Below are 51,264 nucleotides of genomic sequence, written 5' to 3'. Positions count from 1 at the left end.
TCAAAGAAAAAAACCTGAGTTAACTCGGGCTTGCTTTACTAACCAGCCACCCACGACAAGAGACTTGGATTAAAAAAATTATTTAAAAAAATAACCTAGGAAAAAAGGATCCAAGTTAAATAAATAAATAACATTGAAAAAAAACTAAGTCACCTTGAGTTAACATGACTAACCCACGACCTAGTATAACCTCAAAAATAAAAAAAATAAAAAAAAATCAATTAAAAGAATAAAGATCAAATTCAAATAACAAAATAAATGAAATAAAATATTAAGAAATTAAATAAAAAAATATAATTAAGAAAATGATAAAAAAATATAAATAAATTAAAAGAATGAATACCAAAATTCAAAATAATAATAATAATAATAATTAAAAGAATGTGCAGAGGTCCGCTGCATTTAAGTGGTGCGTACGACCTTATTTGTTGGCCAAAAATAACCAACCGTCATATCTTTAGAACCTCCAAGTGGAGGTATAATGAAGTGACGCGTGCATAGTGGTTCGCAACGGCTATACTTTTTATTTCTCTTTATATTTTCTCTCTCCTAGCATCAAGATTTGCACTCACCCAACCAAATTTAAAAGGAGTCCTACTGTTTGTTTTATATTTCAAATATAGTCCTTATTCTCTTAATTACTCTTTGTTTGTTTTAAATCCTTCTTCTTTTGCATTTTTCTTTTCAATCTCATCTCTTCGTAAAATTGAAAGTTGTCCTTCCATTTTTAATTTATTTAAATTATAGTACTTGTTATTTTAATTGCTCTTTTTTTATTTTAAATTTTTTTTAATGAATTTCTCTTTTCAATTTAATCCTTTGATATTTAATTTAATTGAATTTTTATATCGATTTTGGTCCTTATTTTTTTATTGTTTTTTTTACATCATTTTTTTAATTGACCTGGATCACGGGTTTATCATCATTTTATTTTATTTTTATGTAATTTAATTTTCAATGTTGGCCAAAAAAATTGGACCATTTTTAATTTTTTTTGTGTTTTTTTTTTTAAATCAACCCACAACAACATGCTTGGGCTCCCGGTCCATTGCACCTCTGTTTTTTTGGGTCCATTGATATTGTTTTGTCCTTTTCTTTACTTCCATTTTCATTCTTTGATTTTAGTTTTTAATTGAATTTTTTTGTTAACTTTTTCAATAAAATCTAAACAGATCTTTTGCATTTTTATGGTGTTTTCTAATTAGAATATTATTTAATTTAATATACGACCTATTTTTTCTTTTAAAAAACTCTTTTAATTTGATTTTTTTTCAACCCTTTAAAATTAAAAAAATATATATTTTCATCATTTGTTTGGTTTTTAAAGGTTTTCTTTATTTGACTTGAGATATAAAATCCTGTTTTTGCTATCAAACTTTTAAAAAGATAGATTAAAGGATTTTTTGTTTTATATTTCAAGCCCACACGCCATTATTATTTCTATTTTTATTTTGGAAATAGAAAATTGTGTTTAGATGAAAAATAATTTTTAAATTAAAAATTATGAAATTTAATGGGGTCTAGGATCGAAATCACTAGTTTGACAGGTTAATCCCAATTTACTTCTCTCTTTTTTGAAGTGAGTTTTTTTTTTATTTTCAATATATCCCATCAACTTTTTTTTGCGTTTATTTTTTTTTAGAAATAATGTTGGTAAGCTGTCACAATCTCATGTTTTATTATTTATCCTCTTTTCAAAAAGATGTATTTTTACTTGTTTTTGTGATCATATTTTTTTTTAATTTTATTCATTTATTATCATTGTCTATTTTTTTATCGTCTTTGTTGCTACCCAATTTTTGACCCATATTTTGATAAATTTTCAAATAAAATAATAAATAAAAAATAATAATAAGGGTTTACATGTGGCGATAACATAAAGCATCAAGGCTAATATCAAGGAAGCAATATGTCAAGAAGATAATTAATGAATCATATATAATTACTGCAATATAAAATACTATATATATATATATATATATATATATATATATATGATTTGATTCGTGCTTGGTTATGGAAAATAATCATACCATAGATATATGATTTGATTCGTGCTGGTTATGGAAAATAATCACTGCAATATAAAATACCATATATATAGGATTTGTTGGTGCTGGTTATAGAAAACAATCTCTGCAATAATTATTGTAATATTTCCTTGAATAGCACGTGTAGAGATTTTCTATATAAATAAACCTCCAGCCATAATAATGAGGGGGGGAGAAAAATATTGAGAATGGGGTAATTTTTCAGAAAAGAGAGAAAACACAAAGAAAAACCTAAACCTATCCTCTCTAGCAAAGAAGCCGTAGCCCTCCCCCTTTCTAATCTTTTTTAAAAAATGAAGCAGCCACCCCCCTGATTTTAAAAAGAAAACAGAGATCTCTCTCTCTGGCCGGACACTGTCCCCTCTCCCTCTCATCAACATAGACCTTTTGCCCTGCTGGTCTCCGCTCACTCTGCTCTCTTGAGGACACGGCGTCCCTGAGCCGCATCCGTAAGGCTGCAAGAATGTTTCTCACCCTGGATGAGAAGAACCAACGCTGAATTTTTGAAGGTGAAGCCTTTCTCCGCAGGATGAACAGGTTTGACTCCCAGAAACACATTGATTTTTCTCTCATAAGTCCACTTGGAGGTGGCGGTCCTGGAAGAGTGAAGAGAAAGAATCAGAAGGCTACTGCCTAGTGGATGCTTGAGGCGAGAAGGCAGAAGCTCTGTCCATCGGCTTGCACATCATCTTCTACATTTAAAACAGGCCATATCAGCAGGTATGAGCCTCAGTTTTTTTTCTTCTTTGCCGTATGTATATTTGGGGTTTGTTGTTCGTTCTTTTCAAGAACTTGTTTCTGTTTTCTTTAAAACGAGGTAGCTGCCATTTATTTCTTTAGTCTTAGTCTTTAACATACGGGGAATAGAGCATGCTGCCCAGGTTCTTCTCCTTTCGCATGAAATTAGTATGGCTGCACTGCATCAGTTTTTTTTAGCTCAAACTTTGGTGTCAGAACCTTGGCCCCCTTTGCGCATACAGAAGTATTCATTTTCCAGTTATAGCATTTTAAGTTAGTTGGCTTTTGAATGGGTTTTTATGAGTTGTTTTAAGTTTTTTTGTAAATCTTATAATATATATGATGGCTTGCTATTTTTTATCGTAATGTTTGCGTTAAATTGCGATGCTTGTGATTTGGACCGAATACAAAAAATGTTTTTTTGTGTGTTGCATACGGCCAATACTCTAACATGTTTTGAACGTTCTTTTTATATAAAAAATATTGGAAGTTTCGAAAATGTGTTTTCGCATGGATTTCTTAAACACAACAAAAAATTATTTTCTTGCATTTCTGGATTTTACAACATGTTTGTAAAACTCCAAAGGGTATTGGCCAATATTCCAAAAAATATAAAAATCTTATTTTTGGGGGGAATTAATCTATTATTCACTGTTAATGTTTGGATAAAGAAACCCCAAAGGGATGAATATCCAAAATATTATTGGGAATAACTTGTTATTATTCACCGTTAATGTTTGGATAAAGAAACCCCAAATGGATGAATATCCAAAATATTATTGGGAATAATTTGTTATTATTCGCTGTTAATGTTTGGATAAAGAAACCCAAAGTGGTTAATATCCAAAATATTTTTCTAGGAATAATAAGTCATTACACATCCTTGAAAGAAGCCTTGATTGTAATCGAGGACATTTTAATTTTTTTTTACTCCGCGATTTACGAGCCGTAAGAGTATGAAATACTAAGGGAAAAATGAGCTTTTAAAGCACATGGAATCTCCTTGGATTTCTATCTTAATAAATTTAGTTTGAATCAAACCTAGGAAAATTGATGGGATTAGAAAACACCAACACCATAGCAATTATAAGACAAACCAAATTAACACCAAGCAGCTTACCTTAGGTAGGGCGTACTAGGGGTGCTAATACCTTCCCTTTACGCAACCAGTCCCTTGCCTTAGAATCTCTGAAAGACCAGTTAGGTTTCCTAGTGACCATAATACTAGGTGGCGACTCCCTTTATCCACAATAAACAAACAAAGATCCTGAAATCAATCGATGGTCGCCGCGATGCCGCGCTCCGCTCGCGAGGGTGCGACAGGATGGCGACTCCACTGGGGACCCTTGGACTAAGCTTGGTAATTGTTTTTTTATTATGCTGTGTGTTGTTGTTTTTTTACTATGAATGATAATTTGTTTAAAAGCTTTAGCATGCATCTTTACATTCTGTCATACATGATGTAGTCATTCCTCACTTTATCATTATTTTCTTTTTGGAGAGCACACACATTAAATTTTAAGTTAAGTGGGGGACTAGCAGCTTGCCTTATGACTTGAGTCAAGGTTTAAGTTTGTGTAAACCCCGACTCTGTGCTGAGTGTTTAGACTGATAGTGATTGGTACATGTACCATCCCACTATCTGCTGAACCCCCATATTGCCTTTACGAGGGTGATCACTAGGACAGCAAGAGACCCTTTTTAGAGACCAAGTAGTAAACCTACCCTATGTCTCACATAAAGGAACTAGAACCTATCATTAGGATGTATGCTCCATAATATCGTTTTGCATCTAAACAAGCCTAAGCTCAAAGCATCTTGAATCTTAAGACTTTTATTCAAAAGCTAGCCAAGGGAGAGATGTTCCAGAGTTGGGAGACCCAATAAGCTCCATAGGTGTTCAAATTTAATCAACAACGCTTGTTTGATCATGATATTGTGTTGTTTGCTTTTTTCACTTTTTTAAATCGAGGTTCCAAATGTCAATGGAATTTTATCCTTGTTTTTTTTTTTTTTTAGCCAAACTTTTCCTTTTAATGAGATCATGCATTTTCAAAAGTTCATCTTTATGTTTTTACTGTGCATTTACACATCACTTTCCGCTTTTAAAAACCCTAAAAGCAGATCTTCCATAACAAAACTTGCACTTCACACTGAGAATGAATGGCCGAACTTTAAAGAATACATATTAGTTGAAGAAGAAGAAGAATAAGAGAAATAACATTTGGGGATTCACAAAATTAATAAAGCAGCATGGACAAGCTTGGAAACCTGCTAGAGAGGAAACTTGAAACCATAGATGTGGGCAATGAAAATTAAGAGAAAAACTAAGGATAGGGATTATGATCACCCCTAAAGAAAGAGAAGAGTTGATTGCACTACTCCAAGATTATGTAGATTTTTTTTCCTGGTCCTACAAGGATATGCCTGGTTTGTATAGGGTACCATTAGTAGAAGGATGCAAATCGGTTAAGCAAAGGTTGAGAAGGACCAATCTGAATGTCTTGATCAAGGTAAAGACATAAATTGAAAAGTAGTGGAATGCTGATTTTCTAGAAATAGTTAAGTATCCGCAATGTGTGTCCAACATAGTGGTAGTACCCGAAGAGGAAGATAAAATCAGAGTTTGTGTGGACTTTAGGAACTTAAACCGAACTAGCCCTAAAGACAATTTTCCTCTATCACACCTAGATTTGCTAGTTGACAATGCAGCATGTAACTCCATATATTCCTTCATGGATGGATTTTCTGGCTACAATAAGATAAAAATGGCGCAAGAGGATAAGGAGAAGAAACCTTTGTAACACTATGGGGAACCTTTTGCTACAAGGTCATGTCATTTAGGTTAAAGAATGTCGGGGCCACCTACCAAAGGGCCATGGTGGCTCTATTTCACGACATGATGCAAAAAGAGATTAAAGTATACGTGGATGACATGATTGCTAAATCTAGAAAGGGAGCGAATCATGTCCAAATATTGAAGGAATTATTTGAAAGACTAAGGAAGTACAAGTTGAGGCTTAACCATGCAAGGTGTTCATTTGGGGTGAAATCTAGGAAGTTGTTAGGATTTATGATGAGTGACAAAGGGATAGAAGTGGACCCTGGTTAAGTAAAGGCTATTCAATCTATGCCAACTCCCAAGGTTGAGAAGGATGTAAGAAAGTTCTTGGGAAGGTTGAATTACATTGCTCGGCTTATATCCCAATTAACCATGACTTGTGACCCAATCTTCGATTGTTAAGGAAGAATAATCTTGGAATTTGGAATAAGAGTATGAAGAAGCTTTCGCGAAAATCAAGCAGTACCTACTGAATCCACCCTTATCTATCAAGCCAAATGGCAAGTTCTAATGGCTGAGTACGACATAGTATATATGACAAGGAAAGCCATGAATGTCATCGCCGATCACCTAGCTGACCATGCTATGGAATATTATGAGTTGTTAAAATTTGATTTTCCTGATGAAGATGTGTTTTCAGTCGAGGAAGGGAAATCAGATTGGTGGATTATGTACTTTGATGGTGCTATGGTAATGAAGTGGGGGCAATGCTAATCTCTCCTGATAAGAAACATTATCCGGTTTCATTTAAGTTATAGTTTAGGTGCACTAACAACATAGGAGTATGAAGCTTGCATTCTCGTTTTAGAGGTGGCATTGGAGCTAAATATTAGAAAGATAGATATGTATGAAGACTTTATTTTTTATTATTTGCCAAGTGAAATGAAAATGGCAAACCAAGGACGAGAAGTTGAGACTTTACCAAGAATACCTGTCTAAATTGGCTAGAGAATTTGAGGAATAAAGTTCACCCATATAGGAAGGGAAGGAAACCATTTTTCTGACGCTTTGATCACGTTAGCTTCTATGGCTAGAATAGACTTTGGGCACAAGGTACACATTGACATCAGAAATAACCCAGCTCATTATTGCTCAGTTGAGAGAGAAATAGATGGAAACCCTTGGTACTATGATATCAAGAATTTCATTCAAAAAACCAGACATACCCCATGGGGGCATCCAAAATCAACAAGAAGACTTTGAGGAGGTAGGCAAGGGATTTCTATCTTGATGGGGAAACTTTGTATAAGAAATCATCTGACGAGACTTTGTTGAGATGTTTGGATGACGTGGAGGCAAAAAAATGGTGAAGAAATTTATGAAAAGAGATTTGATCTGTCGATATAGTCCCCTAAAAAAGATTATATCTAATTATGGCTAGAACTTCAATAGCAAGATGATAATAGAACTCTGCGCTAAATGGAAAATCAAGCATTCTAATTCCTCGCCATATAGGCCAAAGATGAATGGTGCGGTAGAAGCTACTAACGAAAATGTCAAGAAGATTATTTAGAAGATGGTAGTCACGTACAAGTATTGGCATGAGATGTTGCCATTGGCCCTTCATGCATACCGCACCGCAGTCCGAGCACCAACAGAAGCCACCCCGTACACTTTGGTATATGGAATGGAGGCGGTGATGCCTTTAGAAGTGGAAAACTCCTCATTAAGAGTATTGGTAGACTCTGAATTTAGAAGAGGAGGAATGGGTAAAAGTCAGATATGAATAGTTGAATCTGATCAGTGAAAAGAGGATAGGCAATCTGTCATCATCAACTATACCAAAGAAGGATGACCAAATCATATGATAAGAAGGCCCGGCCTCGAGGATTCCACGAAGGAGATCTCGTACTGAAGAAAATGTTGTTTTTACCAGGAGAAGATTAGAGTAAATGGACGCCAAACAATAAGGGCCCTTACGTGGTAAAGAAAGCATTCTCGGGAGGAGCTTTATTGTTATCTAGAATGGATGGAGAAGATCTAGTTAGACATGTGAATTCTGACTCTATAAAGAAATACTATGCTTCCCAGTCAATAAAATAAAGTTCGGTCATGAATTCTCTTTGTAAAGAACTTTTTTTCATAAAACGTATGATCTTATAGCATTTGAAATCTTTTACTTAAAAGAACTGTTTTTTTTTAAAGCATGACTAAGGAGATGACTCCATCAATTGGGGAGAACCAAATCAAATCTAAACTTGACATATTTTTGCACACCACACTGGGGGCAAGAAGTGTACGAAGTGCACATAGGGGTCCATAGTGAACCAAAGCCCAAAGGGGTATCATCATAAAAACTTCTAAAAAAGCATCTTTTATGAGAATTGCTAATTGCATTGAAAGTTTCAGTTTTCATGAACAAAACCAAATTTTTTGAGTTTTCCTTTTAAAATAATAATAAAAGACAATACTCAATGGAGCAAGAAAGGGCCCCATAAGAAACCAAAGATCTCTTCACCAAGAGGATAGGAAGTATAGCGCGTCGAGCATATTCTGTTTCAAGAGGACGAGTCGGACAAATAAATGGAAACAAGAGCTCAATAAGTCTACAACAGAAAGGGGGACCCATGTTTCCAAAATAGGTAACAAAAAAAACATGCATGCTATTTGTCATAACACTAACCTGGCAGGAGAAGGTGTGACGAAGGCCAAAATAGTTCCAAGTTTTTGGGAAAACCGCTGAGGTCCAAAATCTCAGGTCAACAAAACTACAGAAAATGATAGGAATTGTGAACCAGCACTGCTTCATTCCTCGAGGTAAGATGATTTCTTTTTAAGTTCAAAACGGGCAGGTCACCCGATATTGAGATCATTTTTTGAAAAAAAGCGTTGAATTTTTCTAAAAAATAGGACAGGTCATCCGATATTGAGACCATTCATTAGAAAAGCGTGGAGTTTTCTAAAAATATTTTTAAGATGGGCAGGTCACCCGATATTGAGACCATTTCTTAGAAAAGCGTGGAGTTTTCTAAGAATTTTAAGAGGGGCCGGTTACCTGATATTGAAACCATTTCTTAGAAAAGCGTGGAGTTTTTCTAAGAATTTTAAGATGGGCCAGTCACCTGATATTGAGACCATTTCTTAGAAAAGCGTAGAGTTTTCTAAGAATTTTAAGAGGGGTCGGTCACCTGATATTGAGATCGTTTCTTAGAAAAGCGTGGAGTTTTCTAAGAATTTCAAGAGGGGCTGGTCACCCGATATTGAGATTGTTTCCTAGAAAAAAAAGCGTGGGGTTTTTCTAAAAAAAAATAATAAAACCTGGAGTTGTTCTAAAATTTTTACAATAGGCAGGTCTCCAGATATTGAGACCCCTTTCTAAAATCCTTTTCTCTTACATCTGGGTAGGTCACCCATCATAATGAGACCATCATTTTTTCTGGGTAGGTCACCCATTAGAATGAGACCATTCTCCATCTTTTTTTACTTGGGTAGGTCACCCATTATAATGAGGCCATTCTTCCTCCTATGTAGGTCACCCATAAGAATGAGACCACTCTTCCCCCTTTCCACTTGGGTAGGTCACCCATCATAATGAGACCATTTTTTCTGGGTAGGTCACCCATTAGAATGAGACCATTCTCCATCTTTTTTTTACCTGGGTAGGTCACCCATTATAATGAGGCCATTCTTCCCCCTGGGTAGGTCACCCATAAGAATGAGACCACTCTTCCCCTTTTCCACTTGGGTAGTTTACCCATTATAATGAGACCATTTTTTGGGTAGGTCACCCATTAGAATGAGACCATTCTCCATCTTTTTTTTTACCTGGGTAGGTCACCCATTATAATGAGGCCATTCTTCCCCCTGGGTAGGTCACCCATAAGAATGAGACCACTCTTCCCCCTTTCCACTTGGGTAGGTCACCCATTAGAATGAGACCATTCTCCATCTTTTTTTTTTTTTTTTACTTGGGTAGGTCACCCATTATAATGAGGCCATTCTTCCCCTGGGTAAGTCACCCATAAGAATGAGACTACTCTTCCCTTCTCTCCACTTGGGTAGGTCACCCATCATAATGAGACCATCTTGCATTTGGGTAGGTCACTCGTCAGAATGAGACCATCTTGCATTTGGGTAGGTCACCCGTCATAATAAGACCACACACACATTTTTGTATTGGTTTCGGATTAAAGGAGATCACCAGATGAGATCTTAGGTTAACCCAACCCCACACAGAGTTTAGCTTTGGTTAAAGGGAATCGCTAGATGGGATTTCAGGTTGACCGAGCTACACACCAACTTTGCTTCAAATTAAAAGAGATCGCTAGATGGGATCTCAGGTTAACCCAACCACACACATAGTTTAGCTTTGGTTAAAGGGAATCGCCAGATGGGATTTCAGGTTGACCGAGTTACACACCGACTTTGCTTCGAGTTAAAGGAGGTCGCCAGATGGGATCTTAGGTTAACCCAATCAAAAGGGCAGGTAGCCCATGAAAATAGACCAATTTTCTTTTTTTAAAAAAAAGGGCAGGTCATCCATGATAACGAGACCATTTCCTTTTAAAAAAGTGAAATGCTTGGATGAGTGGATCACTCAGCAAGCAAGGAATACTTTTTTTCTTTCTTTCTTTACAAGCTTACTATGCAAAACATTGAGGAGTTTTGCTTCGTAAGCATTGTAAAGAGGGGGCATCTGTTGCTACCCAATTTTTGACCCATATTTTGATAAATTTTCAAATAAAATAATAAATAAAAAATAATAATAAGGGTTTACATGTGGCGATAACATAAAGCATCAAGGCTAATATCAAGGAAGCAATATGTCAAGGAGATAATTAATGAATCATATATAATTACTGCAATATAAAATACCATATATATATATATGATTTGATTCGTGCTTGGTTATGGAAAATAATCATACCATAGATATATGATTTGATTCGTGCTGGTTATGGAAAATAATCACTGCAATATAAAATACCATATATATAGGATTTGTTGGTGCTGGTTATAGAAAACAATCTCTGCAATAATTATTGTAATATTTCCTTGAATAGCACGTGTATAGATTTTCTATATAAATAAACCTCCAGCCATAATAATGAGGGGGGGAGAAAAATATTGAGAATGGGGTAATTTTTCAGAAAAGAGAGAAAACACAAAGAAAAACCTAAACCTATCCTCTCTAGCAAAGAAGCCGTAGCCCTCCCCCTTTCTAATCTTTTTTAAAAAATGAAGCAGCCACCCCCCTGATTTTAAAAAGAAAACAGAGATCTCTCTCTCTGGCCGGACACTGTCCCCTCTCCCTCTCATCAACATAGACCTTTTGCCCTGCTGGTCTCCGCTCACTCTGCTCTCTTGAGGACACGGCGTCCCTGAGCCGCATCCGTAAGGCTGCAAGAATGTTTCTCACCCTGGATGAGAAGAACCAACGCTGAATTTTTGAAGGTGAAGCCTTTCTCCGCAGGATGAACAGGTTTGACTCCCAGAAACACATTGATTTTTCTCTCATAAGTCCACTTGGAGGTGGCGGTCCTGGAAGAGTGAAGAGAAAGAATCAGAAGGCTACTGCCTAGTGGATGCTTGAGGCGAGAAGGCAGAAGCTCTGTCCATCGGCTTGCACATCATCTTCTACATTTAAAACAGGCCATATCAGCAGGTATGAGCCTCAGTTTTTTTTCTTCTTTGCCGTATGTATATTTGGGGTTTGTTGTTCGTTCTTTTCAAGAACTTGTTTCTGTTTTCTTTAAAACGAGGTAGCTGCCATTTATTTCTTTAGTCTTAGTCTTTAACATACGGGGAATAGAGCATGCTGCCCAGGTTCTTCTCCTTTCGCATGAAATTAGTATGGCTGCACTGCATCAGTTTTTTTTAGCTCAAACTTTGGTGTCAGAACCTTGGCCCCCTTTGCGCATACAGAAGTATTCATTTTCCAGTTATAGCATTTTAAGTTAGTTGGCTTTTGAATGGGTTTTTATGAGTTGTTTTAAGTTTTTTTGTAAATCTTATAATATATATGATGGCTTGCTATTTTTTATCGTAATGTTTGCGTTAAATTGCGATGCTTGTGATTTGGACCGAATACAAAAAATGTTTTTTTGTGTGTTGCATACGGCCAATACTCTAACATGTTTTGAACGTTCTTTTTATATAAAAAATATTGGAAGTTTCGAAAATGTGTTTTCGCATGGATTTCTTAAACACAACAAAAAATTATTTTCTTGCATTTCTGGATTTTACAACATGTTTGTAAAACTCCAAAGGGTATTGGCCAATATTCCAAAAAATATAAAAATCTTATTTTTGGGGGGAATTAATCTATTATTCACCGTTAATGTTTGGATAAAGAAACCCCAAAGGGATGAATATCCAAAATATTATTGGGAATAACTTGTTATTATTCACCGTTAATGTTTGGATAAAGAAACCCCAAAGGGATGAATATCCAAAATATTATTGGGAATAACTTGTTATTATTCACCGTTAATGTTTGGATAAAGAAACCCCAAATGGATGAATATCCAAAATATTATTGGGAATAATTTGTTATTATTCGCTGTTAATGTTTGGATAAAGAAACCCAAAGTGGTTAATATCCAAAATATTTTTCTAGGAATAATAAGTCATTACACATCCTTGAAAGAAGCCTTGATTGTAATCGAGGACATTTTAATTTTTTTTTACTCCGCGATTTACGAGTCGTAAGAGTATGAAATACTAAGGGAAAAATGAGCTTTTAAAGCACATGGAATCTCCTTGGATTTCTATCTTAATAAATTTAGTTTGAATCAAACCTAGGAAAATTGATGGGATTAGAAAACACCAACACCATAGCAATTATAAGACAAACCAAATTAACACCAAGCAGCTTACCTTAGGTAGGGCGTACTAGGGGTGCTAATACCTTCCCTTTACGCAACCAGTCCCTTGCCTTAGAATCTCTGAAAGACCAGTTAGGTTTCCTAGTGACCATAATACTAGGTGGCGACTCCCTTTATCCACAATAAACAAACAAAGATCCTGAAATCAATCGATGGTCGCCGCGATGCCGCGCTCCGCTCGCGAGGGTGCGACAGTCTTATTAAAATAAAAAAGTTCTATGACCCGGATTGCAGATTTTTTTAAAAAAACAAATACATTTACAATACCTGAACATCGTAAAAAAAAAAAAGACCATGCGACATAGCGTGGGTCCATAACTAATTGCTTTTCTAATTATATTTGTTGAAACCCCTTGGAAAAACACTATAGCTCTACATTCATTTACATTGCTCATTGGAGCAGTGTAATAATGTTTTTACCTTTCCAACAAAAAAAACTTAACACTAGCTATCAAGGGTATTAAAATCATTTCACATGACTCATTTTTCATTATCAAATTGACTAGAGACAAATAAGTTTTTTCCCTTCTTGATAGAACAGTGAAACGACCAAAATAACATTGAAAGCAAAAATAATAGACTTGGTGTCAAGGGATATTTTTTTATTTTCACAATGATTTTTTTGTCATTATAATTTAGACTGAGGAGCAATTTAGTATTTAACCAAATATAAAAAATAATAAACAATTAAAATGCACAGTAAAACTATTAAAATACTCTTAAAAGAAAAAAAAGTAAAGCTAAAGTCAAGGGACTTTTTGGTCTTTTCATCATGGTTTTTGCATAATTATTAAGTCAACTCAGGGGCTATTTGGTATTTGGCTAAATTAAAAAAAAAAAAAAGACAAGCGTGTGCAACACAATGCCTCTCAATGTCAAAAAATGCACTTTCATCATATGGTTAGAAGCGTCGTTATATCCTCTTTCTATTGGTGTAGTGCATGCTTTTTTTTTTCTCTCTCTCCTTCCTCGAGAATTATAGCTTGACCCTTTTGATTGCTGGAATTGCAATTTCAATCCTTATTTTTTTTATTTCTAATTTTTTATCTTTGCTTTTTTGTAGAAGTTTTAATTATTTTTAATTTCATCCTTCAATCCCAATTTACCAAATATTATATTCTTCAATTTGTTCCTCGTTCTTTGTATTTATATTTTTTTTCTTTGATCCTTTTGTAAAAGTTTTATTGGTTTTCAATTTCATACTTCAATTCAAATTGATGGTATTATGTTTTCTAATTTGATCCTTATTGTTTTGATTTCTAATTTTTTTTCTTAACCCTTTATCAAAAGTTATTATTCTTTTCAACTTCACCCTTCAATCAAAATATTTTTTTTTATTTTTTATATCGACTTTGATCCTCGTCCTTTTGATTTTTTTTCCTTTTACTAAATTGATTTTTCTTTTCAATTTTATCCTTCAATCAAATATAAAATTTATTTTGATTTTCAATTTCGATCACCATTATGTTAATTGCTATTTTTTTAATCCTTTTATATAATTAAAATTCTTTTTTTCATTTTCATCCTTCAATATTTGATTGATTAGGATTTGGACTTTATGGTTTTTTCATATTAGGTACTTTAGGTCTAATGAGTAGGGTCACGGGTTTGAAAAGCTAACAGGATTTGTTTTAAAAAAGTTTTATAATCCTTTTTTTAATTAGGTTATTCCAATCATACTATCTAGGTTACGAGTTTGTGAAGATATTTCAGGTTGGCTCAGGCCTGATTACCGTGATTATAAATTTATTATAATAACTTGAATTGAATAACACTAATTTTGTTATATCCTTTTTACTCCGTTTTGGCACCTAAAAGTTATTCTTTTGAATAAAAAATATAGTCTAACAGCGTGGTAAGGAGGCCAATCCTAACTATAACACGCAGTATCTAGATGAAGTGGACCTCCTTGAAAAAAATATATCTTATTTGATGCAAGTTACATGAAATTTCAATGTTGTTCACAGTGGATTTTCCAAGAGGTTATAATTAAGTTATCTAATTAACATCTTTGTTTTTTCGTGTATTTTTTTCTAATTGAATTAGCTAAAATAATAATAATAATAATAATATAACCTTAAACTGCCAAAACTAGTATTATCAAAACTTGAACCTTTTAAGTGGTGGTCTAGTGGTAAGAGTTTGGGACCAAGAGATTTGCTTCCTTTGTAGTCTTAGGTTCGAGCCCTGTGGTTGCTCATATGATGGCCACTGCAGGTTTACATGGTCGTTAACTTCAGGACCCGTGGGATTAGTCGAGGTGCACGCAAGCTGGCCCGGACACTCACGTTAAACTAAAAAAAAAACTTGATTAAATAAAAAAAATGAACCAAGTGTAACTCGATTTGGTCTTTATTTTCAAAAGACTGTCCTTGCAATAAAACATAAACCAACCGAAATGATCAATTAAATTGATGAACCTATTGATTTGGTGACCATTTGGAATATTGAACCAACTAGATTATTTTTTTCATTAATCAAATTATATAAGATTATAAAACAATAGAAAAAATATATCATTTCAGTGAGTCGGCAATTGAACTGGTAAACTACTAGGTGAATCATTGCCTTGAATTAGGCTACAGAGGATTAATCTTCTGATTTAAATTTTGATAGTAACATTAATTATTGATACCATCATACTTGAAAACTTCAACTTTATAATTTTTATACAAAAAAAAAACTTTACATGGAAATTGGGCTTTCAATCATATTTGAAAACTTCAACTTTATAATTTTTGTGAAAAAGACTTTAGGGAGTTTGATTTGAACTTTATATATGGGTTTGATTATTTCTAAAAAAATTAAGTCTCTTGAAACAAGAAAATGTGATTATCATAATTAAATCAGTAAATGTACAAGAAAAAAATGAGAAAAATATAAGAACGGACGATCGAAGAGTGAAAATTATAATTTCTCATGTTTATTTGATGATCTAAAATATTTATAGATTTTAGTTACATCATATTACTTCATGAAGTTGTATGAAAATTGATTGATGAAAATATTGGTGCTCATCATTGATTATAGTATCTGGCTCAATTATTATTAGAGTGGTTAGTGAAAGCCAATGAAACATTGGTTAAAAATAATCATTCATTGAGAAATGAGATATTTGGTTTGTATGGGAAGTGTTAACTAAAAACATGGTATTAACCCTATATAAAAATACATACTTGTAAAGAATTTGTTAATAAAATATATTTCGTGCATCGCTTTCTATCTTTTTAGAAATTGAAATTTTTTTTAACAATGTTTTAAAAAATGTGAGAGGATGAGAAAAAAACTTAATTGGATCAAGTCGAGTGTAGCAGTTTGGGCCGAGATTTAAATGGCAACAAGGATGTTTTTTTTTTTTTTTGTTAAAATTAAACACCATCATTATTCTTAAAATTACAAGCAAACTACGAATTACTTGAATCATTAATATGTATTTAATTAAACTACTGATATTTAAATTAGTCCTTTTCTTCTCAACTCAATTTCGAATAATGATAATTACAACTTTTAGAAGATATGTAAGAGCAAGTGCAAATTAAGTAAGGTAAAAGTTTTTGGTTTTAAGTTATAATTTATTTGTAAATAGGAGTTTTATGAAACTAAAATTGGATATTTATTAAATAATGATCACATGAACCTGTATTATTATTATTATTATTATTATTGCAATCTTTGTTTAGTGGAAGATAATTCTTTTTTTTTTCCAGAAAGTGAAAGATATTTTTCTTACTTCAAGCAATTTCGCTTGACATAATGAGCTTCTTGCACATACGAAGATATTTATACATTCAATTTATTTTTTAAAATATTTAGATTTTAAAACCCTAAGTCCCTAATTATCAAAGTAAACTAGAGTATCCATGCAATGCTTAATTAACAGCATCTTTAATGACAAAATGTATTTAGAACAGCTAAAAATGGCATTTTGAATAGTGTAGATATAAAAAAATTTATGTGCACTCCAATAAAAATATTATTTTAATAATTCATTTCTATTTTAATATATTTAATATTTCTTATCATTTACTTAAAATATATATTTACTTGATAACGATTATTCAAATTTCCTATATTCTCTCCAAAGTAAACATATACTTGTCCTAAAATTGTTTTGTTTGTTTGTCACCTCCTTCCTGTAATTATATTTTGCTTGTAATTAATTATATAAATACAAGTAAACAATCTTTCTCTTTAAGAAATTATTTATATTCTTTTGTTTTTTTTACTAGTTGAACAGTTAATTTAAAGTAGGTAAAACTATTAATTATATGATCATGATCAATTCTTGAGAGAGAATATCTTTTAACCTCGCTTGTAAGAAAGTTGAAAGTTAGTAAAAAAGATTCAGAAATTTGAATTCAACAACATAAAACAATATGTAAATGGTCAAATTTATCATTTGTTGCCGCCACAACGAATCAACCTTGAATCTTCAAGTCTAATATTTGTAGAAAAGCAAATAGAACGATATGTGGCTAAATTAATAATAATAAAACCTAAATAGTAATTTAATTGATCAGGTTTTGAATTTGTTTTTTAATAGATACGAATTTAAGTCCTTTCAAGAGTTGTTAATTTCAAGACCCGTAAAATTAGTCGAAGTACGCACAAGCTGGTCTAGATACCTATATTAATCAAAATAATAATAATAATAATAATAATAATAATAGGATGGACATTACACAAGGACAATATACCCTGAAACGACATGAAAAGAATAAGATCTCAACCTGGGACTGAAACAATAAGTAAAATAAGGCTTTACGTGGGCAATGCAATAAACACACGAGGGCGATCAAGATTTAGGAACATTATAATGTCGCTTGAGCAAAATCTTTCCAAAATAAAAGCAGAAGCCACTCGGACATTTCAAGAAATGGAGAGGATTAAATCCAAGAAGCCACACCCAAGAAATCAGAAATGAAGAGTGGATCAAATATATATATATATATATATATATATATATATATATATATATATATATATATGTAAGATTTGCCCACAGTGGGGCAACAAAATCCCGATGTGATCTTCATGTATCGGCATATTTCTTCTAACGCTTACATTTGGCTATCGAGGAGGGACATGGTTGGGGTGGTAGGCTCTGAGGCATAGAATAAGGAGCGATGCTTTTGTTTTAAACAAGAAATATGGATTGACTGATACGATCTCGTGTTAGCATTTGTTCAAAAAACAAGAAGAAGACGATTGATTAAGTGCCAAAGGTAGCTGTAGTATCAAGGTTTCCTTTCAAAACTAGTCGCTAGAATGCTGCTCTGCTTGTTTCTGTTCAGGTTTTCTTTATTGTACAATGGTACTCGCATTGCTTTGAAAGCATGTTTCCCTCACTAGACATTGACTTCAGGATCCACCAGAGAAACTTTATTTCAAGTTATCCTACTAAACCACTAATTATACTCTCTATTCTTCTTATTTAACTTGGAGGATTGCATGGAAAAGTAGCATACAGATTGTGAAATAGAGCAGGAAGAGCCAGTTTTATACATCGCTTTACAATCAGCATCCCAATATCAGGAGATGAAACAACACAAAAATGACAGCATGCCTAAGACATTCTAATGGAAAAAAAACTTCTTCTGTGACTGATGTGCACTGAGCAACATTTACAGTGAATAGGATTTCTACAACAAATCATATAAAACCCACAAATCTACTGCCTAATATTCACTCCATTCAAAAATTAAAGCACAGCCTTACCGACTCCTTTTTGCAGAACGTATCAAAACCTGACAATTCATGAAAGTTCGGTGATTGAGGCAGCAAAAGCTTGATTGCTCGAATTTAAAACCAAAAGTATAGCATTGCCTGAAAATAAACGTAATATTTGTGATATCCGAATTAACTGAACTAAACATAAGAATGAAGAAACCAAATTGCTCAAACACGTTGGTTAAGTCCTGCTGTGCCCGAATGCATGAGTGAGAGTGGAGAAGACATACCTCATGTAGAGGTTTTAAAGGTGGCTCATCAGGAACATGGGGTTTTTTCGTTGTCAAACTTCTAATCTCAGACTGTATTGAATTGAGCTGTTCACGTATCTCTTTCAACAAATTCACTCCCTCTTCTCCTTCAGCAATAATTTCTTGCCTTGTATTGTGTCTTGCTCTCTCGAGCCTCTCAACTCTCTGACTCAGCTGTTGATACTCACCTTGAGAATTGCTGAAACTAAATGTTGGGCGGCTCATAGGAGGCAAATTTCGGTGAACATTTGTCCCTTCTCTTGCCTTGGGTAATTTCTTCTCATGGATCGTAGAAAGCATGATCGTCTTTATCAGGCCTCTTTCATCTTTTTTAGGTGATTCGAGAATATCCTTGGATACTATATCTGGCTTTTGAAGCCTGTTTTCACCTTCCAAAGTCAATTTGTGATGCTCTTTCACTGAAGATTCAGGAACTTTGCAACTCCCGGAAGTTTGAGAGACTTCAAAAATATCCTGAACACCTTCCTGTGAATCTTGAAGCAGCTTAACTTCGTCCGAATGAGTAGCATTTGTTTTTCTTGTTGCGTCGCCAGATGTTCCAATTCCCATTTGTGAAAACAATGACGGAGACCAAGTTCCACCCTTCCAGATCGTTGATTTATTTCTACCAGAATCTTCGTTGTCCGAAATTTCTTTTACCCTTTCATCCAACCTTTTGATCTGCTCCCAGAAGGAATTCGCGTCTGCACCAGAACTCCCTGGTTTCTTCTCCGAATCATTAACTTCGCGAATTGCAATTTCCTCCACATCGATTTCCATTGGATCTGGCACTGGGACTAAAGATCTCTTTCTTTCATTAGAATTTTTATTGTAATTAGCATCCGTAGAAGAAACCTGAGGTGAAGAGTTAAATCTCCTTAAATTTCCCTTGGCACCACTATTCCCAGATAAAGGTTCGTTTCTTTGCATTAACAGATTCTCTGGAAATGAATTCTCATACACACCCAAATCATTACAGCCCATGCTCAGTAGTCTGTACCTATAAGCCTGAACCTGGTATTCAAGAGATGCAATCTCCAATTCTCTCTGATATATGAGATCTTCGACAACTGCCAGAGCCTCTTCTGCATGACACATCTTTTCCTCTTCCATTCTCTTATATTGGCTTGCTTCCAACTTCAGTGAGGCCTTTTCTCCTTGCAGCCGCAATATCATGGATAAAGCTTCGCTTGCTGCAGAGGCTGAGGCTTCTCGTTCTTCATCTAACTCAGTGTAAAGGTCTTGTAGAAGAAGTTGCTGTGTATAAAGGGCTTCTTTCAGAGCCGCAATATTAGTTTCAGGCGCCAGTGATGAACTATTTCCATCCATAAGCAATGAATTAAATATTGACTCTTTCCTCTGCACAAAATAGCAGTCACTCTTTTTTAGTCTCAATAACCCATTAACAGTTCTATTATTCATTTAAATTTCACCAGGTATCTTCAGGAACATAAACAATGAATTAAGAATCATACTGGAAAGCATATAATAGAGTTCAAGCAGGCAGTTACAGGCAAAGCAGGCAGTTACAGGCAGGTGCACAGCAGCACAGGGTCAAAAACTAGCCCTTGCTAAAACATTTGCGCGTAATAGTTCTATATATTTTGGTAATAGATATGAACACAAACAAAAGTTCCTTTAGTCCTTCACACAACACGGTGGCTCTCACCTCAAACACCCTCTTCCGCAGCAGTACCCTCCCTCCAGAAAACAGACCCCAGTGAAAAGGGGGGTTTGATCCTACAAACAGGCAATGTTTTCGTATTTTACACTAAGATATAGCAGAACAAACAATGTTTTGACAGAAACAACCGGAGAGATGTGACGATCATTTTCATTGGTTGATGAAAAATAAATCATAATCTCAAAAAAAAGTAAGGTAGAAAAAAAAACCCAGGGAAATCCTGAAAGATGTAAGAAGAGGGAAGGGAAAATGATATAAGATATTGGACAAAACAATAAAAAAAAGGCTGTTAGCAAAGGAGAACTGTCCTCTTCAACAAATCCAGATATGCATTCCACTGTTCGGTCAGAAAACCATGCAAGCCAACCATGAAGCAAATTTCTTATCTTAGAAAACCCGACAGAATAGCTGAAGAGTAGAGAAAGGCTTGCGAAATTCAGGCATAAAAACCTGTACAAGAGTCTAGGACAAGACCCCACTTATTTTTAAGCAACCGAAACACAAACAAAACCTATCGTTTCCAGATTTTCTTTCCAGACATAGCCAAGTAAAATTAATATAAGAAATACAATTGGTTTCCCATTGCTTTTCTACAAAGCAGAGATGAGATTTGACATAAATGTTCGATCTCTTTCAAGTTAAGCATCCAAATGCTGCTAATTACATTGAATGTCTGAATTCCTTAACGTATGTGTTAAGACAACTATGCATCTGATCTAAATCTAGTAACCTCATTAGCGATTTGACCAGGATAGTTAATCTTCCTGTCACTTGTCCATTTATGTTATTATTTGAGCTTCTTTTTTTATTAGATTAATTTTATGGCTTACCCGAAGTAAAAAATAATAAGAATATTTTTACTTGAATTTTGCCCTTTTTTTTAAAATGAATTCAAAAAAATAATTAATAAAATATCATTTTTGTGCATCATAGCCTAGTCGCTCTCTCCTTTCTCAACGGGTGTTGAAGGATATTTTTTAAAAATAAAAATAAAAGAAGAAGTTTCAAGTTTCAACGACTATTAAAAGGGTCGTCACCACACACGCTCCGGCTTCAAAGAGAAACAAGATTATCACCATAAATGATATTTCTATGGCGTGTGTTGCTTAAAAAAAAGAAAAAACCCTCTATTTTAAGTATCATGGGCTGTCCAAACCTAACATAAACTATCAAATTTGTTGATAATGACTACGAATTTTACTTGGTAGAAACAAGATCATTATCAGTGGACCCAACAGATCATTATCAAATCTGTTGGCAATGACTAGGGATTTTACTTAGTGTTGTGGGTTGTAGGATGCGTATTTTTTAATTAAAAATACATTAAGATAATATTATATATATATATATATATATAAACACATCAAAAACATTAAAAAAAAATTCGAGTTTTTTCAGGCAAAAAAAACAATTTAAAAAGAGAGTTGATGATACATGCCATCATCCATCTCCCTGCACGTCTGCGTGACAAAGTTTGAATTTTGATGCAGGATATAGGAGTGCACTAAATCAAAGAAGTTCTAATCCTATAAGAGGAGTGAAATGGAGACAAATCCTTAGCCACCCTTCTTCTTCTATCATGGAATCCAACCAAGTTATGGCCACCTGGTCATGAGGAGATATTAGTTCAGGCTGGAAGAGGAAAATTATTAAGAGCCACATGGATTAGGCAATAAAGGACAGAAGAACCTTCATAAAGAGTGGGCTTTATAGCGATAAACTCTTTGGTTAAAGGCCTTTCAAATAGACGAGCACGAAAGCAAATGCGAGAGGGAGGGAGGGAGAGGGGGCGTTTAGGGAAGATCTGGGTAGACAATTCAATAGTGGAGGGCGTTTCCGATTAAATGCTAGAAGGCTTTCTAGCCCCATGTAAACCTATCCATCATTTAAAACACTGATAATTGCAGAATTGTTCATTGCTTGGATCATTATCAACTAGTTGGAATTCAACACAGCAGTGAAAGATGCTGTAACTGTCTGAAACTAGATACCTTATAGCAAATGCATTTGAACATCGATACACGGAGAAGTGTAGCAGCTCACACTTTACGTTAACAGATTTCAGTCAACACTCCACAATATAGGCTGAGGCTGCAACTTCATTTGCTACCAACCGCATTTAGTCCACCGGAACTTCAACTTCCATCTTCAAATCAGAAACTCCAAGAACCTGCAAGTAATGTAAGCAACAGTGGGCACTGCATGCGAACTTAAAGAACTAGTTACATGAAGAAAGTAACTAGTTAATTGTCAAGAGAAGATAGATGATGTTGCAAGAATCTTATGGGAAGGGCTCCCCTGTCAAAGAAACAAAGAATGGAATGGTGGAAGTTCAAATGGCCAGTTTTAATGTGGAAGTTCAAATGGCCAGTTTTAAGGCAATAAAAAAGAGTATGATCCATAAAAGTTTACAAAGCAATGCAGATGTAACGTCTTTCAGCAGTTGAATTAGCACTAAAAGAAAAAACAAAGGAAAGAAACTGTGATCAGATTTGAATCGTGGGGGTGCATGGGAGATCAGATTCAAAGAAGGTTAGAAGCGCACATGCCCTGAATTATGGTGAGAATTAAACAAGGTATGAGGGCAGATGACGATGGGGACAAAGCACCCAAATTCATGGTACCACATATGAGGTTTGACAGAATCAATAATTATAGTGATTAAACAAATGGATGGCACTTACAAGCACAGGAAAGTAAAATTTAGAAAGCCTCGAATAACAAACACAAGAAAGGGTTTAGATTCCATAAATCATGATCTCCACACAAAAGTTAAATTGTGTTCTACGAAATTCTCAAGATCAGAAAAAACAACCCTGTATAAGGCACAGAACAGAGTCTTTAGACAGGGGAACTCCTTCCCTCTCTTTTCCAAGGCAGGAGTCGAATAAAGACTTGACCACATCCTCCAGGACAGTTCCTTTCCAATAAAGCCTTCTACCTCCACCTAACATTTGCATTTCTACTCGCATTAATGCCGAAATTGACTTTATGGTTTACCACATTTTTTCAAATCTTGAACCAAAAGAACAAAACTGGGATTTTAATGACTCTAGTCTATCATCCATGGCCCAAACTTAACTTCTGATGCTATGCTGAAAAGGACTAGAAAATAATTTCAAGATCAAGCCCCCATTACAGATGCCATAGCAGCCATACCAGAAGACCACCCTGCTACAGTCCGCAACCGCAACAGTTATAATAACTGCAATTCATCACCACTTGGACTCCCAGTGATATTACATCAACTTTGGAGTCACAAATTCTCTACCTAAGAAGCATGCTTGGAAAGCTAATTCCTAAGGCACAAATTTCAACCCAATCGCCCTCTAGACAAGGAAACATCAAGTTTATCCATCAAACAATAATATTTTTTTCTCTCAAGGAAAGCCATCCAAAGTTTGTAGCGCTAGTTTCAACCTTACAGGAAAAGGAGGAGGAGGAAGAAGAAAGTAAACCTATAGTAATGCCACTAAGTTATGGGTTGTGATCGCCAGAGATTGATTTAAGGTTCCTGTGCGATCCTGCTGCAATATCAAATTAGGAGTATCCCTTGTATCTATTCTAGAATCTAAAATAAAGTATATCTAAAAGGAATTTAATGGATTAAGTTAAGAGTTTTAGATGAAAAAGGTTTTTATATGTCAATCTAGATATCTATCAATATTTTAGGTCATATGTAAATATACAAAAGTAGTTTGAATGTGATTTTATTTAGATTAGAAGCTAAATATTTTTATCTTTTCAATGATATATTTAAAGCTCATTAATTTATCTGGATAAAAAAAAAACAACGTGTTTGTAGTTGGGCCTAAAATCTGTTAGCAAAGTGCAAAAACAGAAAAAAAATTATTTCCTTAAAAATTATAAATTCCATTTACCACAAAAAGTTATTAATGCTATTAGAAATTTATATGGTAGCTTTTGACTTACTTATTTTACAATGATTATATATCAAACAAGAAAAATTAATTAGTCAGAAATTAATTCGTCTTTTATAAGACATCAAACTTTTGTTTAGCAAGAATTCTTCAACAATTATTTCTCTTGGCTATTTTTTACTATTATATGCGAAAAATGGTGAAAAATAATCTTAGACTATTTTTTATTTATTTTCATTATTTTAAACCTAATTTTAATTAGTTTGAGCTTTATTTATGTCTAACCCATTAGTTTTAGGGTTTATATATATATATATATATATATATATATATATATATATATATATATATATATAGACACACACACACATACATATATGCTCTTATGTTGTATGCTTATTTCTTTTCGAGTGGTTGAGCGATTCTCATACTAAATTCTTAATTGAACTTACAAACTCTTTAAATGATTAATCAACTTCATTATGATTTATACTTCTTATTCGTGTGTCATTATAAGAATAAGGTGTGGGTGATTAAAATGCATATAACTTGGGTTTTTCAAGGCAAGGTTCTTGTTGGATCAAGTTGCAAACTTTCTTCAAACCTTAAATTAACAATTTTGCATCACAAAAGTGGAAATGTTTCTTCATAGTCAATTCCTTCATATTATGTATATCATTTAGCCACTAATCGAGCCTTATATTTCTCGATACTACTATCAGCCTTTCGTTTTATTTTAAGGACCCAATTATTACCAATGGCCTTATGTCATTTTAGCAAATCAACTAATTTCTAAATTTGGTTTGATTTCATAGATTCCAACTCTTCTTCTATATCTTTAATCTACTTTTTCTTTAATAGGACATGTAAGAGCTTCATTTATATTTCTTGGCTCTTCTTCATCTTTGGTCTCAAGACAATGACAAGGAATGTTATGATGATCAGTTCATCGTAGCTAAGATTGATTCATTAATAAATCAATAGAAACATTACTCCTACTCATACCAACAATCATAGATGGATTCACCATATATAGCATTTAAGGTTCAATTAAAACTAATTCATCTTCCTTTAAATTGCTCCCACTTGGAAGTGAGCCCATTTATATTTGTATAGCAAAAACATGCTGGTCCTGAGTCTCATAAAGAAATAGGTCTTGACCTCCTTCTGTCTATCTAGAAAAAATATTTTCTAAGAATGTGACATCTTATGATTCAAATTCAATTATATTTTCACCTTCTTGCTCATCTTTGAACACATATCTTACAAAGATACATTTCTTTCTCTTAGACCTGGTTTTTCATATTTATTAGAAGAATCATGAGAATAAGCAGCACAACCCCAAGGTTTCAAAAAACTCAAGCCAAATTGTTGTTTTGTCCATAATTCATATGACATAATTATAACTAACTTAAAGGATACATGGTTAATTACATATATGATAATTAATAGTGCATCACCCTAATAAGTAATAGGCAAATTTATTTGTGTCATCATTAACCTAATCATTTCAATTAGGGTTCTATTTTTTTTTTTTTTTTTGCAACACCATTTTGTTGTGGCATTCTAGGAATAGTCAATTGTCATTTTATCCCTTTTTCATTATATAATTTCTTAAATAGATCAGATAAATACTCATAACCTTGATCGTTCTCATAGTTTTTATTTTCATGTCTAATTGATTCTCCTCTAGATTAATGAATTTATAAAGCAATTTAAAGCTTCTGATTTATGAGAAATTAAAAGGACATAACTGTATCGAGTAAAATTATCTATAAATGTGATGAAATAGACACCCCCTTATCTTGACCTCGCATTAATTGGACCATAAATGTCAGAATAAATTAATTGTAATGGAAATTCAGCTCTAATACCTTTTCTAAATGGTTTTCTTATTGTTTTTCCAGCTAGGAAATATTCATAGGTAGATAAATATATTTTTCCAACATTTTCTAATAAGCCTTTTTTGGCCAGACTATTCATTCGTTGTTGGCTTATATGACCTAGCCTTCCATGCCATAAAAGTCATATCATTCTCACAATTAGTACAAGATGCAAATAAAGAAAAGCATACATTATATGTATTATAATCAACATCTAATATAATAAAACCATCCAATAAATATCCAATACCATAAGAACTTGTTTTTAATGATATGTTAACATCATTTTCATGAAAATACAAATTAAAACATAGCTTTAGTAAAACCAACACAGAAACTAAATTCTGATGAATATTTGGAACATATAATACATCGTGTAAAAATAGGGTTTGTTCACCATGCAAGACTAACATGCACGTGACAATCCCTTTCACCTCTACTCTAGAGTTGTTTCCTACATATATCCTTCATGTTCCACTCACTGAGATTCCACAAATAAACCATTATCCTTCATTATATGGTTAGTGGCTCCTGAGTTTACAGTTTACCAAGGATTGAATCCAATCAGTAAAACAGAACTAAAAATATTTATTATACTCATGATTACCAAAGGGTTTTTTTTTTTTACCTTTTAAGACTCACTACAATCATTAGCAAAATGCCCTTTATTGCTACAATTAAAGTACTTGACTTTTTCCATATTATTCCTTTTCTTCTTAAAAGGATGTTTTCCTTTTACACGTTGGTAAAACCTTTGCTTTTTGGTGGCTTCCCCATCTGCTTATATTGATATCCACTTTTTTGCTTATGTTTTTTTCCTTTTACATCTTGTGAATTAGAGTCAACCATGTATATATCAGTTTTAGGTTTGTTAGCTTCGAGGCGATGCTTTTTCAACTCAAGGTGGTGTGTTACATCCTCCATCGTTTTGATATTTCATTGTGAATTGGCAAAAAGTTTGTTTCAAGAGTCCCTTCTTTTTTTTTTTAGAGAGAATACATTTTTTTTCTTGTATTTTTAACTCTCTCAATCATCTTTCTTACGTTCTAGTTATGTATATTACTGTTAACATATATATTTATAAGAGTGGCAAGTAAAACCTTTGACATTTATTGACAAAATATAACTTTTCATCCTTTTTCCCTTATATTACCTTAATGGTATAAATAATATTAATATGGATTGGGTTGACTCATTATGGGTGACCCAAAACCATTTTTCTCCTTCATCTATAATAGGAAAAAAAAATTTGTAAAAGCTTTAAAAAAAACTTGATAAACCATTTGGTCTCATATAATAATATTTATATTATAAAACGATAAAATTTAAATGTACTTTCTTACAAAAACTATTATTATATTACAATGGTTATGAATTACTTTTTTATACATACGTAATTTGCTAAAATCTATATATAACACAAATATATTAAGTATATGATGTGAATATAAATTTGGTTCATGTCTTTATTAACCTTTAACATTATAGTTTTTATGAATTCTATATATATATATATATATATATATATATAGAGAGAGAGAGAGAGAGAGGCACGAGTGAAAAAACTTATGCTACATCTCAACTAAAAAGTCTTTTTTAATATTAGTAGAGTTTGTGGAAAGGTACAAACCATGTACCTAAAAGAGTCAATGATTTTTTTACTTGACGGGAAAAGTATCCTAGGGTTAACTTATGTTTTAATTGAAACTAGGTCTATCTTCAAACGATCTTAAAAATGCTCAACTCATATCGACATGGTGCATTTAGATAAAAGAGAACAAACCTTCATGATCACTAGTTTGGGAAAAGATATGAAACCTTTAACCTAAATGAGTCAATGATAATATAAGACAATAACCAAATTACCCTGTAAAAAAGTAACTAAGATTCAATTTGATAATTTGCTAACCTTTGATGTGATTTTGGATTTTAATTATTTTTAAGGTATATAAAAATTAATTATATATGCATGAATAGAAATTTTATGGATTATTTTAAAGAGTTCCTTTTTAATACACGTGGAAAAAATATTATGTGTATAGACAGGGGTGGAGTTGAGATTATTTGATAGGGGGCAAAACTAATATAACAAGATATAATTTTTTTAATTTACTGTACATAAATTGTAAAAAAAAACTGCATGATTTAGCTTTATTGAAAGAACTTACTACAAACATATGATGATTTTTGTATAAGGAAGAGGTTTAAAGAAATACCAAATTGAGTTAAAGCTATGAAGTTAATTTCATCTTCATAATGTATTCATCATTTTAATTTTGTTGGTCTTTGTACCTATCAAAAATAAACATACAAAATTTATAAGAAACATTAACTAAAGCGATGCATTATTTATGTTTTATAAAACTTTGAAATAAAGTAAAAAAAATAATAAAGAATGATTCTTACATATTTATTTTAATTGTGCTCTTCGTTCTTTCATAGAATAGAAATCATCGATTATCATATCAATTATGAATCTTTCAACAATTTCTTTTTCTATATAGACAATCAAATAATTTGCAAGAAAATTATCCTCCATCCGATTGCGAAGTCTTGTTTTAATAATCTTCTTTGCTGAAAAAGCTCGCTTAGTAGTTGTTGTCGAAACACGAAGAGTCAAAATAAGTCGAATCAACTTATCAATGAGTGGATAAATTGTTGAATTTTCTGTTTCAACCAATCCTTGACATAAATCAGCAATCGATGACATATTCTTTAACTTTGGGTGATTAGGTACATCAAGCTTGTATTGTTGCAACTAAAATCTTAAATGAGTTTTTTTTTTTGTTAGAAAAGTCTTCAGGATAGAACTTGTCAACAAGTAAGCATATATCTTCAACACTGAATAATTTATAGTTATTTTTAGGATCTAAAATTGTGCTTAACTTAAAAAGCTCGATCGCCTGCTCATTGAATCTATTATTTAGCTCTTACAATTGTTGATCAATGATAGTTGTAAATATATCAACTCAGTAATAATACTCAACTGTTATTGATTTTGTTTTCCGGCGAGATCGTCCCACACTAAAAAAACAAGCATCCATATCATGAACTTCAATATGTTGATGCTTACAAAATGATGTCACTTCTTCTAAAAAGGTTTCCCAACAATCATCTCTTAACTTCTAAATTAAAGTCTTTGTAGTAGTCACCAAATGCATAACATTTAAAATATCTTGAAATTTATGTTACAAAGCTTGGCAAAGCACATTAGTAAATTCTCATAACATTCTTTATTATATAAAAGATGAATGCAAAATCAAATGACAATAGCAACTTAAATGAAAAGGTCGTATCACCACGTTGAGAATAAGTAGATCCATCTAAAGTGATGTTTTTAAGAACCAAGAAAATTGCCCCATATATTTTTATCAAACTGCAAATTGATTTAAAGTGTGAAATTCATCTATTATCTCCAGGTCGTTGCAAATCACCTACTTGTTTAACTCCTTTACCCATTTCAATCTCACTAATATCAATTAAATATTCAATTATAACTGCTCAAAAAACCTGTAATTCATCATTACGCTTGTAAGAAGCACTAACAATGTTAACAATAAAAATCAAATTATGAAAGAAAGTGTGAACATCATATATTTCTCTAGTTTTAGCAATAAAAGTCAATTGTAATTGATGAGCTAAGAAATGTACATAATATGCATAAAATAAATCATTAATGAATAAAGCTTGCAGTCCATTCTAAATGGTTGATCTTGGCTTTCTAAATGGCTTACTTGAAAATAGATAGCAAGGGAAACAAAATACAGTATTTTTCTCTGAATATTCAAGCTATAGATAACTTTTGAACCAATGAGATTGAAATCGACGAGGATTTTTTCACCAGTCAACGGATATTCAGACATTAAAGGTTGATATAGCCTCAAAGTCATGCATACCCTTCGAATTTCATCTTATTGATTAAAAGGGTATTCTCAAATTTGAGGATGATTAATTGGATCTTTAATTAAATGAGCAATGTCGATTCTAGTAGGAGGCTGCTCACTAATCAATGCAAGTTCTTCGTAAATTGAAGTATATTGGGGCTGCTCAACCATGACTTCAACATTACACATTAGAATTGGTTTACTAGGCTGTGAGTTATCAATATTTTTTTTTCTCAAAAAAAGAATCAATTCTTCTTATTTTGTTCACGGTTCAACTTAAAATCAAAACATCATAAATTTTTATTGTTTCCTATTTTAAAAATGAATACAAATAACGATGTGTTAAAGCAATAATCAAAACCAAAAATATATTTTTACATGTAAACCACACTAACATATAAAAGCAAAATTAACATATTAAAAAAATTTATATATAAAAGCAAATCTAATATAAAAAATGGGATTATTGGTTCCTAAAGAAGAAAACTTACACTGAATCAAAGCTGGGTATGTGCTCTTCAAATAACTCAATTTGATTAGAAAGATCGTGTTTAATTGTATATTGGACCTGGTGATAATAAGGTGCATGTGAGAAAAAAAAATTGATAATTTTGGTGGATCTGCTAAAAACAAAATATAAAAAAAATCCGAGCATAATCAAAACAAACCCATAAAATATATCCAATTAATTAGAAAAAAAATTCACCATAACAAGAATTAAAAAAAATTGGTAAAACTAGCAGATTTGGAAAAAAAAAAGACGTAAAAATAGTAGAATTATATATAAAAAAATCTCATCAAATTCTTAACAAACATAAAAGAAAAAGGATTTTAAATTTGAGTCACTATTGACTAATTACCTTGTTTTGATGAAAAATAATTTAATTGGTAGCTTTGCTTTAACCTTTCCACGTCGTTTTCTATTCTTATACTTTTTGGCTAGGACTCTAGAGAAAGAAATGGAAAGGTAATTAAATTGCAAAAGTTATTTGTCTTTTTTCTTTCCATTTCCATATAAATAGAAAATAGAGACTTTTAAAGTAGAGAGTTTTAAAGTCAATGATAGCTAAGAAAATAATAATTTATTATTAGAAGGACATATTTATTTAAAATAAAAAGTATTACACTATCCCACATTTAAACACTAAATAAAAAAAATCTAAAATGTTTTGCATGAGCCCGAGTCCCTGCTTACCTCCCCTTAATTTCACCCCTGTGTATAGATAAAAACAAATTGTTACCTTTGGAGTGAGTCTTTTGTAGTAGTATTTTTCTAAATCTTGCTATTATTCCAAGTTTTATATGATATATACATAGGTGTATAATAAGAAAAATGGGATTAAGCTAATTTTAGGAATTATTTTAATATTTTAGTCTTTTTCTTAATTAAAGGTTATAGAGTTCAATATACGTATTAGTATTAACTTATACTTTGTAATTATAATTTTATTCATATAAGAAAATAATTATTTTCATATAAAGAGTGTAAGTCTTTGTAATTCTGGCATGTATAATTAATTTTAAGGTAAGATAATATATTTAATTCTACTATCACTCTAAAAGAAATATGATTTATTAAGGTAATTTACTATTTATATGAATAGCGAAACATCTTAATATATTTTTAAATTGTGTTATAATAATTCTATGTTGTAGTTGAAATGGTTCGCATGTATGGAGTTGTAGAGGTCACAAGTTATGTGTCACTTTTTTTAAAAAAAATTGCAAATATTAAAAAAAATATAGGGCTAAGCGTGTGGACTTGGCCTTCAAGCCCATGCGCGACTAACCTGCTACTATGAGTTAGGTGGTAGGCCTGATCGTTTTTAAAAAGTAATTTATTTTCTGTTTTTTTTCTACACTTTTAAAAAAATTACAAGATTCACTTGCTCTTTAGTTTTGATATGGTTCTTAAATATTATTATAAATTTTTATTTTAATTCTAATAATATTCTTTCAATTATTATGTATATGATATAATAATAATAATAATAAAATTGTTCATGAAAATTCAATTAAAATATTTTTTTATTCTTAAAAATTCTAAATAGATTTTGAACATGATTTTATTAAATTTATGATTTGTTTAGCCTTCAATCACATATAAAATATGGATATATTATGTAACAATAATAAAATGTTTGTTTGACGAAAACAATGATTTTAGTTAAAAATCTTTTATTTGCTAAGATAAATAAGTGATATATTGATAAAAAAACTTATTTAAAAAAAAATATATTTTTAGTTTTAATAACAATGTCAAAAAATTTATTCAAATCTTGAGGCCATCAGCAAGAGAATTATTAAATTCATTTGAATGCATCAGCTTGATGTAAGAGGCCATCACCAAGAGAATATCCTTATCATCAAATTGAAAAACAAGAGAAAATTGAGTTTTTGTCTAGGTATATGTACTTTTTTAGCCAAAGTTTTTTTCTTGTAAAAATGAGGAGATATAAATAAAAACAAAATCAAGTTAGTTTTCTTAACAAATATCCCTTTAGATATTTCACAATTTTAATCTGTCTTTATATTTATATTAAGATCTATATCACTGATTTTAATTAACTTAATTACCACTATTATATTTGAAAACTAGAAAATATAAAAGCATAAATCACAAAAGAAAATTAATAAAAAATGATGAAGAGATGGGATTGAGTGATATAAAAAAAAAGTGCATTTGTGATGAAGTTATTATATTGTATTTTCAACCATGCTTATATTTTAACTTTATTATATTAGTGCAAATATTTTATTTGATATATGATTGATTTAATTATTTATTTTATTCTCAAATATATTTAAGGAAATAATTCAATGACTGGAGTAAATTTTAATTTAATTATCCTCTTAGCAATGAATTATCTTTTTAAGGATAATTACAAAAAAAAATTAATATGATTTTGACAAGAAAAAAAATTATTATCTCAAATTAATAAAAAAAAATTAAGACTCATTAAATTAAAGTAAAAATAATGATCTATATTTATTAAGTTTGATGGTAATAGATAAAGTAAAACATACTTTTTCTTCATCTCTCGTCAATAAAATAAAATACAATAATATTCATTCTCTTTTATTAAATATAAATGGAAAAATTACCCTAAATTATACTTGTCTATCAATTTTAAAAAAATTATAGTTTACTTCTTAGATTTTAATACATGTGTAACAATTTATGTCTTATACCTGATATGTCAAAAAAATCAACAAAAATTATTTTATTTACATATTTCTATTATTTTTTTATTTTATAACTAAATAGCCTTTTATATTAAATATTATAATTTTTTCTTTGAATAAAAAAACTTAAATATTATAAACTTTCTATTGAATAAAAACTCATGGCCACCCTCTTCCCTTATTCACCATCTTTTATTTGGTGTGTTTGACTTAAAGGTGTGGTGATTTTTTGTTAAAAATACAATATTTTTTAAACACAAATTAAATTTTTAAAAGCTATAAAATATACTTTTTATTTTAAAAAATAAAAATTACCTCTTATTTAAACACCCTCTTGATCCAACACACGTCATCATTTTCAACCGTAAACCCGCAACCTCACCAAAGCCACAATCTTGGTGAGCCTCTTTCCAGGTCTTGGAAGAGGAACACAGTCTTGGAGCTAGCATGATATGTCTCTATGCATCCGTATGGACCGTATCTCATTTACTCTCACCACATTATGGTACGAAGATGGTCTTATTTCCAGCAACTCAAGCATTCAAACAGGTTGTCATTCAAATAATCAAACAAATTGAAGATATATTGAGAAAGAAAAAAAGAATATATATATATATATATATATATATATATATATATATATATATATATATATACTTCTCAGGAAAAGAGATAGGTTTCAACAACATGAGAAGAAAAAAATTGATTAATAAAAATATAATTTGATTTTGATTTAAGTTCAAAAAAAAATAGAGAACATAATATTTAAAGAGAAAAAAATTGTGTTTGGATGAGAAAAAAATTTTATTTGAGTTTTTGATATATTATATATAAAAGTAATTTATATTTTTTTTATTAAATTTAAAAACTTAGATAAATACAAAATGTATAATTTTTCAAAACTTGATAGATGAAGAAAACTATAGGATGTAGGGTAATTTTTTTTAATATAAATTCATTTTTTTATTATTATTATAATAGTATTTAGTGATTGAATTGAAAATATATTAAAATAATAATTTTTTTAATTTTTAAAATTTATTTTTTACCCCAACAATATAAAATAATTCATAAACAAAAAATATTATCGACTAAAAAACTGCCGAAACCCTGCTGCCAAACAGCTCCAAAAACAGCATTCGAAGATTCGTCAATTTGAAAAAAGAGAGATCTCAAAAGCAGAATCGTGAAGAGCTCACGATCCCGTCAGTTGGGTGAAGTCAAGTGGGTACGTTTCAGTTGAGTTCCTTGATCACTACTCTCTTCTTTGCATTTCATATTAAAATTTAAAGTTTATTCACTTCACTTCAATTCCTTCCTTTTCTTTTGTAATTTCAATGGTCCTTATACTTTCTGGGATTTAATTGATTGACCAAAATTGACAATTGTGCTTTATTTGTTTACTCTATGGAGGCCAACGCTTATGGGTATTCCTTTTCTTTTGCAGGAGTGATTGATTTATCAAGTTCCTTGCCAAAAAAATTAAAATGGTATGGGCATTTTATACCCTTTTGTTTTCATCAGTTTTTTCATGGTTAAAGCAATTCCATTTGAAGAAAAGTGGCACAGATATATCTTCTTCTCTTTTATTGAATGATTGAAAGAATTTGGACATCAAAATTATTATTTTTTCTTTTTTTTTCGGTACGAAAATAATTAATCTTTATTGTCTTCCTTTGTGCTTGCTAAGTAGGTGATAGGCTAGTGTTAGTTACAAGATAACCAAGTAGGAGTTGGCATTTACGGCCATTTGATTGTCCAATTGAGTGTTATAGCTACGATTACTGTTTTCTTTTATAATAATGATGATATGCCTTAGGTAGATTTTCGGTGATTGGTGACAGAAATTTTGTTCATGACCATGTTGAAAATATATGGAAGCTCCCTTAGTGTGGAAACTAGAAAATCTTTGGTCATATTAGCAAAGATTGTTAGCACAACAGATGTCAATCTTGGATGGTTAATGTTGTGAGTTCTGTATCTGTTAACAAGATTCTTTATTGACGGATTTTGTGCTAAGTGGATGCAGTTGAAACTGATATAGGCAATGAATGATGCATGAGTAGCTGAAGAGCCTGAAATTGCTATTTGCTTGGTTGCGTTATTTTGCTGTGCTCATCACTAAGCATTTTTAAACGCATAGACTCAGTTGGTTGAGATTATATTTAGGAGACAGAGAATTGGAACAATTACCCTAAAAAATTTTCATTTTGTGCTCATCACTAACCATGCTGGTTATTCATTCTTACCTATACTCAGGGATGAAGGCTCTTTCTTGTTGCATGAAACTAAAACATTTATACCTTTAGATGAGTGGTGACAGTAGGCAACAACTTGGTGAGCTTGTGAGCATAATAATTTAGAGTTCTAGATCAAAATTTGAGCTGTAGGTGGCCAAAAAACATTAGGTTTCTAAATGTTGAGCCATTGGAACTGTGAGCTTAAACCACCTTAATGCTTATAATGTCCTTGTATGAGAATAATATTTCTACCTTTGTAATGTATTTCTAGATGTATTTATTGCATCCTGTTCAACCATTCAAGATAGGGCCTTAAACTTGGTTTTCACTAGAAACATTATTCTTGCTATTCAACAGTTCTATTTTACTAGAAGTCCTACCAAATGGCCTAGAAAATTATTACAATAAATAAAAAATCATTCCACCAAATGCATTACTTGTTCTTTTCAATGGTTCAAACCCATTTTCATCTGGTCTCTCTACTCTTGTTTGAATTTTACTTAGATTTTTGTATATCTGAGCTAAGTGTAACAAGACAACTGAGTGTAAAGCAATTCCATTTGTAGAAAATGACAAAAACAATGAGTTTTGTCTGAATGCGTCTCTCAATACAAAGTTCCTTCCATTATATAGAACCAAATAGCATAATACATCCATAATTACAAGGCTGATTTCCAGCTCCAACCTAGCTAAATATGGAAACTATATATACAACTATATAATTAGAGCATACAATTAGAATCTTATAATGAATATGGCCTTAAATAATTACAGCCCATAACCAACTAGCTAAATACGAAAACTATATATACAACTATATAATTAGCATACGATTAGAATCCTATAATTAATATGGTCTTAATTAATGTCAGCCCTTATCTGACTGACATCCCCCTTCAAATTGATGTTGGTCGATCAATAAGCATCAATTTGCCAATCAAAAATTGATGGCGTTGTCGGGTCATAGCCTTGGTAAAGATGTAAGCAAGCTAAAGATCAGTGGAAGCATGCAGAAGAGTGATGATTCGAGTATCCACAGCTTCCCGAATAGAATGACAATCTACTTCAATATGCTTCGTATGCTTATGAAAAAAGGATTGGCCGCAATCTGAATGGCACTGGTGTTGTCTCCATAAAGAGGAGTGGGGTTTAGTTGAGAGAAGCCAAGCTCAGCTAGCAGACCACGTAGCCAAACAATCTCAGAACAAGTAGCAGATATATCACAGTATTCGGATTTTGTAGAGGATTTGGACACGCGTTCCTGCTTCTTACTCTTCCAAGAGATTAATGAGTCGCCAGTAAACATGCACATCTAGTAATAGAGCAATGAGTATTGGGACATTCAGCTTGATGAGCATCACTAAATGTAACAACGCAAAGAAGAGTATCGGCAGGAAAGAACAACCCACGACTATGTGAACCTCTGAGCTATCGAATGATACGACGAACAATGGCTAAATGTAGATGACATGGAGATTGCATAAACTTGCTAACCTGCTGAACCGCAAAAGAGATATCAGGTCGTGTGATCGACAAATAATTTAGGCTCCCAACTAGTTGACAAAACTCGGTAGGATTAGGAAGGAGGTTGCCTTCCTCGCGACAATATTTCACGTTAACCTCCAAAGGAATATCCACATAAGAGGTATCCTAAATACCTGCTAAAGTAATCAAATCCTATGTATATTTATGTTGATTTAGGAATATACCAGAGGGATCAGTGTAAACCTCCAACCCCAAGAAGTATGTAAGCGAACTAGGATCCTTTATATGAAACGAGGCTTGAAGATGCAGTTGGAGACAAGTAATCAAGACGGAATCCATCCTGGTAATAACAATATCATCAACATAGACAAGGAGAAGAACAATACCCGTAGATGTCTTGCAAAAAAACGAGGAGTCATGCTTTGCTGAAAAGAAAATTGAAGCAAGATGGCTTGAAATTTATCAAACCAGGCTCGAGGAGCCTGTTTTAGTCCATATAAAGAGCCTTTCAACTAACAGGCATATGAGGAAGAATTGGTGATCACATTGGGAGGTGTTGTCATGCAAACTTTCTTCTTAAGATCACCATGGAGAAAGGTGTTTTTGACATCCATTTGATAAAGCGACCAACCTTGTGAAGCAGCAATAAAAATAACAATCTGTATTTTAGTCATCTTAGCGACTAGAGCAAAAGCCTTCTCATAGTCCGCCTTATATTCTTGTCTATTACCAAGAGTAACCAACCGTGTTTTATATCGATCTAAAGTCCCATTAGAACGAAGTTTGATCTAGTAAACTCTCATACAAGCAATAGCTTTAATAGTAGTTAGGCAAGGAACAACATCCCAGGTATGATTATCTTTAAGAGCCCGAAGCTTATCTACCATGGCATCCCACTAACATTCATGTTTAACTGCCTCAGAATAACATGTAGGAATTGGAATAGATGACAAAGTAGCATGAAATGATGTAGGAGAAAATACATGCCAATCACAAGGACAAGAGTTAGAATGGTGAGGAATAGGGTCAGAATCCAGCTCAATCATGAAAGGCATCGTCTAAATAGGCTTAGATGGCAGGTTGGGATCAAGAAGAGGTAAAGTTAGGCATTGTCGTTCATACACAACTCTAGGCTTGAATTGTTCAGGAGTAGATCAAAGTATGAAGGAATAGGTATCTCAAGAACGGATGCAACATGAGTGGGAAAAAAATATTGATTTTCAAAGAAAATAACATGACGAGATATCCAAAATCTATTAGAGTATGGATAATAGCAAGCATAACCTTTGTGAGAAATATTATAACCCATATAAGCGCATCTAACAGATTGAGTAGACAATTTGTTGCATTCATAAGAAGGCAAATGAACAAAACAAACACAACCAAAGGTATCCATGTCAAGATAGCGAGGATGTTGATAAAGACAATAATAATGAGTCTCAAATTTCATAACACTAGAGGGTAATCTATTATTTAGATGGATTTAAAGGGAACAAAAGATTCAAGCAATAATGTATGAGCAACATCTAGTAGATGATGATTCTTACGTTCCACAACATCATTTTATTGAGGTGTATAGGGGACAAAAATGTTGGGAGACCATGTTTTTTGGTTAAGAAACTCATGAAATTCACGAGACATATATACCCCACCTAAATCAAACATTAACACTTTAATACCTGAAGAAAATTGAGCTTCAACATGTGTAACATATTGTTGAAAGATAGAAAATACCTCAAATTTAGAACAAAAAAAATAAATCCAGGTATATTGGTTGTAATCGTTGATGAATGTAACAAAATATTTCTAATGTTCTTGAGATATAATTAGAGAAATACCCCACACGTCACTATGAACCAAATCAAAACATTTTTCAGCATGAGTATTATGAGAAGGAAAGGAAAGAGACTTGATCTTACCTAATTCGCATGTGGAAACAATCAAGAGAAATATAGGATGAAAATTGATCTTTATTGCCTAACAAATCGGAGTTTATTAAATGAGATAAGACAACAGGGTTAGGATGACCCAAATGTTTATGCCATATTTCACTTTTATGGTTTACAATAGTGCAAGCTATAGAATAACTGGAAGAACGGAAAAGTGCAGAAAAAACAAGTGTCCAACTTTAGACCCCTTCACGAGTACCTTTCCCCACACCTGATCGTGCACAAGACAATCATTACGAGAAAACAAAACATCACAATCGTCATCAACCAACTAGCCTACTAATTAAGATTGGTGGAAAGTTCAAGAGATACAAATACATCTCTAGCAGAGGAATTAACATCTCCTACATTATGAATAGGTAACTGACTACCATTAGCGATCGTAATTTGTAATGATCTCGTACATGGCCGAATATTGTGAAGAGTGTTAGCATAACTAGTTATATAATTAGATGCACCAAAATCAACAAACCAAGATTTTAATGGTAGAAAACCATTACCTTGAAGTCCCAAGGTTATAAAAGCAAAAATAATCATCTACTTGACCACCTCAGGAGTAAGGATAGATGAATCATCAACAGTGAACGATGAAGAATCAACTGTAGCCTGATAGGCATTAGTCCAGTGATTATGAGAACGGATATGAATAATCAACAATGAACGATGAAGAATCAACTGTAGCTTGATAGGCATTAATCCGGTGATTATGAGAACGGATATGACAGTCTCTGATAATATGTCCTGGCTTCTTACAGTGATTACAATACTTCTGCACACAATGGATAGCAATATGTCCATATTCCTTGCAGCTATTACATTGAGTGAATCATGAAGTGCTGCATAAGATCACCTCCTTTTATTAATGTTGTGTGAGTTGGCATGTTGTCAGGCAATCATTACAAAGAAAGAATAGTTATTTTGAATGGAGCCCTATTTCGACTTAAAACCAGAACTGGAGGTTTTGATTTTTCTTACATTTAGAGTGACTAATGACTAGAGATGCCTTGCCGAAACCCCCCGCCCCCTTGCAATTCATTCTTACATATTTACAGATGGAGATTTCATCTTTCTCACTACATGAAACTAAAAGACTTGCTACTGCTTTGAGATGAGAAGTGACAACAGCCAACTACTTGATGAGCTTGTGGGCATACTGATCTAGAGTTTTAGATTAAAATTTGAGCTGTGTGGCTGGAAAAAGTCCTACATGTTGAGCGATTGAAATAGTGAGCTTTATACTATTTCAGTGCCTATAATATCCTTGTATGGGAATAATATTTCTACCATTATGTTGTGCTTTTGATGTATTTGTTGCATAGTGTTCAATAATTCTAGTAAGGCTTCACACTTTGTTTTAAATGGAAGCTTTACTATTGCCATGCAGAAGTTCTATAGACTGGCCCAGAAAATAATTAGAATAAACTATTGTTCCATCAAATGTGTTGCATATTTATTCTAGTCGTTAAAACCATTTTCATCTGGTCCCTCTACTCTCTTGATTGTTTTTTACATAAATTTTTGTACAGGCTATGTACATCCGGGTTAAGCGTAACAAGACAACTTACTTTATCCAGTGTGATCCAACTGAGAAAACTCTGGAGATTAAGCAGAAATTAAATGTCCTTATTGATCAACCAGTTAATGATCAGCGGTTGATCTTAGTGGGAACAGGGGAAGTGTTGGAGGATTCAAAGTCATTGGCAGAGCAGAAGGTAGTAATTACATTCCTTTTGACTGTTATGATGCTATGTTTATGGGGGGCAAGACTCTTAAGATCTAGATTACTTCAAAATGTCATATTCTGGTGGCATTTGACTGTTTGCTATTTTGTTGAGTTTTTATTTGAGATTTTGAATAAATTCACATTTGCCTTTTTCAGGTGGAAAATGATGCTGTCGTGGCACTAACCTTAAGAAAAGGTTGTCCCCTTATCCCTTGATTTTCTTAATTTAGTTGGATACTTAATTTAGATAAGAACTTGGACATGTTCCTTTCTTACACAAAGCAAAGCAGTTAATCCAACTGCCTTTTAGTGTCATTGCATCCTTTTCTATTATTGGAGAGAGTTCAGCCATAGCATATATGACCTTTTTTTTATGAAATGGGCTTTTAACTAATGTTCATGGACCAACTCCAGTATGCAAATTTAGCTAATGATCTGCGACAAGGTCTCACTAAAATAGTTGGAAGTTGTTGTAAATCAGCTTTGACTTTTAAGACAATAGTTCTGAGATGGATACTGGCAACCTGTGTTTTCTTGCCCTTTTTTATGATAGAATAACAAGGTAAAAGTAATGCAGGTATTAGGCTTGTGATTAGTATGAAGTAGTTGCAGCACACTATCCATGGCTTGCATTTTTTGGCCGTGCATGTGTGAAACATATTTTGATTAGGAATTACAGTAATGAAATTTAAAAGATCTTGAGGTGGTTTGATGTTCTTTTTCTTTCATGATTCCAGATGACAATGAGTTTGAGGATGTCAACATTGTGCGGCCTGATGATTTTTACCAGTCTCGTGATGCAGATGGCACAAATTGGTGACCTAACTTGCTAGAAAAATGCTTGCTAAGTGCAGATACAGTTTGCCACTTGCTTGTGGCTTTCGTATTGTTATAGTGCAATGGTATAATTTTCATTTTTCTGTTTTTTTGTTATGATTTTGGTTTTTCTATTTTTACTTGTTTTATAATTGAAAACTTGTTTTGTTGCAAGTGTTATAAAATGCACGGACTTATGCTTACGTTATCCAAAACTGGGGTATTATACGAAACTTTAAATGTCGTGGGAAAAACTGTGGACTAACTGTGGTAAATTTTTTTTTAATTTATTTTGGTCATCATATACTTTTTTTGGCTGATTGCTTTTTTTTTTAAGGCTAAATTCAAGTTTAATTGCTTCAAATTTGTTGAGCAAGGGCAAAATTGGAAAAAAAGGACTAAAGTGAAAAAAATGTTGAAAATATGGTAATTTTGAAATTCAGTTGAAAAGTTATTTTGGTTCTCATACTTTTTAAATTATAAAATTTTGTTCCTTCAATATTTCTAAAATGTAATTTTAATCTAAAATTTTATTTTTTTATTTTTAGTGCCTTCTTTGAGAAGAAAGAGAGAGTGGTTATATTTTGATGGAAGTAAAATCTTAATTGACCTTGATTTTAGCCATGAAAAATGTTAATTTTGATATCAAAGAGTTTTATCGGATAAGTTTAGCCTAGGTTTTTTTTACCCCTTATCTTATCTCATATGGTAGATTTAAGCTCAAGATTTTTTTTAATTTTATGTTGATTTTGGTTTGTTTAAGGTTATAAATGAGTTTATCAACATGTTTGGAGTATTTTCCTAGATTTTTTATGTTAAAATAGATTAAAAATAAAGTTCTTAAGAAAAAATATAAAGTTTAATTTTTCAGTGATCTTGTGGTCACTAAAAATTGAGTTAGGAGACAACATATTATTTATGTTATTTTTTTTATTTGTATTATTTTTTTATTTCAATTAAATAGGAAACAATTATAAAAGGGTGGACAACCCTAATATTGCAAAGAAATAAAAATACAGGGTGTGTGGGCTAAGCCTTTTCTAATGGGCCTAGCATGCGAGTCGAGCTTTTCTATGGGCTTACCCATGTGTTTGGCTTGTTTGTTCTTTATAAATACTTATATTTCGTTATTGACTTATTTCCATTCTTTGTTTTTAAAATTTTTTTTTATTAAAAAAAACCTTATTTTGTTATTGAATTTTAAAAAATTAGATTGAATTTTAAAAAATATAAATAATTTTTTTATTTATAATTATAATTTTTTTGTTGGTGTCTAAACACATATGGTAAATACTTACAATTTTTTTTTTTGCATTAAAAAAAAAATTATTCACTTTGTGACAAAGTGCTAGCCACATAGCTAGTATGGTATTATTCCTTACCTAGTCATGACTCAATCCTCATGTGCACCAATCTTGTACCAGGGCATCTTGAACCTTGTCTCTATTTGAACCATGCCTTAGACCTAAAATTGAGTGTCCTAAACCCAACGTCATCCCAACCCTTGACAACCTCAAACCTAACCTTTAAGCACTATGGATCAGATTCAGTCTCAAACCCAATGTGTTTCAGACTTAAACATGATTGCCCCTTGCGTTTTCATACATAGTCTTGGCCTAACCTTTTATTAATGTCCCAGGACTCAAAACTAAGGGTCTTGAACTTGACCTTCGAATGCCCACCTTAACCTCTTGAGATCTTAAACTTATCTTGACTCGATACTCAACATTTTAAGTATGTATAGAAAAATTATTAGGATTTAAAGTATACTGAATTGACACATATATTTGATGCACTTTTTCATATAGTGAATGAAAGTACATGTTTTTATTATGACTTTCTTAATTGCTAAAAAGCCTTCTGATGGAGAAATTTGATTTTGAAGACGTCAAATAGCTATACTTTTTAAACCATGAGAAATAGGTATTTTTGAAATATTAAATATATTGGTTAAATATATCAAGTAACCAAGGCTAATCCGTGTCATTAAGGAAGTCCAAATATACTACCAATTTGGTCACGTTCCTTTAATTTGAGAATATAAAGAATGACAATCCGGATCAAAGGAGAAAGCAAGCAATAATGAGTCAATATAACAACATGATGTGTGAGAATACTACTCTCACACCATTAGCTTACAAAAATATTTAAGAATAAGTATTACTCTCTGTCATCTCAAAGTTCATCACACTATATAACTTGAGAATAAAATGAGATTTTAAATTTCTTATATATAGGTACCATTACATAGAAATTTACTGTAATAACAAACTTGCATTGCTTAAATATTCACTTACAGTCATAGTTAAATCCATAGACTGCATCAAGTATGAGTGTCCTATTACATTGTTTAGGGCAATACACTAATTTAATACTAACTATAAATGAATTGAACAGTAATTAAAAAATTAAGGTTTTGTGAACATTAACCCTAATTTTTTAATTTTGGGTTTTTTCATAAAAATTTAAATAACAAGTTTCCCACTCTCCAAAACATGTTTGGGGATTTAAAATTTATCAATTGAACATAAAAAAAATATAATTGCTTAGGAATATTATACCTTCAGGATTTACATTTTTAATTTTAAACAATTAATTTATTAATTTTTTTTTGTTAAATCAAAGAAATAAAACATATATCCTAATGATTTAACAATAACTAAACGCACTACTCATAAATTTTGAAATCTCAACTCAAGAAAAGAATGAAAACATACATTTTGTTGCCAAGTTTCGAGAAATCAATGCCAACACCAAATCATGAGAAAAGAAGGTGATGAAAAAGCTAAATTTATGTTTGATTTTGTCTTAAACCATGAATTTATTTTTGGATGTTTCTTCTAAATTTGTGTTTTATAGAGAAAGCGTGAGATAAGAGAGAAGGTGAGCTTGATGAATCAAAATTTAATGCAAGACAAATCAATAAACATTAGATCAATATTTCTTTGTTTTCTTTTTATTAGCACTTTATGGATGAATCAATCAAGACTAGTTTGGTATTTCTTTGGTTTTTTTATTAATATTTTAATTAAATGTTATCAAAATTGAGTTCTTTTTTCCTTAAGTTTTTCTACATTTGTCGTGATGTATTAATTCAACATTATTTAATTGAAAACTAGTATATTGGTATACGCTTCGCAGCAGATCAATATCGATACTTTTTAAAATGTAAAAAAATATTAAGAATATGAAGAATGTTTTAATAGTGTTATTAAATCTAATTAAGTGAGTTAATTTTTAAACATCCCTTCAACTCCTTGCGAGATCCAAGCGTCTTGGGTCTGTCTTGCTATAATGCCAGACTCAAGCATCTTAGGTCTAGTATAACCCAAGCGTCTTCGGTCTAGTATAACCCAAACGTCTTGGGTCTGGCGACCATGCTAGACCAAAGCGTAGCGTCTTGGGTCTGGTGGTCATGCCACACTAAAGATACTTGAGTCTGGCGGCCATACCAGACTCGAGATACTGGGGTCTAATATGACCCAAGCGTCTTGGGTCTCCCGGACATGCTAGACCCAAGATACATGGGTTTGGCAGCCATGCAAGACTCAAACGCCTAAATCTGGTTGTCATGTGAGACCCAAGATACATGGCTCAGACAGACATACCTGATCCATGATACATGAGTCGGGTTATCATGCTAGACCCAAGATGCATGGGTGTGGCGATCGTGCCAGACCCAGACGCCTTGGGTTCAGCATCATGCCAGACCCAAAATACTTGGCCCATGTCACACCCAGGATGCTTGGGTCTGACAGTCATGCTGGACCTAAGGCACTTGGGTCTGATGATCATGCTACATTCAAGGCGCTTAGGCATGTCAAGCCCAAGATACGTAGGTCTGGCATACCCAAGTGCCTAGGTCTAGCGGCAGCCATGCTAGACTCATGCATTTTTTTTTTTTGAAAATATAGGAATTCACTTATAATTGTTCTAAAAACATATTTATTTTATATTTTCATCTTTTTTTTTTAACAAAATATATTTTTATCTTTTCTATATTTGTTTCTTTTATTTTGGGACATTAATCACACGTATCCCATAAATTCACTTAATTTTTTTTATTAATATCTAATTTTAGTGAAGAAATCTTCTATAAAATTGCATAAATTAATATAGTCAATAGGACAATAAGTCATTTACAAATACAATATTTTCTTTTCCTACAACATAATGTATAAATTCAAAAGTTCAAAAGTTTTCTCTTATGATCATATATTTCAAATTTCCGTATATACTAATAGTTATAACATAGAATAAACTCTCATTGTAACAAATTTTGACAATTAGATCATATAACAACATCTTAAATTTTTAAAAAGCATGAACCATTTTAAAAATTGTCCAACACTTTGGTGGAAATATAAAATTAATATTTTCATCCATAATGCATAAAAAAAGAAGTTAATTTTTGAAGATTTAAAATAACTTACTTAGAACTCAATATTTTTTTTATATTCTTTCCCCTTTGAATACAATAAATTTATAAAATAAGTTGGTCAAACAAAAAAGAGTTTGCAATTAAGTTCTATTACATATGAATGAAAATCATGCTTAAATGAAGCAATGTTTGTTTTTACAATTCAACCATACTTTTAAATTTTTTTGAATTTTTTAACCTTGGCACACGAGTCTAGCAACCATGGCAAACCTAAGATGCCTGGGTCTGAAAACCATGTCAGATCCAAGGCACTTGGGTATGACATCCATGTCTAACTTGACAAACAAATATGATAATTGTGCACTTTAGTTGTTAGGAGAGAGAAAGAAAAAGAAAAAACACAAAAAATCTATCACTGGTGACAATTTAACCATCATTTGTCTACACATGTCACACCATATAGAAAAAGATGTATAGCTACGCATTCAGTGATACAATGAATGACCTAATTTAGCTACCGGAAAACGTCACACGTGCCTTCTTAATGGCACGGGCACCACCCATTTGTTAAGAAAAAAAACCAAAAAAACATCTTGTAAAAAAATAAAAAATAAAAATATTATTACAATCCATAATAATAATAAAAAATTAATCTACAATAATTTCCCATTTAGCATTTATTATAATGGAAGATGCTGCAGCATGAAAAGAAATTTCGTAATTGTTTTTGCGTGACGGGAAGCCTGCAACGGGAATTTATTTAACAGTATATTACTCTTCACCTTCTATGTAATTCCGTTGTAGTCTAGTTGGTCAGGATACTCGGCTCTCACCCGAGAGACCCGGGTTCAAGTCCCGGCAACGGAAATGTTTTATTTTTTTTTGGCTAATACAAGGCCAGTATCGTAATTTAGCATTCGAACCCTAGTTACATCTTATAAAAAAGAAGACTAGATTGTTTTCCTGCCCCAGTCCCTCCCGCCTCCCGCAGCAATGGTCTGTCTCATCTCTTCTTCTCGTAATTTCCATTTCTACATCACTGTTGTTTTTCTTGTTGCTGTTGCTTAGTGTTGTTGTTTTTGTTGTGCTTAAATCAGGCTTCAGAGAAGAAACTATCGAACCCAATGAGAGAGATCAAGGTCCAGAAGTTGGTCCTCAACATCTCTGTCGGGGAGAGTGGTGATCGCCTCACCCGTGCCGCAAAGGTTCTTTCCTTTTCTTTTCTTTCTTTATAAAATCAACGAAAACTTAAGTTTCTGCAAGTAAATAAATTTGGAGCTCTCATTTTATTTTTCTTTTTGGTTTGTTAGGTCCTTGAACAGCTTAGTGGTCAAACACCAGTGTTCTCGAAGGGTATTTGTGTTTCTGCTGTTGTATCTCTATATTGTTTATAAAAAAAATATTAGTAATTTATTTTTTTTGTTATATTGAGCAGCTAGGTATACTGTGAGATCTTTTGGGATCAGGCGTAACGAGAAGATTGCTTGCTATGTCACTGTGAGGGGAGACAAGGCTATGCAGTTGCTGGAAAGTGGGTTGAAGGTGAAGGAGTATGAGCTTTTGAGAAGGAACTTCAGTGATACTGGTTGCTTCGGATTCGGTATTCAGGAGCACATTGATCTTGGCATCAAGTGAGTTTTTCTATGTTGCTTGGTTGTTATTTCCATAAATAAATATTGTGTTGGGTTTATTGAAATTGCTTTATAGTACTTGTTATGCATGTATGATGGAATGAATTCAATGGGTATCAATGGATTTTCAGGGCTTTAATGGTTGTTGGCTTAAGAACAGTAGCATCTCAAATGCTTTGAGTTCAAATTGAACACTTCTGTTTATTTTGTAATGTCTTTTCGCACACGGTACTCTATAGTTGTTGTTTGATACCTAATCTGACTTAATAGTTTATGGATAATTTTTTTGAAGAAAGAATAATGCTGTTGTGATTACAACACCTTAGGACTGTCATATTTTGTAATAGTGGATTTAGTTATAAATTAGGTGTACGTGATTCTGCAAAGCACAAGTGTTGAATGACCCTATATTTTGTATTGTGTAGTGATGTAGCCTTGCTTATTTTCTCTAATGTTAAATATAAACCTTCTAACAGTACTGCTTATTATGTGATAATATTGGTTGACATTATATCTTGCACGGTGAATTCCAACAAGAAGCTTTTTGTCTTAGGCTGTTTATACCCTTGTAATTCTACTTTGTTGAAGTTGAATGTGCCAGGGTTTAGTTTGACTTGGTACACTGTTTTTGTAATTCACTTTGCTATTTCATCCTCGTCTACCAGGTACGACCCATCTACAGGTATTTATGGCATGGACTTCTATGTTGTTTTGGAACGTCCTGGATACCGTGTTGGCCGTCGTCGTAGGTGCAAGAGTCGTGTTGGAATTCACCAGAGAGTTACAAAGGACGACGCAATGAAGTGGTTCCAAGTCAAATATGAAGGAGTCATACTTAACAAGTCCCAAAATATTTGATCCTAGTTCTTTTCCCTTGGTTGAGTTAAAAGTTTTTACTAGTTACATTTGGCAGGATTGTGCATCTGAATTTAAAATTTTGTTGATGAGATTTTTGAATTGGTAGCGTCTGTTACACACTACTTGGTTTTCTTGCTCGCCATTTATGCTCACTGGAGTAGATTGTGCAAATATCTTCTTGTGTTCGGTATTCTTTGCCTGAACCGCAGTTTGTTATTTGAGCTGGGCTCCATGATTGTTGTTTATGCATGCTGGGCTGCATGATCATGAGATCATAATCTGTAAAGGGAGAAATTGCAGATGCTGGTCAGCAGTAGTATGCTGGATTCCCTCATTCAGTGAAAAACGGTTGGCAGTGTATTGAACTGCTATGACCTGTTATAGGGTATTTAAGTGATGCGTCTAAGAATGACCGCATATAATGGCTGGCAGATTCAAGTAAGAATCACCAATCTACAGTGATTTTTTTCCTTTAGGTTTTGTTATTTAATTATTTCATGTTTTGTTAATTGATAATTCAACTTCATAATTTGTTTTGCGCTCTTTCCTTTAGGGTTTTTGTGGTCTGAAAGAAAGTCTTGATATTGAGTTGATTCATAATTTTATCAAAGATTAATTTGGTTTGATTGTTAGCAATGATTATAAATGTTAGGATGAAAATTGAAAGTTAGGTGAAATAGCAATTATTTAAATAAAAGATGATTGTTTTAAAAATATGTTGTCCTTAATTTTTTTTTTGGCCATCAAGCTTTTTTTTCTACAGATCTGTCCTTTTACCTTGTTTCTGTTGATGATTCAACTTTATGATTTGTTTATTTCTTATTTATTTGTGTTTATATATATATATATATATATATATATATATATATATATATATATTCTTTTAAATTCTTAGATTTATTAATATTGTTTTTTAGATATTATTTTCATTTAGTTTTTACAACAATTGTCTTATTTTTCAAAACATGTTATAATCAATTTGTTTATTTTTTTTGGTTACTTTGTTGTTGTGGTTCATTTTATATTATATAATTAAATAAAATATAATTTCATAAAAACAAATTTATTGAACTTGTTCGGGTCGACGATCGTTTGTTAAGTTGACCTGATCGAACCTATGTAAAAAATGAATGTCATTTTAATTTATTTTTTAAGTCAAGTTATTTATGAGCTTATTATCTAGTTTGTCATCTAGGCATGTTCGGTATTTCCTTTCTTCCTAGAAACATGAACAGTTGAACACTATATCCTCGTAGGTCGAATAGGCGTCTATCTTGAGCAGAAAGAGTTGTTTATTAGTCCAATTCATCATTAAGAACAGGCTTCAGCACGAGGAGAAAAGCCTTTTCCTCACTTTTAGCTACAAAAACTTCACTTTTATATATCCATCAAGGGTTTTTTTTTTCATGTTGGATTATAGTTATCTCTTCACCAACTCAAGACATATAGAAAGCAAAACTTTCCTGCTCACATCGCAGTCATGTTTTTGTTCGACTTCGTTTGATGAAAATAAAGATGGTTTTTGTCTAACATTCTAGTCTAGTGCATCTTCCAGTGAAGTCTTTATTTTAGCATCAATTATCCTAGATAAGGTAACCACAACATATGAAGTAATCTTCGGTCCTTACAAAAATATTTTATATCTTCCACCAATATTTAATGTGATAGGTTCAAACTCTTCTGCCTATCTATAAAATCCATATTTTCTATTTCAACTCTTTCATTTATCATTTTTTTATCCCTTTAAAAATCACCATTAATTTAGAGGACCCAAATTAAAAGCTTGGTGAAATCGCTTTTATAATTAGGATCTAGTTCAAAATCATTTTTGGTCCTTTTAGTTTTAAAATTATATAATTTGATTCAAAACTTTATTTTATTTATATTTCAGTCATTAGGTTTAAAATAAAAGATAGAAAGGGTTGAATGTTTCCATTTTGTTCACAAAAATAACTACTTTTGGTGTCAAAAGTGTTTCTTTTGACAAGAGGATATAAATATTATTGGGTTTTTATATCGCTTGAAAAAGTAGATCGAGGTTGAGATAAAAAAAAATTTCAAGGTTTTTTTGTTTTATATAAAAATATATATTTATCATGACTTTAACTCGAGAATTGGTTGTTCAAACCAATATTGTTTCGACAAGTACTACTTCGTTAATGAGGATTCTACCTTCACCTTTTATAGTGAATGGTGAAAAACTTGAAAAGTTCAATGAATTGAACTTTAAGATATGACATCATAAAATATTATTTATGTGACAATCTTGAGTTTCGCTAAGTGCTTATCGAAAAATACGCTAAGCTTATCAAATAATAAATTCAGTTCCATTATTGAATTGGCTTTTGGATTCATGGAATCATAGTGATTTTAAATGTAAGAACCACATCTTAAATAGATTGGAAAAAAAAAATACAATATGATGCATATAGTTCAATCAAGAATGCAAAGGCATTTTAGAGAGTTTTGGTTATAAAGTTCAAGGTTGAAGTTGCCGGTATGGATAAGTTCATAATCGATAAATTTTTAGATTTCAATATGGTTAACTCAAGATTTGTTATGAGTCAAATTTAATAATTTCAACTAAGCTTGTATAATATTTATGTAAAAGATATACTTTTAAGTGAATTCTTTCAAATGGCTATAATTATTGGAATATTGTCACCATCTCGGAAAGAATTCAAGAACTATCTTAAGCATAAAAGCAAAGTAATGGAAGTTGTAGACCTTATTTTGAGGATAAGGGTAGAAGATGACAATAAGTTATCCAAAAAAACAAAGCTAACTCTTCTGATATAGCTCCTAAACCAATGCTTAATGAGAAAATGAAAAGTATTGATTACAAATGTTTTATCTACAACAATATATGGTGTCTTGCTAAGGGTTACAGATATAAGGCCCATCAAAGTAATCCAAGAAAGGGAATAACTGCTTAAACTAATATCAACGAGGTTGATTACCTTTCTGATAAAATTTTAGAAATGAATATATTTGCTCTTGTTTCCAAAATCAATCTTACATAAAATCACAAGTAGTGGTGGGTTGATACTGGTAAAATAATACATGCTTGCACCAAGAAGAGGATGTTCTCCACTTACAAAGAAGTGAATGGCGAACACTTGTATATGAGGAATTCATCAATCTCAAAGGTACTAGGTGTTAGTAAAGTCATTCTAAAGATGACTTCTAAAAATCTTCTAACCCTCAACAATACATTTCATGTG

The 51,264-nt window shown here is 32.1% G+C and overlaps 3 protein-coding genes and 1 non-coding gene across 7 annotated transcripts; 3 read left to right on the top strand and 1 right to left on the bottom strand.

Annotated features, from left to right (window-relative positions):
* Nucleotides 1-17,937: 17,937 nt before the first annotated feature.
* Nucleotides 17,938-23,288, bottom strand: LOC133688728 (myosin-binding protein 3). 3 transcript variants are annotated; one of them, XM_062108319.1, is made up of 4 exons: nucleotides 22,115-23,286; nucleotides 20,109-20,179; nucleotides 18,419-19,798; nucleotides 17,938-18,284 (listed from the first exon to the last, which is right to left on the bottom strand). In XM_062108319.1, the coding sequence occupies exons 3-4, from the start codon at nucleotides 19,766-19,768 to the stop codon at nucleotides 18,261-18,263; spliced, it is 1,374 nt and encodes a 457-aa protein (XP_061964303.1). In that variant the 5' UTR covers nucleotides 19,769-19,798; nucleotides 20,109-20,179; nucleotides 22,115-23,286; the 3' UTR covers nucleotides 17,938-18,260. The 3 variants fall into 3 exon arrangements, with proteins under 3 accessions (XP_061964303.1, XP_061964300.1, XP_061964301.1); XM_062108316.1 differs by lacking the exon at nucleotides 20,109-20,179 and having other exon boundaries at nucleotides 22,115-23,288; XM_062108317.1 differs by lacking the exon at nucleotides 22,115-23,286 and having other exon boundaries at nucleotides 20,109-21,212.
* Nucleotides 23,289-34,049: 10,761 nt separating this feature from the next.
* LOC133688595 (uncharacterized) lies at nucleotides 34,050-41,385 on the top strand. 2 transcript variants are annotated; one of them, XM_062108129.1, is made up of 5 exons: nucleotides 34,050-34,185; nucleotides 34,405-34,447; nucleotides 40,158-40,343; nucleotides 40,511-40,550; nucleotides 41,092-41,385. In XM_062108129.1, exons 2-5 carry the CDS (start codon nucleotides 34,445-34,447, stop codon nucleotides 41,172-41,174), a joined length of 312 nt encoding a protein of 103 aa, XP_061964113.1. In that variant the 5' UTR covers nucleotides 34,050-34,185; nucleotides 34,405-34,444; the 3' UTR covers nucleotides 41,175-41,385. The 2 variants fall into 2 exon arrangements, with proteins under 2 accessions (XP_061964113.1, XP_061964114.1); XM_062108130.1 differs by having other exon boundaries at nucleotides 34,050-34,196.
* Nucleotides 41,386-46,345: 4,960 nt separating this feature from the next.
* Nucleotides 46,346-46,418, top strand: TRNAE-CUC (transfer RNA glutamic acid (anticodon CUC)). The gene has a single exon. It is a non-coding gene; the product is annotated as a tRNA-Glu (tRNA).
* A 28-nt stretch (nucleotides 46,419-46,446) lies between these two features.
* On the top strand, nucleotides 46,447-48,211 carry LOC133690365 (large ribosomal subunit protein uL5). Its single transcript, XM_062110640.1, has 5 exons — nucleotides 46,447-46,547; nucleotides 46,649-46,756; nucleotides 46,862-46,904; nucleotides 46,987-47,182; nucleotides 47,848-48,211. Exons 1-5 carry the CDS (start codon nucleotides 46,545-46,547, stop codon nucleotides 48,038-48,040), a joined length of 543 nt encoding a protein of 180 aa, XP_061966624.1. The 5' UTR covers nucleotides 46,447-46,544; the 3' UTR covers nucleotides 48,041-48,211.
* The last annotated feature ends 3,053 nt before the right edge of the window (nucleotides 48,212-51,264 follow it).

This window comes from Populus nigra, chromosome 3 (assembly GCF_951802175.1).
Source record: "Populus nigra chromosome 3, ddPopNigr1.1, whole genome shotgun sequence".
Lineage (NCBI taxonomy): Eukaryota > Viridiplantae > Streptophyta > Magnoliopsida > Malpighiales > Salicaceae > Populus > Populus nigra.
This window is presented reverse-complemented; position numbering and strand designations above follow the sequence as displayed.

What these genes read in the sequence shown, in the direction of transcription:
- LOC133690365 (XM_062110640.1), top strand. An exon ending in GCCTCACCCGTGCCGCAAAG is followed by an intron (nt 46,757 to 46,861) that starts GTTCTTTCCTTT and finishes TTGGTTTGTTAG; the next exon opens with GTCCTTGAACAGCTTAGTGG. An exon ending in AACACCAGTGTTCTCGAAGG is followed by an intron (nt 46,905 to 46,986) that starts GTATTTGTGTTT and finishes TATATTGAGCAG; the next exon opens with CTAGGTATACTGTGAGATCT.
- LOC133688728 (XM_062108316.1), bottom strand. Translation starts at nt 22,138, where the DNA reads ATGTTCAAATGCATTTGCTATAAG. An exon ending in TCAAATGCATTTGCTATAAG is followed by an intron (nt 19,799 to 22,114) that starts GTATCTAGTTTC and finishes TATTTTGTGCAG; the next exon opens with AGGAAAGAGTCAATATTTAA. An exon ending in CTTTAAAACCTCTACATGAG is followed by an intron (nt 18,285 to 18,418) that starts GTATGTCTTCTC and finishes GTTTATTTTCAG; the next exon opens with GCAATGCTATACTTTTGGTT.
- LOC133688595 (XM_062108129.1), top strand. An exon ending in AGTCATTGGCAGAGCAGAAG is followed by an intron (nt 40,344 to 40,510) that starts GTAGTAATTACA and finishes TGCCTTTTTCAG; the next exon opens with GTGGAAAATGATGCTGTCGT. An exon ending in GGCACTAACCTTAAGAAAAG is followed by an intron (nt 40,551 to 41,091) that starts GTTGTCCCCTTA and finishes TCATGATTCCAG; the next exon opens with ATGACAATGAGTTTGAGGAT.